The sequence below is a fragment of the Papaver somniferum genome, unplaced genomic scaffold (genome assembly GCF_003573695.1).
Source record: "Papaver somniferum cultivar HN1 unplaced genomic scaffold, ASM357369v1 unplaced-scaffold_10, whole genome shotgun sequence".
Classification (NCBI taxonomy): Eukaryota; Viridiplantae; Streptophyta; class Magnoliopsida; order Ranunculales; family Papaveraceae; genus Papaver; species Papaver somniferum.
In genome coordinates, this window is record NW_020618825.1 from 14,201,539 (window position 1) to 14,262,486 (window position 60,948).

The following is a 60,948-nucleotide window of genomic DNA, read 5'->3' on the forward strand; positions in this document are numbered from 1 at the left end:
TTTGATTGTGGAGATTTTTGATGTTTGGGGGATAGACTTCATGGGTCCATTTCCCATGTCTGACAGCAAGTTGTACATCCTAGTCGCAGTTGATTACGTTTCTAAGTGGGTAGAAGCCATAGCAACCAGAACAAATGACCACAAGGTGGTACTTTCATTTCTAAAGGAGAACATATTTTCACGTTTTGGTACCCCTAGAGCTATCATCAGTGACGGCGGTTCACATTTTCGTAACAAGTACTTTGAGTCTTTAGTACGCAAGTATGGCATAACTCACAAGGTTGCTACTCCGTACCACCCTCAGACTAGTGGACAAGTGGAAGTGTCTAATAGGGAAATTAAGCACATTCTGGAGAAGACGGTCAACCCGTCCAGGAAAGATTGGTCATTGAGATTGAATGATGCTTTGTGGGCCTATAGAACAGCTTATAAGACACCAATTGGCATGTCCCCCTATCGTCTAGTGTATGGAAAGCCGTGCCATCTACCTGTGGAATTAGAACATCGTGCCTACTGGGCAATCAAAGAGCTGAACTTTCTCTGGACGAAGCTGGAATTCAAAGGAAACTTCAACTCAACGAGTTGGAAGAATTGAGAAATGAGGCTTATGACAGTGCCAAGCTGTACAAGCAGAAGATGAAGATGTTTCATGATAAGCGTATTCTGCGCAAATCCTTCACTCCTGGTCAGAAAGTCTTGCTGTATGACTCCCGATTACATCTTTTTCCAGGAAAACTGCGTTCCAGATGGAAGGGTCCGTACCTAGTACGCACAGTTTTTCCTCATGGAGCTGTAGAGCTGGAGGATGTCTCCAACAAGAACGTTTTCAAAGTCAACGGGCAGAGATTAAAGCCATTCCTTGAGCCATTTCCACCCGACATTGAAACAACCGACCTGGAGGACCCAGTCTATGTGGACTAAACTGGTCCACTCTTTCCCTAAATAACCAAACAGTTTTCCAAATGTTTCCCTAAAAACCAAAATTTTTCGTTTTCCCATCAAAACCAAATGTATCCCAACAAAACCAAATTTTTTCCAAAAAGTCCAATCCCATTAAAAACCAAAATTTTCTTGTAGATAATGTGTTAGTTAAATTTCCTTTTGTATATATTTTGTGCTCATCCATTGTGACTGCTAATATGATGGATTTTTGCCTTGAATAACGGAGTTTTAATCGAGCTGTCGCCGTACAATCGGGTATTCTCTCTCCTTTTACTCTACTCAGCATGTTCCTCTTCATATATTGTTTTATAATTCTTTCCATATTTTGAAACATTGAGGACAATGTTTAGTTTAGGTTTGGGGGTATAGAGTAGATACCATGATAATTTGCCATAATTGAAAACAAAACTCCTTCTTTTTGAAAAAAAATTGAAAAATTCAAAAAAAAATTAAAAAATGAAAAATCATAAAAATGGAGCTCATTTACCTTGAAATGTTGACTCTTGTGCAAATATGTATTATTAGGAGTCTTAGTCTAGATATTTAGGCACCCTGATTCTAGCACAATTCACATAGTGATAAGAAATTTGCACGCGCACGATCTACCAATACATGTATGGCCTCGATCTTCAAGGTGTTTGATAGGAAGTTACGATTGCCAATCACTTTAGAATACTGAACGAAACTTGACTAGCTTGTTCTTTGGTTGGTTGGGATAGAAGGTGGAGGTTACATTAAGAAAGACAACCATCGAATTTAACTGGGTGCATCAAAAAGGGCTACCTCTTGCAAAGTGTCATGTAATCTTTTGTTTCCTTTTGTTATGTATCAAAAGTTTTTCGTCAAAAAAAAAAAAAAAAAAAAAAAAAAAAAAAAAAAAAAAAAAAAAAAACGATGTATATTCAAAAAAAAAAATATCAGAAAAATACAAAAAAAAATCAAGTATTTATCAATTCCATCATCTCTTGTTCCAAAAATAAAAAGAGATTGTCAATGTAAATAAGAGTCATGTAAATAGTCATTTTGTGTTTGTGTTGTAAGCAAGGAGGGTGTATGCCATTGATGTACAACGCGAGTAATTGTGAAATACCTCCAACTCATTCACAATTCTCGTAAAGTCCGGACAGCTAGCTAGATTTCGACCTCAGTTCTTAGCCTGAGAAACTATCTCTTGGTGATTAGTAGTCATGACTTCAGATCTTTCTTTACACATGTGTAGATACACTTTACACTCTTATCACATGTCTTTTTTGTTATCAGTGCTAGGATTGTGCCTTCGATAGCTAGATTGACATCTCCATTTTGCTGTGAGCTTAAACTGTTTTGCACATGTCACATTTGATGGAATATGAGCTTATATTTTGACCTAGAACTTTGTAGGTACGTTCTAAGCAAACCTTCACGAGACTTCAACTCGTCCACTAGGGACACTTAGTGGTTTAAAAGGCTTAGTGCATACGCTATGCATGATTCGAGAGACCAGCGACAGTGGTATAGTTAGGATTTCCTTAGTTTTGTTTTACTTGAGGACAAGTAAAATTCAGGTTTGGGGGTATTTGATGAGTGCCAAATATTGTATATATTTATCCCTTTTTGTTGGCATTTAACTCATCTTTTGTGCATTAATTCTACATTTTATCCCATATTCTGTATTTTCATTGTTTTCAAGAATAAATATTTTTATTAATTAATTTGCATTTTTAGGTAATAAATAAAGTTCGGATGAGTCGCGGAGCGAAAAGAGCAGAAAAGTAGTGAAAAGCCGGGAGAAATTACGCAAGGAAGCCGCGAAGAATGGTGCGCACAACCTCATTTTCTACACACAAAAGCGCCTCCGTTCTCAGCCGTCAGATCAGTTCCAGAAGCATCCGATGGTCGCTCCTTCATAGAGCATCAAAATCTGAAGTCTCTGCCAAGCACCACAGCGCTGAAATTCCAAGCCTTCAGATTAGATGGTTGTTGAATCCAACGGTCGCCCCTTGCTGTTCATCAACGTTTGATATCTCCGCCTTACACTACAACACCTAACTCCATCTGGCGTCGTTGATTTTGTTGTATTATATATCCAGCGGTCGCTACAAGCTTCACTTCATCTCACCGTCCGATTGATCTTTCATCTCCCTATCCCACGGCGCAGCGTCGCAGATCATCACACTCGATACACTCGCCTCACACCCTAGCGACCGAGCACCTACACCTCAAACAAACGCACCCTTCCCTTTCTCCTTCGAACCATCTCCTCCATCACCCCCTCTGCAGAACCGCCATGCCCCGTACCACCACCATGTCCGTCTCCATCACCACCACCTCACCCCAAATCACTCCACTATTTTCTCCCCAAATCACTCTACCTATACCCATCATCACTATCACGTTTTACATCAACTAATCTCCTCAATTTCTCATCTCTGCCGACTGAAACCCTAGGTGAGAAATTGAAGATATAAGTTGATGTTAGAGCAGCAATTGGAGCGGGAGATGACTCAGGAAGAGAAATAGAAGGATGGGTCGACGAGATGGAGCGAGTATCTCACAGTAGGTAAATCAATTTTTACCAAAACCTAATTTTACTGACTTTGGGAAAATTGGGGGAAAACCTAATTATGTGTAATGGGTATAAATTGATGTTTTGAAGTATTAGGAGAGACTATTTACCTCTCTGGACTAGCCAGTAGAGAATTGAACAAAATTTTATGAACTGAAAATTTCAGTGCTTGTATTTGTATGTTTGTATGTTGCAATTTGCTTATGTGTTGTAGTCATTGTTTTGCTGCAATTTATGTTTAAATTATCTATGTGTATGCATGTTGTCACTTCATGGTTAGCATGAGCTAATCATTTTCAGGCCAAGGCTCAGTGAAGCCTTGTGCACTGTCAAGTGTGAATGAACTAGATAGTTGCTTCCTGTTGCTATGTTTTGAATGTGCAAATGAGAGAGGCCAATGCTCATAGAGCCTGTGATTGGCTGTACTGTCAAAAGACAGCCAATGCTAGGGTGGACTAGTGAGCAAGTTGGTGTTCTTCCATTTCTAGTTGTATGCTTAGGATTGAACATAACCTAGACCATGTCACTTGATTAGGACACAAGGTGGATCATATGCTTTGGCTTGCCCACCACTTCTCTTTCAATCAATCTTAATTTCAGTCACTTTTTCAAGTCCTGTGTGTTTGCATTTCAGCTGCATTTTCTTGCTTTTTATTTCCCTGCATCTTGTAGCTACTGTGCACTGAAGTCAGTGCACAATCTTGCCTCTTGCCCTTGTCTGCCAAGCCTTGGTAGTTTGTTGCTTTTTCTTAACTGCTTCTTTATTGTCTTACCCTGCATTTTTGGTTCTTTGCTTATCTTTCCCTGCTGTGGTTCTTAGCCTGTTTCTCTATTGCTTTATATTGTGTTCTTGGTTATATGCCTGAAATTTTGTTTGCCTTTAGCTCACTGCCATAGTGCATTGCTACTCTTTTTAGCCTAGGAAAACTTCTCATATGCTCCTCTCCCTGTGGACAAACCCCTATTCACTCTTTTACTACAAATATTGACCTTGTATACTTGCAAGCATATTGTGTGCATCTTAGAATTCACACCAGTATGCAAACTAGTATCACACGCGAGGTGTGGGGATTAGTTTTGCACAGATACTAGAGTTCCCCTTATATAGTCTTTCAAATCAGGGTTTGCAATTAGGTTACCTTGGTAAAAAAGATAATATTTCTCAACCGTTAGATTGAAAACTTAGCTTGTTACACACACTTGACAATGCACACTTCTAGGTTTGTTAACCGTACCCAAACGTATGCACTTGTTGGTTCAACAATAGTTAACCAAATGGTTAGCCATATGAGCATTTCATATCAACCACGTTCTTCTTCACCACAACTAGTTCAAATGATTTCAAATGAACTAGTTAGAGAGATGTTCAATTGCAAGAAAATCTCATGTACTACACAAGACACAATTGAAGAAAAGATGATTTGATTGACTTGAATCGGTTCATGAACTTTTACAGCCACGGTTTACAAACTGCATTCCTTAGTCTTTTTAAGTTTAAGTTCATAAATCATCTTCAGATATATAACCTTCTCAAGTTCACAGACTAGGTTCGCGGACTTAAGTTACCGGGTCAGAGTTTACAAACTCCAGTAGAAATTCTCGGGTATGAGAACTTCGCCTGTTCGCAGACTGGGTTCGCGGACTTAGTTTCACGCAAATAGTTTTTCAACTCCAGCGGAAATTCTCGGGTTTGAGAACTTCGGCAGTTCGCGGACTTGGCTCACGCCATTCTTCCGGTTCTCTTGATCAACAAAGTTCGCAAACTTTGGTTCAAGGAATAGGACTTATACATAAATGTGTTTCCACAACATTTCTTATGTCCACTATTGGTTATTTAATCTAAATTCTCATTTCAATCATTGAAACATTCTTAGAGGACGTTATACAGTTGTTACACCATTTCTCGTCAAAGCAATTATCAAGATGATTGAAACATATCATGACTTTCGTCACATGGTAAAGATAAACTTGGTTAAAGCGAAAAGCTTACCAACTCATATTTCGAGATATAGATAGGCGAGGTATACTCGGCTCGAAATACCAAATGTGTATAATCAAAGTCTATATATATAGCATACGAATTCTTGTCTCAAAGAGTAGGAGATAGAGTAGATAGACTTTTGAGTGATAGATAAGTTCAAGTCTTCACATTCTTTTTTGTCGAGAAGTTCCACCGGTTCCTTGAGTAGTTCTTCTACTTGTATGATGAATCGCCATGAAGTCCTTGAGCTCAACTACACTTTCTATCCTAGTCCGAGACTTAGCTATAATAGACTAGAAATCAAGACTTATAGTTTTGATCACTAACATTGACAAACATTCTTGAGATAGCAACGCATGCGAGTTCGACCGAGCAATGCTCTAACAAGTTAGCATTAGGGTTTTATCTCCCAATCATTTGAGTATTTAAGTTGTAATGAAATCCTATTTGGGGGCTAAGAATGAATTAATGAAAGTTGACTGTTGCGGCAGAAGTTTCTCTTATCCATCTAATTTCCGTTCGTTTTCCGTCCAAATTCAGTTCAACTCCATTGCTTTCGCTCTCGATTTCACTAATAACAGTACAACTGGCATCAGAGACGTTCCGTCCTAGCATCATGGTGGCTCAATCTTGCAAGGAGCTCCAAGAAAGGAACAACAGACAACAACATGAGATTGATACCTTACATTCTAAGGTAAATAATATAGATCTGCAACTCAGTACGATGTCAACCAAAGAGGACCTACAGTCGATGGAGACAGAAATTGAAAACAGTTTTCAATCTCAGCTGGAATTTTTTTTTCTAATCGAGATCTCAACAAACATCAGAACGATGCTTCAGGTTCAAATACTGGTGGATTTCACACTGGGGGTCCAGATTCTAACCAATTTAATCGAATGCCTAGTCTCGATTTTCCGAGATTTGATGGTGATAATCCAAAAAGATGGGTCCAAAAATATGAGTACTACTTCCAAATGCACACCACCCATGAGCTCCACAAAACCAGAATGGCAGCTATACATCTAGACGGAAAAGCATCTAAATGGTGTGATAACTTTTGTCTTCACAAGGATGATATTCCTTGGCAATATTTCCGTGATAATGTGTGCGCCAGATTTGAGAATCCTGCACAGGATAACATTGTTGGCTTATTCAATAAATTGTCACAACTTACTACTGTTGATGCTTATTTTGATGAATTTTAATATTACAAGGCCTTATTACTGGGTGTTCACCATAACTTTCCTGAGTTTTATTTCATTGCTAGTTTTATTGGAGGTTTAAAGGAAGAGTTCAGAAGCTCAGTTCTTATGTTTGATCCAAAAACCCTACTCCATGCCTTTTCACTTGCAAGAATGCAAGAAAAAAACCTTTATCATGCAACATAAAGCCCATAAACCTGCACCCAAATTTTTCTCTCCTTCAAATTCTTCATTCAAATCACATTCTCCTGCCACTACTTCACAGAAATCTAATTTTATTCCACCCACTGGTCCCACTTCCAAACCCCCACCTAAAACCATCCCAACTTTACCTTTCAAGAAACTTACTCCAGAACAGGTACAATCTAGGAAAGCTCAAGGGTTATGCTTCAACTGTTATGAAGCCTACAAGAGGGGCCATGTTTGTAAACAACAGTATTTATGTGTACTTATAGGGGAGGAGGCTGAAGAAATTTCTGATACTGGAGGAGAAACTACAAATGACACTGATGAGGAACCTCCACTGGAGAGTGATATAGAAATCTCCTTACATGCTTTAACTGGTAATCTCTCAGGGGACACCATCAGAATTGCTAGCTTTATTAAGAAAAATCCATCTCCATTTTGATTGATACTGGTAGCACACACAGTTTTATAGATTCTTCTTTAGCTGCAACTTTACAGTGTTCTATTGCTCAAACTGGTAATTTATTAGTCACAGTAGCAAATGGTGATAAAACTGTGAGTTCGGGTGTTTGCTCTCAGTTGGAATGCACTATGCAGGGCCACAAGTTTTGTGGTGATTTGAGACTCCTTCCTCTAGGTGGGTGTGACATTTTTCTGGGTGCAGATTGGTTAAGGAATTTGGGAGATGTTCTATTCAACTTATCAAAACTCTGCATTTATTTCAAACATAAGGGTAAGAAAATCACATTAACTGGTATTCAGCAGAAGCCTTCACTGAGATGAGTGGTTTTGCACTCAAGAATTTTTTTTCCAAAACATAGCCATGGTATTGTGGGTTAATTATTCTCCATTACTGGCTCCACCACTTCCCTCACCATCCCACCACCAATTACCACCTTACTTAATAAGTTTTCTGATGTTTTCACTGACTAAACAAACCTTCCACCACAGAGGAATTTGTATCACCAAATACCTCTCAAGCCTAATTATGAACCAGTGAATATCATACCTTATAGATGCCCTTATATCCAAAAGTCCATTGTTGAAAATTTGGTGACTGAAATGCTCCATTCTGGCATCATACAACCAAGTCACAGTCCATTTGCTTCTCCCATTTTACTTGTCAAGAAAAATGACAACACTTGGAGATTTTGTGTTGATTACAGGAAGTTGAATAACATCACTATTAAGGATAAATTTCCAATACCAGTTATTGATGAGTTGTTGGATGAATTGCATGGATCTAAGTTCTTCACTAAGATTGACTTAAAGTCTGGTTACCACCAAATCAGGGTCTCTCCTTCTGACATCCACAAAACAGCCTTCAGGACACATCATGGGAATTTTGAATTCAAGGTAATGCCATTTGGTCTTACTAATGCACCGTCTACTTTTCAAGCTGTAATGGATAGCATCTTTCAAGAACATCTTAGGAAGTTCATTCTTGTCTTTTTTGATGACATTTTGGTTTATAGTCCTTCATTGGAAGATCATTTGTTACACTTACAAACAACATTGGAGCTTCTAAGATTACATCAGTTGACAACTAGCTTCTCAAAATTCTCCTTTGGCCAATCTAGTATTGAGTATTTGGGACACATTATTACATACAATGGGGTTATGGCTGATCCTGAGAAGATTTCTGCCATGGTGGATTGTCCCATTCCTATTAACTTGAAATCCTTTAGAGGATTTTTGTGCCTTACAAGGTACTATAGGAAATTTGTGCAGAATTATGGCCTTATTAGCAGACCACTTACAGATCTCTTGAAAAATGATGCTTTCAGTTGGTCTCCTGCAGTAACCACAGCTTTTCTTCAACTCAAGAAGGTAATGAAAACTACTCTTGTTTTAGCTCTGCCTGATTTTACTAAGCAATTCATCCTTGAAACTGATGCTTGTGACTTAGGCATTGGTGTTGTACTTATGCAAGAAGGTAGAGCTATAGCTTTTTACAGCAAGCCACTTGGTCCCAGAGCTGCTGCCCTATCCACTTATGAGAAGGATCTTTTAGAAATTGTTCAAGCAGTAACTAAATGGAAGCAATTCTTACAAGTTTAACATTTCATTATTAATACTGATCATCAAAGAATACATTACTTCCTGGAGCAAAATATTTCTACAACCTTGCAGCAGAAATGGCTTTTGAAACTTTTGGGTTTTGATTATGAAGTAAAGTATAAAAAGGGTTCAGAGAACAAAGTAGCTGATACCCTTTCTAGAAGACCTCACTTGGCTGGTTCCTGCAATTTATTATCCCTATCACAACCTGCTTGGGAACAAGAACTAATTGCTAGTTGTACTGATGATCCTCAGGCCCAAAAGCTTATAACTCAGCTCACAATTACTCCCCACTCTACCACTTGCTATTCATATAAAAATGGAGTATTGAGGTACAAAAACAGGTTGTATGTGGGAAGTTCTTCTACAACAAAATCCAACATTCTTCACTCTCTCCGCTGTTCAGTTGTTGGTGGCCATTCTAGTATGAAGGAAACTTATATGAGAGTTAAATCTTACTTTTTTTGGACTGAAATGAAGAAAGATATCCTATTATATGTCTCTTCTTATGATGTGTGTCAAATAAATAAAGGGGAAAATACTTTTCCAGCTGGCTTACTGCAGCCACTTCTTATGCCAGATCATGCTTGGCAACACATCTCAATAGATTTCATAGAGGTCTTACCAATGAGTGACAGGAAATCAGTTATTCTAGTGGTTGTTGACAGATTAACAAAGTATAGCCACTTCATTGGACTCCACCACCCATACACTGCTTCTTCTGTTGCAAGAGAATTCATTTCACAGATTTTCAAGATGCATGGTCTACCATCTTCTATTGTTTCCGACAGAGACAAAATCTTCACAAGCAACTTTTGGCAAGACCTTTTTCAATCCCTTGGCTCAACTGCATCTCAGTACAGCCTACCATCCACAGACTGATGGTCAAACTGAGTGAGTAAACTCTTGTATTGAGAGTTACTTGAGATGCATGCTTGGTTACCAACCCAAAAAATGGCACTCTTGGTTTCCACTTGCAGAATGGTGGTATAACACCAATTACCACACCAGCTTGAAAATGTCTCCATTTCAAGCATTATATGGGTATCTTCCACCACATTTGGCTTTTCCTTCCACTGCTACCACTTTTGTTGCTGAGGTTGAATCTTATTTGAAGCAAAGAGATGCAGTGCTAGACTTACTCAAGGATGCCTTACATAAATCTCAAGAGAGAATGAAGTTTTATGCTGACCAGAAAAGGACTGATAGGGTATTCTCTGTGAGGGACAAGGTTTATCTGAAACTACAACCATATAGACAGACATTTGTGGCTCTCAGAAGAAACTTAAAGATGGCTGCAAAATACTATGGGCCATTTGAGATCATTCAGAAAGGAGAGGTGTTATCCCTTGAAGAAATGAAGATCTTTGGCAAGTTGAAGAAGATATTTGGTTCCAAGTACGAGAAAGGAGAGGTGTTATCCCTTGAAGAAATGAAGGAAGTCGAGGAAAAGTTTGATAAAGTGGAAGACCTAAATGAAAAAGCTTTGTTCGGGGAAACAAGGAAGGTGGCCGTGGCCAAGAAGAAAAAGACAAGCGATGAACTCTTTAGTTATGTTTCTTCATTTGGATGGTGGTGTCACGTTTTGAACAATTTCGAACTTGTTATTGGATGAACTCTTTAGTTGTTTGGTTTACTTTTGGTTTATGATACCTGGATAAAGAACATTTAAGCACAATTTAGTTGTTTGGTTTATGTTGAACATGTTTACATTTCTAGTAAAATGTTTTCTTTCTAAGTTTTCTTTACACAATGCCGACGTAGATACGTAATCATAAATCCATGCTGGAAAATGCGGATGAAAGGGACCAAGTTCCTGTATAGAATTTGAACAGTGCCGGCACAGACATATTTATACATTTCCATGCCAGAAATCTGTTTTTTTTAAACTTGGATAGTTTTACAGGAAACCGGCATGGTAAATAAGATATATTTCCATGCTGGCACTATGTAAACCCTTCAGAAATTAAGATAACAATGTTGCATTGATTGTAGATTTGTTACGAATGTTCTTTGTATTTCGTTCCTAGATAATCTATTACATTATATTTATAATTTTAAATTAAAACATACTAAAAATTAAATACGAAACTTTAAATCAAAACATACTTAAAAACATGAAAATGGAGTACATTTGGTTTAAGATGATCTCCTATTTAGTAACCCATCCCTTTTCAATAATTTCAGAACCTTTGAGCCTTTCGCAAATATCATCGAAGACATCGTCTGGAATCTCGGTGTCAAGGACTATCTTCATTGGTTCATCTTCTCTTTCAACATATTCCTTTCCCTTCATATAACACCCATCACACCCATCAATAGGCTTGCATTGGCCTTTGTGTTTTTCTCTTGATTATGATAGTTCAACAGCTTTGTCTAGCCATCGAAACTCTTCGCATTTTGGATGATCACCTTAGAAAGATTCTTCCATTTTCAGCATCATCAGTTTGTGCAATCCAAAATCGGCGTGTCCCATCACAATTTCCACACTTAGAATAAATAAAAGGATAGCCCATGGCTAGATGATAAGGTGACTTGCAAATTTGACAGGTGCAATGATGACTCTGTAAGAGAAGATTATATTAGTGATATGTCCTAGTAGAGAAAATTTTAACTGTCCATATATTGTTAGTAATGTTGAATATACTTACTTTGCAGGTAGAGCTTGATGGTGGTTTGAAAATAGAGCTTGTTTATGAATCTCTCATCGCTTGTGAATCTTGAACCGTGCTTGCTTGATCTATTTTTTGAGGCTTGCTTTCTTGAGAGAAGGATTTTTGTTATTTGGTGGGTGCTTTGTGTAAATTTTTCCAAAGGAATGGGGTGGTATTATATAGAATGAAGCTCCAACAGTCTTATTTTTCAAAAAACTAGCCGTTTTTTTTAATTCACAAGTACCGGCGTGATCGCAGAAATAAAATCTATGTCGGTGGGTTGTTCCGACGTTGTATGTTTCTGTATGCTCTGCAGATTTGGCCCAACCTCTGTAAAAAAATAATCAAGTACCGGCATGGATATTTAACAGTAATAAATACCGGAACTTTCTTCCGGCGTCTCTCAGTTCATATTAACGTCAATGCCGCCACATTTGATTTTAAAAAAACTAGTCGTTGGGGTTTTTCTCTATATAAAGAGATCTAATACTTGGACCCAATTGCCCAAAACTCGTGTGTTTTTATATATATCCTTGAGACTCTTAATTTATGAAACTCTAAACCCTAAAAGAGTCATCTATAAATACCATAGTATAGAACCTACTCCCACATATAACAAATGGCATCCTTTGACTCCGAGGAAGATTTAGCAATCACCCAAGCATGGTACGCCTCAACTCGTCCTTCAACTATAGATAACAGTTCGCGGGATTCCATGTGGTTGAATATTTTTAACAAATTTACTCACGACTATGGGAACCCGAAAGAAAGAACCGCTCAACAAATCGAGCAATGACACGACATCATCCTAGATGCGGTGGTCGAGTATTTAAAAATCAAACATCGGATCGCGCACGCTACCCACAATAGATTGTCCCCTCAACAAATCGTAAGTATATTTATGATTGATTCGACACAATCAACTCTTTTCAATTTTTATGTAACAAGCTAAGTTTGTGTGTTGTTTTGTAGCATAAAGCCGTGAAAGCGCGTTACTTACAGGAAAAAGGGGAAGCATTCATGTTTGATGAAAACGTGAACCACATGGTAACCAAAGTCACGGAGTACCACCAGCTGGGTGAATCAGAGACGGATTCTTCTTAAGAAGATTGATAGGTTTAGTGGTTTTTGGTTAGGTTTTAGGGTATTTTTTGGTAATGTTTTGTGGGTAGATCTCTATGTGGTTTAAAGGCTTGATGCACGTGCTAAGTGCATCTGTGCTTTCTGCGACAAGGATTACCTTTGAAATAAATTATGGTTCCGGCATACTATATTAACATAATTCAATGTCGTTACTTTTCCGGCGTAAATATTATATATAATTTTATTCCGGAATAGAGTGTCAAAATGTTATGGTTTCTGTGTATAATAAACCTTATTCCGGCATTGGTTTTATATACGTTTGCATGCCGGCACCAACTACCGGCATTCCATTTGTCCTACGTTCAATGTCGGCATTAAACATTCAACGTGTAACGACTATTTTTTAAAAATCAAAAACCAGAGAAGGGAAATGCCGGTGCGGATGTTAGGTTTCTGACAAAGTAGGCTCAATAAAGTAGAAAAGAGCCGTTAGCACATCTTCTATTTAAAGAAATGGAGTTACCATTGCACTTGTTATATAAAAAAAAAATCGTAAGCTCCACCACATATCTCCAATGGCAAATCCATCACCAACTACCGAGTTCTTCGTATCCATGGAAAAAGAAAAACTTAAAAGGAACAAATTATCCAATCCAATAAGAAATCAATCATCATCCACCACCAACACAATTTTCGTTATACACGAAAGACTTAGAAGGAAGGAAGAAACCACCACGTCAATTGCCGCAATGGAAGAAGAGATGCCTAAAAGGAAAAGAGAAGAAGAAGAGGCAGCAATAGAAGCAAAATATCGTAAAGAAACTAAAGAGATATACGAACGTGTAAAACAAGCGAAGATAGGGATGTTGAGGAAGAAACCGAATGAATTAAAAATTTCTACATAGTATCGGATCTCCCGGAAGATCACCGCCTTTTAAACCTTTTTTGGGGTCTTGTTAGTTGTGGTCCTTAATTATATGCCGAAGTTTGAGGACGGTAAGTGCAAGAAACGCAAAATGGATTACGGGATGAGTTTGTATCGAATCGAACAATTGCGCTTATAAAATTATGTAGCAAATACAACGAGTTTCTCGCAAGATACAGAAAGAATAGGTTTCAAGCTCAGGACACATATACCAAGTGGAGAAAAGAGCCTTTTAGACATTTTGAAGCTTCTTTGTTTATTGAATCTCGTTCCAAGAAATGATGTTAGTTGCAATTAGTTTAAGATATTTCATTTTATGTGTTTAAAGTTTTAAAGTTTATTTTTCATATGCGATTAATATGAAGGTCAGTTTGGGTCGGTTTGCTTTAACCCTTCCGGCTAATTCTTTTGGTGGTGTGTATACCGGCATAGAATGTTTACAAAAGGAAAAACCGGCACATATACCGGCATGGTAGTTTGATCTAAATACAAAGCCGGCATTCTGGACTCAAATTAAACTGATCGTCAGAGTTCCAGCATTTAATTGTACCAACCATCCATGCCGGTATTCTGGCGATTACAAACCCCTAGCGACGACGGTTACAAACTCCTTTATTCTATTTTAGCAACCGTTACAAACTCATTTATTATATTTAAGGGACGGTTACCGATGGTTTTATCTTCCCATCTCTCTTTGGTTTTGCTTCTCGCCTCCTTCAAAAGACTTTCCAAAACAACTCAACTCCCTTATTTTGTTTCATCTTCTATACAAATTTCATTCAATTCTTCAAAACCCAAAGAAGAATCGGTCGTCGCAAGCCTCCAGAAAAACCTAATCCTGAAGGGCCTGTTGATAATGGTGGTAAATCGAAATCAAAAATGCAACAAGTGCACGAAGCAAGGATAAATGAAGCAGCTTTTGAACAAGATGATGAGGAAGAAATAACAGATTTGATGCGGTAAGTGATGTCTACGTTGAATTGAAGCATTTTTAGGGTTTATCCATTGAAAACACAAACGAAAAAAGAAAGTTTTTCTCAAACTCCACCATCTTGAGAAACGGGACTAAGTTTGGAATAGTTGAACTTGTAACAAGGTGTATTCAAACCTTCCCACACCAGATTTGGTTAGTAAACACCGCGGCAAGCATATTACACACAACAATTAAGTATCGCAAGGAAAGATCTTTAGTATCATGTACGGGACAAGCCCAAAAAAGAAGCTCATGGCTTGTTGGAGAGTCGAATCAGGAAACAACATTTTACATTTGGCTGCAATGTTACCTCCTCCAGATGTACTAAGGGTCCGTTTGGCACGTTTGGATTTGCAATGCAAGACATTGCCAACTACATGTAGTTCAAGTTTAGGTGTTTGGCATAATTTTAAAAAGGATGTAATAGGAAGATGAAACTCAATTTTAGGTGTTTGACATGCAATGTAATGGGATGTAACTACTTCAAAAATGGAAACAAAAACAAGAAAAAAGACGACAAAAATACCAGATTTCGTGACTTGTTTTTTAATCCAAATATATTAACTTAAAGATCGAATAGATACATAAAGTTTGGTAGTGCCAATTCCTTTACGAAAGTGAAGGGGAAAACTATCATCCCTGTTCAAAGATTTCACCTTCGCGCACCACTATATTAATCCACCGACATGACAACGGCTCCCAAATATAGAAAAAAACTAACATTTATGATCATTAAGCGAAAAATTGAAGGGTTATTTTGTTTTTGGTACTCAGGTTTTATCCAATTTTTGAGTTTGGTCTAATATTTGTCCAGCTTGGTGTTTGGTACTTGGAAAAGACGTTGACCCTGGTTGACTTCATTAAATATTGATTTCAGTTTAGTAATTATAAAAAACATTGAATAGAATTTAATAATGAAATAGATTTACCATTGTACCCTTAACTTTACTAATATTTACATAATAATAATTTCACTTCACCGTCTTCTTCTTTATATCCACCGATTAGAGAACCTGACTTCCCTTCACTATCTTATCAAGCGTCCAAGTTCCCTCCCTCTGTTCATCTTTTATAAAACGAAATCCCCATAATCTGTTCAGCTAATATTTTACGAAACAAAATCTCCATAATTGAAATACCACACATGAACTCTTCAATTGTAACGATCAGACCACCATTAACATACATCAAATCTTTCTTTCGAAAACTCATTCTACATGTTCCTTGTTCTTTTTGATCCAAAACTTGCTAAAACCGACACAAACTCAACCCACGTTACCTGATCAACCAGCGGTAAACTCATTGGACCAATGGATAATAATTTGATGCAGCGGTAAAGTAATTTGGGGAAGAAATGGTCGTTCGGGCCCTTTATCAAACACTGTGTGTGCATGAAACTGATATAACAGAGAGTTACCCATTCTGTTTGTATGATCTTTCCAATCTCTGCTATTTCAAATTAGAGACAAACCCATTGTCCAAAGCTTTCACAAAAACTCAAAATACATTCTCAATCATGCATCATTCGTTGTCAATCATATGGCAACAAACTGTTTCTTTCCTCACTGGTACTGCACCCAAAACTGTATACAGCTCAAACCAATAATTTTGTGTCCATCTCAGCTTCAATTTCATGACAACAAGGCTGGACTGGCAACAACAATATTACTTCTCAATTGATTTCTCATTCAATTCTTTAACCCAAACTTCTTCACCGTCATTCAATTTTTCGATCATTCACACATCCAAAACCCTAAAACCATAAGAGCATCTCCACTTCGTTGTTGTAAAATCAGAATCAATTGACAAAAACACCAAATGTAAACCCTAATTTTAATCCACTGCTAGAAAGCCCCAAAATCCAGACCATATCAACAAATTAATTCCAATTACATCTCGATGAAGACAACTCACAGTAAGCACAACCATTAACCATCCATTCACTATCTCACGAACTGTTAATCAAACCTAATATGAACTTCATACAAAAACCAATTTCATACAGACCCAATTAAATTCAAACTTAAATTCGGAAAAAAAATCTTTTGATTTTATAGGATAGGTTGATAAAATTTAAAGTTTATAGACCATGATCGAGAGATTTTATAGGATGGGTGGCTGTTTAAAGCTTATAGAGGGACATGAAAAGTGATGGTGTTGGTTCGGTGTTAAGGACGACGTGAGGCGGAGATGATGAATCATGGAAGAGATATCAAAAGTTTTTCCCAATATTAATATAAGTAAGGATACAATAGTAAATTCAGTTAATAATTAATTTGTATTTTAATTTATTAATAATTATGTTAGAATAAAAGAGTGCAGTCGAATGTTGCCCAAAGGAGGTAGTTGAAAACCGAGGGTCTGAGGTCTGCATTCCTAATACACCTTTGGGCTACTTTGAATGCACGAGGTAGTTCCTATGCAGCCCAATAATAACGTGCCAAACACCTAAACCTAACTGCACTACATCCTCCTACTACCTCCATTTTAGACGTGCCAAACGGACCCTAAATGTCGTAGCTGGTGCTGCTCTACAAATGCAACGGGAGTTGCAATGGTTTAAGGTACGTACGTACTTGCATTCTTTCGCTGATAATTAACTTCCTTCCTTTGTAGAATGTTTACTCTGTCGTACGTACTGTGGTCTAAGCTAGGGCTGCACAAACCCGACTCAACCCACCGACCCAATCCACACCTGCCTGAAATTATCCACACCCGACCCAACCCATCTAGGAGCGGGTCGATTATGGGTCACAACATCAAAACTCATAGTATTGTGGGTTGACTATGGGTCAAAGCTTCCCTCACCCGACCCAACCCACCCACCCACCTAAATATTTCTTAGTTAATATTAACCCTTAGATTACCTATCCTAGATGAATCACAACCGTTGAAGTAGTGATATATAATGCCTAAACCTAAATCGCTAACTTCACTTCAGTCTTCACTTCTTCAATCACTTCCTTTAATAGTCTTTTATCTTTTGAGCTTCGAACAATTGAACTCATTTCTTGTAATTTGTATGCACTTTGCAACTTTGCACCAACTTCTTACTTCTCTGGATTATAATTATCATTTGTTTACACTTGACTTGGGGTCAGTTCTTTAATTGTCATCTGTAAGAGTCTTAGGTAAGTCTGTAACTTTTTTTTTTGATGCAATGTAACTGTAATGTGTATTTTATGGTGGGTAACCCACCACCCACCCGACCCGACCCATTGTAATGTGGGTCAGGTGAAAACGACCCATTGTTATGTTGGGTTGGTTGTGGGTGATAACTTCTGCTACCCACCATCAGTGGGTTGGGTGGTGGGTGAGGCCCAACCCGACCCAAACCGACCCATGTGCAGCCCTAGTCTAAGCTAATTTTTCGGGTCAACTCATCTTTTGGACAGGAAGTGGAGAAGGTAGTACAACCTACATACATGGAGCTCGAAAACAAAAAGAAACAAACACCAACAGATGTCTTTGTTAGAGAGCACAAAGACTTAATGGACAAAGGGGAGCAGTGGATGAAAGGTACTGCTTCATCATGCATGGTTGTAGCAACCCTTATCACAACAGTAGTATTCGCTGCAGCTTTTACCAAGACAAAGATAAAAAAAGGTGTCCCAATTTTATTACATAGTAAACCATGTCATATCAGATGTTATGGCATTTTTCTCATCCGTCACTTCAGTACTAATGTTCTTATCTATTCCGACATCGCGATATGCCATGGAAGATTTCCTCGAGTTATTGCTGAAAAGGTTGATACTAGGGCTTGCGAGTCTCTTCTTCTCTATAGCGGCCATGATGGTAGCATTTAGTGCCACACTTTGCCTTGTACTTAACCAGAAGTTAGCATGGGCTTTTCTTCCAATTGGTCTGGTGGCTTCTTTCCCTGTATCACTATACGTATTGCTCCAGTTCCCTTTGCTTGTTGAGATGATACATTCTACGTATTGGCCTGATCTCTTCCATGGAGACACAGAGATCCAACCCGGAACTCATTATTGAGGGTGCATCCGTGCATGGGAACCCGGAACCTAAATCAAAATATCGGATTGTGCTGTTCATTATTATTTTCACAATTGTCTTGTTGATTCACTTTTGCTGATTTTAAATTGTAAGTTTTCTACTGAGTTTATGGGTTGTACATTGTACTAGCTCATTCATTTAAGATAAGGGTGCACAGGAACCGACCGGAACCGGCCGGTCCAGAATGGAACCGGAACCGAGGTACTCGGTACCGGGACCGGTCTATTTTTTTGGTACCGAAGGGTGTAAGGTACAGGTACTCGGTCTCGGCAAGAACCGAGCCGAACCGTACCGTGTGCACCCTTATTTAAGACATGTCCATCATGATTTAGTTCTTGGCCTCGTAGTGATTCCGGTGGGTTGGTGCGGTTTTGGTAGGCGCTCCACGTCCCGTGCTATTTTTGTATATCTAATTCAATCTGACCCATAAAAGGCCTTAGGTTGAATGAATGGCGAATAAGAATGAAACTAAACGGGAAAGCAAAGAAATCTTATCTTATAAAATACGTGTTTTTCAACGGTTCACAATTAAATGACCCGGAATGTTAGGCGCATCGTGCATGCGTGTTATACTAGTATACATCAATATCGTGCGCGCGTGTTATACTAGTATACATCAATGAGACATTGAATTTTCTTTTTGAAATGGCACAACATAAAAAAATCACGTCTAAGATGAAGTAGGCTAAAAAACTTAATAGTGCTAATAAGTTGATCTACCTGCAATTCTTTACTTTCACAAACACACAAAATCTAAACGTTAACTCATCACCTAATGATCTTATACCTAAAGATCTATTTCTTTTTCTCTTTTGATAGGTAGATAGAAGTATCTTTCAAGACTAAATTTAAGTGCATACAAGATTAGATCAAAAAAAAAAATTAAGTGCTTCCTAGACACACTCTTAAAGCAAAACAAGAAAGTAAAAGAATACGAAAAATAGGTCATTTGTTCAAAATTTTTTAAAACATGATTAAAATAGACGAGTAAAAATTAGTATGGGTGAAATGGACAAAAAAAATAATAAGGATAAAATTGGATTCATCGCGGCTTAAATTTAAAAAATAGCAAGGATGAAACTGGATGCATTCTGATATAAATTAAAAATAAGAAAAAATATTTGAAAATGAGTAACATGAAACTGGTTACATCCTGGCTATTTTTATATTTTTGTCCATTTGAACAGTATCTTCTTAATTTTTGTCCATTTAAACATTATCAAAATGTACAAGTCTTTTTCACCCAAAAATTATTGATTTTGGTCTTTTTAAACAATTTTGTGAAAAAATACCACTGTCACTGATTTGCCGTATATATGGATCAATAACATATGGGCGGACACGAATTTGAATTGGAAAATGACACTTCCTTCAGAAATTATCAATCTTTCACAAATTTACTCTGAAATCTCTATCTTTTATATGACTACTGAAATGGAGTACTAATCACCTTCCTAAATACCTCCATATATTGTCCCAGGAGTCCGATTTTATGCACACTCTTGGAAAATTCTAGAAGTTTGATTACGTGGGCACCTGACATTTCAATCTGTAACCAATCAAATGAACGTATCAAATCGGAATCCTGTTGTAACAAGCTTGAGTTAATTATCATCCACTAATACCTCGACAAGTGGAAACTCATTAAAAACATACAGATAAGACGCTCTTCATTACCGGAAATGCTATTCACAGCTCCACTTGGAGCTCTATTCACAGCTCAAATGCTAGGTGTCGTAAGAGTATTGGTTCATGGTTTTTAGCCAGGACCCACTGCTAGATAAAAGGGTTCACCATTTTAGAGATATAGAGTTTAGATGTCCGGAACTGTGCCGTGAATAGCACCACCGCTTCATTACATTACATGTTATTAAACGTGCGTTTCTCCATGAAACCTGTAAGAATCCCACGTGGACTAAAAGTCAATGCCCATCATCTCCTTGGCAGCCAGTCCCAACTAAAAATAGAGAAATAGAAAATCCAACAACTACCACTAGTCTTCAATGGTTGTCTAAACCACTCTCCTCCGCCCCTGGTTTCTACAACCAACCTCCATTTCCTCCTCTTCTTCTTCTTCTTGTTCTTCTCTGTCTAGAATCACAAAGAAATATCTCAGCTCCATTTCAATCTCTAGCTTCATCAATCAATGGCTACAGATCTTCTACTAAGACTCTCTCTCACACCAACACCAGTATCAAGACTAAATCACTCCAGAACTCCAGTTTTCTTGAGAAATGCACAGATTTCCAGACAAATCTCATCAACCAGAAGAAGAAACAGCACAAATTTCTTCACTATCAGATCAAAAGCAGTAGAAATTGGTTCTTCTTCAACTTCAGATGTAAATTTACTGAAATACCCTTCAGGAGAGGAGGAGGAGCTGAAGAGAGGAGGTGAAACTACAGTACTACTTGATGTATCAGGAATGATGTGTGGAGGATGTGTATCAAGAGTGAAATCAATATTATCAGCAGATAAAAGAGTTGAATCAGCTGCTGTGAACATCTTGACTGAAACAGCTGCTGTCAAATTAGTCATGAATAATACAGAAGGAAATGATGGGGGTGTGAGTATTGGGGAGGAATTGGGGAAGAGATTGACTGAATGCGGGTTTCCTTCGAAGACGAGGAATTCGGGGATGGGAATTGATGAGAATTTGAAGAAATGGAAGGAAATGAATGAGAAGAAAGAAATGATGTTGAAGAAGAGTCAGAGTAGGGTGTTGATTGCTTGGGCACTCGTGGCTTTGTGTTGTGGATCTCATACTTCTCATATACTGCATTCTCTTGGGATTCATGTTGCTCATGGTAATATTTAGAAACACCCTTATTTCATTTTTTGACTTGGTAGTATTTTGATTGAACTGAAATTTGATCAGTGGATGATTAGATGTTAAATTAGTTGGATTAACCATAGATTGTTTAATTGAAAACATGTAAGTGTCAGTTGTTATATTGTGTAGAGTAGGTGCAAGTGCCACTCATGCCCTGCGTCTCAGGTTCATGCACAATGTTGCTTTTTGATACATATGACAGTATTGAGTTGTATATATGTGGGCGTATGTCATTTTAGCAAGAGAAGTTGTTGTATGTTGATATTTACGATTTGAGTTCGAAATTTGTCAGCATTCTTAATTTTCAAGGCCTAAAAAACAATCAGTCGTTTTGAAAGCAGTCGATTTGGCCTTGGAATTAGAATGTGGATAAATTTTGAATTCAAATCGTGGGGATCAACACCTAATGACTTTGCCATCTGCTTGAGGGGTCATTTGCATTTTCCATTTTGCTTAAACTGGTTTGTTTTGTTTTTAAAATATTGCTACAAAAATGACAGTAATGAGTCATTTTTGGTAGATACCTCTATAGTAAAGTTATAAAGTCGTTGGGTTTTGATATCTATGATTTGAATTCGAAATTCGTCAGCATTTTAATTCTTGCGGACGAAACAAAAAACAGGGTCATTTTGGGTTTTGTTGCGAAACCATGTTACCAAGGATTGGGGATATTTTACTAGTCACAAACAGGTGCATTTTATTTATATTGACTCTGGATTTACCAAAATTTAGTTTTTATGTGGGAAATTCGTAAAAATTAAGGTGCTGACGAGTTTCGAATTCAGATCATGGATATCAACACTTAACAACTTTATCATTCTACTAGAGGGTTCACTGCATTTTCCCTTTTGCTGTTAGATTTCTTGTCGTATCTTTTGAGTGTTATTACATAGCAGTGACAATAATGAGGCATTTTTGGCGGATGTCTCCCTAATACAATGGTAAAGTCGTTGGGTATTGATTTTTAGTGTTTGACCAAGTTATCCTTCCTGTTTTTGTGTCTATGGAAAAAGTTTATCAGATAGCCTTTATGATTTTTTGTCGGTCAGTAGAAGTTATGCTGACGGGTTTTGAATTTAGGTTGTCGGTATCAATACTCCATGATTTTACATTCTATTAGAAATAGTTGCAGTTCTGATGGTTCAACTGTTGTATTTCATCTTTTGAAGATTATTAGCATATAGGCTGTCTTTGTAGTGTAGTTAATGGTATCAAAAAAGAGAAAGGTTACAAGGATTTATCTCAGCAGTCACAGGAAAATGTGTAAAATGCCTTGTATAGAATAGTTGTAACTTGTGCTACGTTGCTGAAGTACATGCATAACATGACTTTTTATTGTATAAGATTATTAGTTGACTAAGTGTGAAATTAGAAAAGAAGTGGCAATCTGGTAGGCATGACATGTGTATAGAGAGCCATTTCCGGGTGGATATCTTTAATACAGTGCTAAAGTCGTTGGGTGTTGATATCCATTATCTGAGTGCTAAAGTCAGTATTCTTAGTTTCTATAGACCAGCAGCAAAAATGAAGAATGTGCCATTTTGGATCTTTCATAATTGAGCACGAACAAATACTAGAAGTCACGGTATGCTTTTGTGTTTTATATCGGTCTGTAGAAATTAAGATGCTGACGAGTTTCAAGTTTGGATCATGGATATTAATATCCTAAAACATTACCATCTTACTAGTGGGTCATCTACATTTTCAATTATGTGCCCTGGAGAAGAGTATTTAGAATTTTAGATTGATTTTTCTTGTAAAGCGAATGCTATAGTTTGCAGCTCAAGGAACTGCAGGATTGGTGTCTTTTGTCTATGCTGAGCTGTTTTGACTGTGAGTTGATGTTGCAGGGTCTTTTCTGGATATACTGCACAATTCGTATGTGAAAGCTGGTTTGGCGGTGGTGGCTCTGTTGGGACCAGGGAGAGGTTTGTGATAGCTATTAAATTCGTTATCATTGTTGTAATTTTGGCTTGTCACGCTGAATGTTCTATAAATTATAAATTTACCTCTCAATTAGTTGCCCGCTCCCTTAAGCTCGCAAAAATTTAATGAATATTACTTACCCTCATGTGAGATGTAAATTAAAATTTTAAAGCAAGTCTCAGTAGAGAGTGCTAATACGTGTTTGATTTTAATTATTTTAAGTGGAGTATGTTCATGAGCTTCATAACTTTTTTAACTGGAGTACGTTCATGAGCTTCGTAACTTTGTGCGTTGTTGCAGACTTGCTATTTGATGGAGTGGGAGCATTTGCGAGGGGTTCACCAAATATGAAAATATGAATTCTCTAGTTGGTTTTGGATCTGTTGCTGCATTTATTATAAGCGCAGTGAGATCCGTTTTGAAATTATAGATACCGTCTCATAGTTCCCTGCCGCATATATCGTTGGCACTCCTGTAGGATATTGTTTGACTGGTTTTTCATTCTCGCTAGGTGTCATTGCTGAACCCTGAGCTTGAATGGGATGCATCGTTCTTCGATGAACCGGTGACTTGTTTAACCTCAATCCTAGATTGTCTTTTATGTAGCTATGTCTTCTATATTCTCTTTTTTCCGCCCCTGTATGTTGATGTTCCATGCATCAAACCGTTGTGACTTTTCATGGAAGGATGTTATTGTTTAGTATGCAGGTCATGCTTCTGGGTTTTGTACTTCTTGGACGATCTTTAGAAGAGAAGGCAAGATTGAAAGCTTCAAGTGACATGAATGAGCTATTAGTAAGTTCTATTGTTGTTCACATGTGGTAACTAGAGAGTTTATAATATGGCTGAATAATATGTCTTTCTTTGAAATTCTGAATCATGTGATTTTTTGTAGACGCATTATTGAAGTTACTGCTTGGTACAGTCTTTGATATTCATTTGTCCTCGATTGTATGATAAGTTGTGGCAACGAGGCTTCATCAAAAAAAAGAAAAAAGAAAAAAAAAGTTCCGATAGAATACATAAAGTCTTCAAAACGCAGTAGTGATTGTATCCTCATTTATTTGTTGATTAACATGGTTATTTTTTGGTATTTCGTCTTACAGTCCCTAGTGTCATCTCAATCTCAATTAGTGGTTACTTCCTCGGAAGCTGACCCCTCTATAGAGGATGTACTTAGTTCTGATGCTGTCTGCGTTGAAGTCCCTACTGATAATGTTCGAGTTGGAGACACAGTGTTGGTTTTGCCTGGAGAGACGATTCCAGTTGATGTATGTAGTTTAAACAAACTAATGTATATTGTGTTCCCAGTAGTTCAAAGTTCAGTAATAGTGGGTATATTATATATTATTTAATTAACATCAACTACCTATCCAGGGGAGGGTTTTAGCAGGGAGAAGTGCTGTGGATGAATCCATGCTCACTGGAGAATCTCTTCCTGTTTATAAGGAAAGAGGACTTACAGTTTCAGCCGGGACTGTGAATTGGGTACGTTCATTGAATTTTTATTTGAGTGGTAGAAAGAAAGAAATCACATGTTGTGTCTACTGTAAAATTGAAAGTTCAATATAAGGATAAATTCCTCTCAATCTTGTATTTGAAAAAATATTTGTGGACATTTACCATTTTCTTGCAGGAGGGTCCGTTAAGGATTGAAACCACGACAACTGGCTCTATGTCAACGATTTCCAAGATTGTTCGCATGGTCAGCTTCTGTTTCCTTCAGTTAGTGCTAACATTTTCTGTCAATTTAACTATGGTTGTGGACTGAACTGAAGAACATTGAATCTCAGTTGATACTCAAATGGTATAGCTCAGAAGTATAGAGAATGAGCAAAAACATATTACAGAGGAGAAGAATTCTACAATAAAGTTGTTCAATCGTTCTATCTAAAACTATACCAAAAGATTCATCTGTTTGCTTTCAGGTTGAGGAGGCTCAAGGAAGTGCAGCACCTATCCAAAGAATTGCAGATTCAATAGCAGGGCCTTTTGTATACAGTATAATGACATTATCTGCGGCAACGTTTGCTTTCTGGTGTGTATTGCTTCATATTTTGGTGGTTGTTTGGCATGCATCATTTCTCTCCTTAAACTTATTGCCCACCTATTGGGACTTGTGGTTAGGTATTCCATTGGGACAGACATCTTTCCTGACGTGTTGCTGAATGACATTGCTGGACCAGAGGGAAATCCATTGCTCTTGAGCTTGAAGCTTGTGGTTGATGTCCTGGTATATTAATATTAAGTTAGAAGGTTTTCCAAATGCATAATGATTTTGCTTCAGGGAAATTCTAAAAAGTACAAGATACATACAGCCGAAACGTGAGAGTTTCTGCATATCATTTCGTTCATTGTTTGAATGAAATTTATCTTTTTCCCTTGCAGGTAGTTTCTTGCCCTTGTGCATTGGGCCTTGCTACACCCACAGCTATCCTAGTAGGTACTGTTGCGTCTGAAACAATAAAACACTCAAGAAAGATGCTAGAAAGATGTAAGAATAAAAAGATTAATTTCTGGAAAGTAAATAGACACTCAATTAGACTGCAAACAGAGGACAGAGTCACGTGTTCAACACGCTGTCCTTAACACGATATTTGACCGGTACGCCTCAAGAATGAGTGATACCTATACCCTGTGGTCAAGTTCGTATCCAGGATAAAACTGCCCGTTGCAAGCACTGTTAGCACTACAGTACTTTCCCACTCTTACGACCTCAACAACAATTGCGCACGGAATGAAAAATAAAGGACCACACAGGGGGAGAAGACGAAAAGAAGAGGATAGTAGCTCTTCTGGACACAAAAATGAAATGAGAGAGTGATCGCTTTATATAGGGGAGAATAGAGAGAGGTCTCATAAACGCGCATTAAAACAATTTCAATTAATTCAGATTTTTTCTAACGGTTTGAAACGTTCATGCGTCATTATGTTTGATATAAAACGTTCATGCAAATTTAAATTTGAAATAAAAACGTTCATGCAAATTTAAGTTTGATATAAAACCTTCATGCAAATTAATGTTGATATAACGTTCATCCACAGACATATTGCCAAAAAAGTTGAGTCTTGACCCACACCCAAACCCGAGCCCGGCCCGCGTGCTTTGGTCCGAAGCACCGCGCGTGTGTGAAAATGTGTGATTGCAACAACTAGCCCATTGCCCAAGTACTCTCCCTTACACAAAAGTGCTAATGACCCAATGGCCACTCTAATATCAAAATTTTCAATATTTATGGAGAGTTATCATCTTTAGTTTTCCCTATGTGGGACTAAAGGTTCATTCACAAATAGTGAAAATGAGCTAGTGTCCTTAGTGACCAGTAGATCCTAAGTTCCAATCCCACCAAGACCAAATATCAAACTATTTTATAAACTCATTTTCTCTGACAGGTACCTCACTGGGTAAGTCTTCTAAGCTGATCCTCTTTCTCTTGCTTACTTGAACTCAATAATGTTCTTGGTGAGTCCCGTTTTATTTTATTTTCCACACGGAACAGTTTTATGCTTGTTTCCCTCAGATTCTTATGTTACTTTTGTAGGACGTTCTTAGTGTTTCGCCTACCATTTTTTTCTTCTCTTTTGAAGTATTTAGAGAATCACAGTACAATTCCTAGTTACTGTGTTTAATTTGATAGGTTAAGCCATAGTCGTACACTCATAATCTTAGCCAATGCTAATCTTTTGATGTTCTCTTCTCTTACGGTTCTCAACAGGAGCGAAACAGGGACTTATTATAAGAGGTGGAGATGTATTTTAGCTGGGATAGACTATGTTGCTTTGGACAATGTACTTGTTCTAATGCTGCTTGAGTTACTATTGTGTCTCTCATTCATACCAATTTAGAAAGGAAATTGTTGTGGCTTTCGTTGAAACTTTATTAACTGCCAATTTATTTTCCTTCTATATCCAGACTGGAACTTTAACAGAAGGAAAACCTGCAGTCTCAGCTGTCGCTTCTTTGGCATATGAGGAATCAGAAATTCTGCGTCTCGCAGCTGCAGTTGAAAAAACGGCATCACATCCCATTGCTAAAGCTATCATAGATAAAGCAGAGTCTATGAATTTGAGTTTACCTAGCACGAAAGGACAACTAACAGAGCCAGGTTTTGGATGCTTAGCAGAAATTGATGGTTCATTAGTTGCAGTTGGTGCAATTGATTGGGTTCACAAACGCTTTGAGAATAGGTCGGGACCATCCAACTTAATGGAGTTGGAAGATATTGTGAAACATCTCTCATCTAAAGGGATAACATCTTCAAACCATTCACAGACAATTGTTTATGTTGGCCGGGAAGGAGAAGGTGTCATTGGTGCCATCGCAATATCTGACAGTTTACGCCATGATGCGGAATCTACTGTAGATAGGTATAATCATTTCATTTAGGTTCATTTCCACATTGGTACTGAAATCTAGTATAATTTTACACTATTTCATGCATACTTTTCCTGACCGTGTCATCATTTGTCTCGAATCTTTCTGACAGCTGAATTTTCCACTAGCAAGTTACTGTCACCCTCATATTATGTTCTTACTTAGTTATTTTATTACTATAGGTTACAGAAACGGGGGATCCAAACGGTCCTACTATCAGGTGACAGGGAAGAGGCGGTTGCAACCATAGCCCAGACAGTTGGAATAGGAAGTGAAAATGTGAATGCATCTCTCACTCCGCAGCAGAAATCTGGTTTTATATCATCTCTTCAATCCCAGGGTCATCGGATTGCAATGGTAACCTTTCTATGATTATCCTTTTGTAGCACAAAACATACTTTCAGCGTACAAACAAATTTTATTTTCTTGACCAATGGAAATAGAAAAAGATTCTTACGAACGTATATCTAAATCAATTTGAAGGTAGGAGATGGAATAAATGATGCACCATCTCTTGCTCTTGCTGATGTTGGGATTGCTTTACAAATTGAGTCGAAAGAAAATGCAGCATCAGATGCAGCGTCTGTCATTCTTCTTGGTAACAGACTTTCACAGGTATATTGACATTCTTCTAGCAACCAAGAAATGCAACTTCTTATAAAGAGAAAACACAATTACTTGATAGTAGATGGTGTTTAATGTCAACCGTGTTGTTTTACTTTCCTTTCCTTCCATTTTTCCTAAGACATCGTTTGATATTTGGCAGGTGGTAGATGCTCTGGACCTTGCGAAGGCAACCATGGCAAAAGTCCATCAGAATCTGTTATGGGCAGTTGCATATAATGTTGTTACAGTCCCAATTGCTGCTGGGGTACTACTTCCTGGTTTCGACTTTGCCATGACACCTTCAATATCTGGTAAGTTTGGGTTAAAACATTTTTGTCTCAACTGCTCTTGGGTGAAACATCTAAAGCTTACAAATTCATTTCTGGACAGGTGGTTTAATGGCTTTGAGTTCTATATTTGTTGTCACAAACTCACTACTTCTACAACTCCATGGACCATCAAAAACGAACCACGTCAAAGATCAGGTTTCGCCAACAATCAGATAATTCTCACTGCACTATTTTTGTAAAAAGAAAAATACCAAGAAAGAAATTTAGTTCCAGACTGGTATGTGTATCTATTCATTATGTTTATACATATGATACGAGTTCTAATATGCATTACGGTTTAGTAGGAAAGTTATATGTAAGGATAACAAGTAAAATAACATTGTAGAATATGAAAATTCATCGCAATTGTGTTCATAATTACGTGTGTATCGCCATTGATTAGACGATCTCAACAATTTGAAATTAGTGGCAATGGTTCGATTTTGATCAGGTCCATAAACAATTTCTTCCTGGTTATGAGTTGAAGACCTGACAATTGATGAAACTCGCCAGATATTATATTATAGATTTCAGATTGGTTTAGAAATACAAAATTCAAACTTCACGCATAATAATAACACTACTGAACTGTAATCTCTCGAGAGCATGCAGGCACAAACACTTAAAAACCCTGTAAACTATCATGTTTAACTCCGGGAAAATTCACAGTCATCTAGCCTTCAAAATCTGTTTTCACCCACTTGCCATACTTGTTCTTCATCTTCTCATCAAATTCTGTCTCTTTAATCTCTCCAAGTTTAGTTGCATTAGCCAGTGATTCCTCCTGAACTCTAGCAATCTTCCATCTCCTCTTCATCTCCACGGCTTCCAACCCTTCATACTCTCTAACCCAACAATTATGAACAGCACAAGTCAGAACCAACACACACAACTGCATCATAAACATACCAATCAAAGTCCCACACTCCAGTCTAATCAAAACCATCTGCTCTTTAGGATCTCTCTGCGAATGCAACATTTTCAGACTCGATTTTTCTCGGGTAAACAAAGCTAAGAATCCGAACACTTGACCGGTAACCGAAGCGAGGATAAGCGTAATATGAGTCACGAAACAACATTGTGTGAGTTGAGAGTAGAAACCCACAAGAGATGAGAGAAGGGAAAGACAAGAAATGGAGAAAATTGCACAACCGAATGTCGTTGGTGGGTTTCTGAGTAGGAAAATTGGGACAATTGAAGATGCAGAGAGCATGAAGAGAATGAAGTTTAGAAATGTGAAGAGAAGGTTTGGGAAAGATGAAGAACTCCTTAGTCTAGAAGAAGATGATGAAGCCATTAGAGAATTCTTGGTAGTGATGAAATGAGAAATGGGTTTGATTTAGTTTTCTTGGAGATTTTGAGTGTGAAATTTGAAATTTTATAGAGGGGTGAAAATTTTGAGTTGGTGTACAAAGAAAAAAAAATGTAACGGTTATCTTTATTAACTTTTGTTTTAAGCAAGAAACACACTGTTTTTAATAAAAGAGTGGGTACTATAATGATGAAATTTATTCTCTTTTTTTGGTTTTCGAAAAATTTGAATGTTTGGTAAAAAAAAATGTTCTACCATGAGTGACACGACACTAATTTTTATCTTTTTAGAGGGACATTTGTACAACAATTGGTAATGAACGTGGCTATGGTAAACAAATCGATCTTTCAAAAATTCTCAACATACCATCTAGATATGTCAGATATTTTCTCGTAAATTTTACAGTTTTCGTATGGGATTCAGTATTTCCATAAACTAAATATACTGTACGTTGTAACTGGAATCTTGCTTGGTGACTTGGAAGTTGCTCCTTGCCCTCAAATTTTTTAACGTTCAAAATCATCTTTTATCACCCAAATTTACCTCATGAGTTGTGATTTTAAATTTATAACCTCTAAATCTTCTGTTTTAACCCAATATTTTTACATTCTACTAGGAGAAATATTTGCCTCTCACCTGTTCTCATATTTGAAAGAGAATATAGGCTTAGAGCAACTGCAGTGGTGCGACCAAAACCAAAGATCAAAGACTAAAAAAAAAGATCAAATTCGGGTTTAGTCCGTCGTGTGGCGTAGAGGGAGAAGAGTAAATTTGGTCGCGCGTTGATATAAAGTTCGCCTGGACATCGAGCGTTGGTAAAGTTTACGCCTGGAATCAGGCGTTGATAAAGATAACGCCTGAAATGGGGCGTTTGTAAAGATTACGCCTGAAATCAGGCGTTAATAAAGATTACGCTCGAGGGAATTCAAACAAAAAAAAATAAAATGGGGCGGAGGTATAAAGCCCGCCCCATGTGATGTATCTCAAATTAAGGTAGTGGATCAAAGTATATCAACGCCCAACTAAGGGACGTTAACTATATGTACGCCCGATGAGGCGTACATATAAAGTTCGTCTGGCACAGGAGAACTCTTTATAAACGCCCTTACATCAGGCGTAAGGTTTATAAACGCTCGTGTCCGTGCGTGGACTATACATACGCCTGTGATGCGGGCGTACATTATATAAACGCCCGACTATATTTGGGTTTGGTCTTGGTCGCCGACCAAATCTGGTCTGGGTTTTAGTTTTTGATCAAATTTTGATCGATGGTCCGCCCCACTACGCCTATCCACTGGACGAAATATTTGGGTTTAGTCGTCCATTGTGGACGCTCTTAGAGAGCAATTACTATTTGTGACAATTTGACACTTCAATAATCATAAATTGTTGGGGACCCTGAATATAATAAAGCAACCATTGATTTACGCCTGTAAAATATAATTTGCCTGCCACCTAAACTAGTCTCATTTGAATTTCCCTCTCTTTTTGTTTAAACTTGATTATTTTGAATAATTGTGTTTAGCCTTTTAGGTGTACTTAGCTGTTAGTGATTAATGTTTACGATGTTAACTTAACGAGGGAGGATCCATGGACACTCTTAGATGGACAAGGTCATACATGATTTGCATCATTTTTTCCGCAAAACCCAAATGACAATAAATTTAAGTGTAATATTTTGATAATATGTTCCTCTTATTATCAAAATAAGAGGAAACCTCACCATCTACCGATCTTAATTTCAACCGATAACTTTGAAAGGCTGATATTCAAAGGGGTAGATGGACGTTTTATACATCTCGAATTGCGTTCATTTTTTTTTGTAAGAATGTAAAGTCTTATAAGAGAAACATATCATCAAAATATTACACTTAAATTCATTGTCATTTGGATTTTGCGGAGAAAATGGTGCAAATCTTATCTGACCTTGTCCATCTAAGAGAGTCCACGGATCCTACCTCTTAAAAATGTAAGAAGTATTTGAATTTGCCTCTTTTTTTGTTTAAACTTGTTTGTTTTGAATTATTGGGTTCAGCCTTTTAGGTGTACTTAGCTAGTGAACAATGTGTAAAATGTGGGTGCATTTAGGAAGGTTGAGAACGGGCATAATAAGCATATAATCCAAAAATCATATTTGGCACAATTATTTACGGAAATGCTATTCACCTCCCTACTCTGCTCCCTCCGATCTGCACCCCACATTTAGGATTTGAATAACATTCAGGTACAAATGGGGTTCATCATTTTCTAGATGTGGGGTTTAGATTGGAGGGAATAGAGTAGGGAGGTGAAGAACAGAGAGCTGAATAGCACCACCAAATTATTTATTCAAATTTACAAATGTTTTCAAAAGGTTGAATTATTATATTCCAAATATTTGAATTTTTATTACATTATTGGAGTTCTCAAAAAAAAAAAAAAAGTACAACGTTAAGTGATAAACACTATGTTAAGGTTGTTATAGGAATTACCGGATATATATAAAACAAAACAATTTTCAGCGTTGGATCTGCTTAATCAGTATTTTTCGTGGAATTTGATGACCTTGAATAGCTGCCTCACACATAATTTGACAAAATTCCAATAGACAGATGAGCAGTTAAGCACCGGTTGCCATCCTCACCGGTGGGCGGTCGAGAGGTAGGACTTAAGTGGTGAAGAGGTCCAAGGAAGGACAAAACAATCACGTGACCGGGCCAGATAGTATTATGGATGAACGACTGAGATTGAAACTTGAATTGTCCTGAGTGCATGTAGGAATAATAATGTCCTTTAGCTAGAAACCACTAACCCTACAAGATTCATAAAATCAAAAGTTAAGGTCAGTATCAATAGGGTCCTTCATTTTGTACACCACTTCCTGAGCCTTAAGTTAATGGTAGGACGACCCCATTATCTTTATAGCAGAGAGATCTTAATAGCATTGGCCAGTGTTGCGTATTGCTGTTTGGATCCATCCCCTGGTGTAGTGTGTTGTGTCCCCCCTCTTTTGGATTGGTAAGGCCTTTATTATCCCTTTTAAAATATTATCCAAAAAATAACCAATTTAAGTAAGCGATGTTTGCAGGTGATTATACATCCGTCGAGAATATTTTTTAGTTTTTTTGAGTGAAAATTTTAAAAATGTAGTGTTAAGTTGTTAAAAAAATAATGTGCTAACAGAGTCTGTTTTAATAGACAATTGTAGGTCGAAATTGAACCATGAAAAGTATCCGGAGATTTTTTCTGGTAAGCCGATTGTTTTTGGATAATAACGTGTATATGGATATTCTTTGTAGTTTGATTTACATGCATTTTGGAATTTAGAATTGAATATCTCTACAATGAGCCTGTCAAATATTTCATATTTTTGGATTTATAGAAGTTTATAGAAACACAAAAACAATACAACAAATTTTTTGTTAGAAGAAATGTAGCCATCAAATGAAATGGCATAGGAACATAGTTGATAATATCGATCATAGAAAGGGAACAATGCCACAATAAAGGCACGTGATTTGAAAGGCAAGAATATAAAACCCTACTTGTATTGTTTTTTTTTTTTGCAAGGTTGGTATATTGATATCCACATAACTCCCACAATTGTTCCAACCTATTAAATTACAGGGAATTACCCAAATACATATAAAACAAAACAATCATCTTCACTAGATTCAGAGATAAATATTTTTATATGGAATCTAGTACATGTAGAGCCACAGTAAAATCCTATTTATTTCACTTTCAAAAAAAAGAAAAAGAAAATCCTATTCATTTTTTTCTAAAAGAAGTGTTGTTACTTGGCTTCCTGGAACAGATAATGAGTCGGCGGATTCCTCAACAGTAGTAAGTGATCTTGAAATAGCAGGTTATACCGGAGATACTAGAGAAGTTTTAAAATGATTTTCAATCTTTAGTTGGGATCCCTATTGTACTTAATTTTCTGGTTGTATTTTACGTCTTGGTGGCATGTTAATCATGTGCATATTTTCTTAAATTTTTTGCACAAAATTGGTCAATTAATCCAATAACGACAATTTTTGGATGAAAAAGACATGTAAAATTTGATACTGTTTTAATTTACATCAGGATGCATCCAGTTTCATCCCTGCTATTTTTTTACTTGTCCATTAGAACCATATTTTAAAAACATTTGAACAAATGACCCATTTTCCGAATTTTTTGCTCTTAACATAATCTCTTGTCTGATCTAAAAAAGATGATACTATCTTAATATACTTACATTTTGGAACTTAGAATTGATTAACTTTTAAATGATCCATCCAATTTCTGTGGTAATTTGGATTCCTGGAAACACAAAAAGAGTACAACAAAGTCTTTGTTAGAAGAAATGTAGTTGTCAAATAAAATGGTAATGGTACCGGTGATCATGAAGGGAGTATAATGCCATAATAAGCCACGTGATATGGAAGACAAGAATGTGAAACTCTAATGATAACTGAGAGTATAGAAGAGAACGATGTTTTTTTTTTTCATTTCTTCTTCTTCTTTGTGTATGAATGCTTGCATGTGAATGGCATTAGTACTAGTATAAGTGGTCGACTTCTCATTCTCACCCTACTCATTCTTGATCATCTCATTATTATCGTCTGTACATGACAAATAATTAAGGCCATTGTGAAAGATGCCAATAACTAAGCTGTGCTGTAACAAGGCCATTGTGTTGCATTCTAATTCTTGCAAGATCTTAAGTACTAGGGCTTGTGAAGCAATGAACTTCATTTTCGCCACTAGTGTATTGATCGGTCTAGTATTGCATTATAGCTACTAGACAAGTCTCCACTAATGCGCTCACCAAAACAAAAAATCTTCCCCTCAGGTTTTCCTACCAGTGGAACAGCTGAGAAAAAACCTACAACACCAAAAAAAAAAGGCTGTCATTTGCTTATCAACAACACAAACATCTAGATATCTATCTAGTATATTAATATTCACAAAGACTGTTAGGCGTTAACCACAACAAAAAAAGTTGGTGTGTAGTTCTAATAATCTAAGTGATGGTTGATGGTTCCATGGTGGATATAGTATGCATGGGCATGGCCTTGGTAAAGTAGGCAGGCAGTTGACGAATTCCATGTCTATAAAAGGTGGTGAATTCCCTTAGCAAGGGAGGACCTATCTGTCTATATAAAGAACAAGGTCAAGAGTACTGCCCACCTACAAAATAAACATGGATGGTCCAATATATTCGTATACACTCACATCATCACGTACTACTAAGTGCAGAAGGAAACAGTAGTATTAAACCACCAACAATTACCAAACTCGATCCATTATGAGTATTCAACTACTATTGTTGTTGCTTAACAGTCAGTAATAACTAGAACTAAAACAGTATATAATGAACTGTTCTAGTTATGTTAGGCAGTTAAGTCAGTTTCTCATTATAGAAAAAGAATTATGCACCAAGCCAGTGGTGCCAGTAAATAAATAAACGAAGAAGAAGAAGAAGAGCAACTATGTGGTAGTAAAGACAATGAAAACTGAAGCTAGATGGAGATCTTACACTGACATTTTCACGCCGTAAAGATAATGCCAGTAAACCCACTATCAATATGTCCAAGCCGAACAGAAGTTTGATAATCGGAAGAGAGAAATTAAAAGAGAAGTCTTATATTTTGGATTTATGGCGGGAACATAAATAAAAACAAGGGCTTTTTAATAAAGTGGTCACCTTTTTGACATATAATTAAGAAAGTGACCGTTTTTTTGAATTCTTTTATAAAATGGTCGAGTTAGACTTTTCCGCCCCGTTTTATTTAAAAAAACAGTAACGGCAGTTAATTTAACACGACTCAAGGATATTGTAGACCTTTTACAGCTTAGTCAACTCGTGAGTCGGCTCATCTTCTTTTGTTCTTCTCCTGTGATTTTTCATTCCCATGAAATCCTAACAAATTATTGAAATCCAATCAAATTCAACGAATCATTACCAAAATTTATATACATCTCTCGAATTAACCTATCTTAATTAAAGAAAAAAAAACAAGGTTATCAGAGAAACGAACAATTATGAACCCTAACTGATAAAATGCAAACAGGAGAGACAAATTAACAATTAATAAAAACCCAATTGAAAAACTTAATCAAATTAATCAGATTTCAATTATTCATTAATCAATTGTTCAATCACAACATAAACCAGCAAACTTAGAAACCCGGAAAGAATAATCATTGAAATCAATAGAAACAAACCCTAATCAGTTCCTATTTCAAAAAAAAAAAATTGTTCCAACTTCGGTGGTTTTTGTTATCACCATGATCAAATCCTTTAGAGTTTAATTCGATTCCCAGACAAAAGACTTGAGTCGGTAGAAAGAAATACTGGATTGAAAGCTTACCGTTACCTTTTTATCCCAATCGAGAGTATTGTTGGTGGTCGAAGAAAGAGTTGGAGGAACAGAGAATAAGAGATGGTTGATGTTAAATGGTCGGTGAAGAAACGGGAATGGTTTGGGTACGAATCAATCGAGTTATCATGTAAGAACAATCATTGAAGAACACCCATTGCCGCATGAGAAAGAGAATATTAAGGATATGGTAGTAATTTAGGGCACAAAAATTGACTAAGCCCACCTGTTGGACCAATTTGGTGGGACCAAATGCAATAATTAACGAAAGGCCATTTTATGAAAGTTTTAAATTTTTTGGCCGGTTTATTAAACCCGGCTAAATTGGGGCCTATCAAATTTTCTTTCCTACACCACCGAATTACTATAGGCACCCAAACTTTTAAGAAATACTAATTTACCCCATATTAATTCCTAAAACTCTCTCCTATAAATTCTAATCTTTCTATTTTCAGTAAATACAAAAACAAAAAAACCTAAACCTAAAAAAACTTTCTATTTCCATCATAATCTTTACAAATTCTCAAAACCCTAGTTTTCATCTTCTTCTCCAACGAATCTTCGATCCACACATGAAAAAGGTAAATCTCCATTAACCCAATCTATGATTCTTCATATCTTGTTGATTTACATGTTTAAATCTTCGTTTTTGACAAATCAAAATTCTGATTACACCCGAAATGGGTTTTTTATTGACCTATCGAACAAACCGATTCTGGGTTTTCGTCCATGAAGAGCATGCACAGTAATCGGTTTACATGATGATTAACATAACCCGATTCTGGGGTAGAAATGAAATATAAAAATACATCACTAGAATCGGTTTATATATGTAATATGTATAATCCGGTTACTATAGTCTCTTCATCTTCCTTCACAATCGGGTTTTATACATGTACCACATAACCCGATTCTTTTAGTCTCTTCAGAATCGGATTACTTATGTTTCTATATGTACCAATTTCTTACTTGTTTTTTTTTTTTTTTTTTTTTTTTTTTTGTGTTAAATGGACTTCACACACCTAGCATTTTACAGTCGAGAGGTAACCTTGGAGGATGTTCTGAGGAAACCACAAAGAGTGCCAGAGAGAATCCTATATAAGTTTTCTTTCGGAGCTGAGACCCGTCTTGAACAATCCCTCGCATTGATTGATATGCTTGCACTGGAAGAGCTTGTTGAGGTCATGAGGTTCGCTAGGATGAGGAGAAATATTATTTCAGCTGAGAGGGATCACCACCTTGAGTTGGAAGGTATGTTTGAAGAAATGGCTGAATGTATAGCCATTGGATGATGCAGAAGCTGCTGCTCTTGATGATGCTGCTGCTGCAGCTGCTCCAGATGCTGGTGCTAGTGGTGGTGATGCTGCTTCTGATGTTGTTGCTGCTACAAATGCTCCTGGTGCTCCTTAAGTTTTTAAGTTTAACTTTTAAATACTAAAACTTTAAGTTTACAATACTTGTGGTTGTTTTAAGTCTTTTGGGATGGTTGATGTTTGTATTTTGGATGATATTTGCGTGGTTGGTGTTTTAATTTTGCATGATCTTGTGTTGAACTTAATGCACCTAATGTTTAAATTGATTCTAGACTGACATGCCAACAATCGGTTTACTCGATATGTCAACATAAACCGATTGTGCAAGCGATTCTTCCTGGATGTTGTTAAGCCAAGCTAGAGTCGGTTCACATATGAATATATATAAACCGATTAGTGTCGGTAAATTAAAATGTTTTTAATCGGTTTACGTTGGTCGCAAGAATGTTTGATTCCTTGTTGCATACAAACACAATCGGGGTTTACAGTCCTTTTAAAAGACCGATTATTTCAAATTATTTCACGTTTTTCAAAAAAATAGCCGTTTGGGACTTTCTCTATAAATAGAGACCTCACCCTTGGACCCCATTTGCCCCAAAATTGATCATTTTTTATTCCCCATCACTCTATATACTCTACAACTACTCATATCATACATATACATACAAAAAATGGCATCATTCGACTCCGCGGAAGATTAGGCAATCACGAAAGCATGGTATGCGGAAAATCAACTTAGACGTCAATCCTCCGAAAGGGAGGATTCAACAACCTTTTGGTCTAAAGTACACAAAAAATTTAGCCAAGAATTTGGGAATCCTAATGCAAGAAGTGTTCAACAACTCCATGGTAGGCACCTAGTCATCGAAAATGCGATACTTGCCTTTTTAGCTCTCCAACCTCGGATTTTTAACACTCGCCCCTTCACCTTGTCCATTGCACAATTTGTAAGTAATTTTGTGGCTTTTTTTACGTACCCCATGTTGTGTTATCTTCCAACGAAACACCACTAACAAATGTAAGCTTGTTTTTGTGTTTTTGTAGAACGAAGTCGTGAAAGTGCGCTACTTGGAAGTAAAGGGGGAAGCATTCTCCTTTGATGCAAGCTATCACTTCTTGGCAGATAGAATCCCGGAGGATAACCCGGGCTATTTGGATGTTGTATCGTCTTCATCGGAGGAAGATTGATGGATTTACAAGTTTTTGTACAGTTTTTGTGGGTAGACCTCTATGTAAACCCTCACGAGACTATAACTCGTCCACTAGGGTCGCCTAGGGGTTTAAAGGCTTGATGCATGTGCTAAATGCATCTTACAATAATAATGCAATGAATGAAAATTAGTAATGAAAGGAAACAATCGGTTTATATATGTCATAAGTAAAATCCGATTCTCTAAATCGGGTTATAAAACATGTCAACGTTAACCGATTATGGATGTCCTCTGTTAATTCGTAAACACCAATCCAGAATCGGTTTACAAGTTAATGAACGTAAACCGATTATGGGTACTGTTTATGAAAAAAATAAAAATTTGATGTTTTGATGAACTCTCTAACATTAGTTAATCTCACATCCAAAACAAAATTAACCCCTAATACCGTTAATTAGTGCTAATTAATCAGGGATAAAATAGGTAGTTTGGTAATTATTTTGATAAGGGGAGGTGTAAAGTGATTTCTAGTGACCTTTTTTGTTATCTAGTTATAGACCCCAATTAAGTGGTATAGGCCCCAATTTAGCCAGGTTACTAAATATATGGATGGAAACTGGCTAGTTTATTGATTTGCCCTAAAAAAAAATAATACAACAATATTGTGTTAGAAGAAATGTAGTTATCAAGTGAAATGTCACAGGGACATATATTAATCAAGAAAGGGAACAATGCCGTAGTAAGGCACGTGATTTGGAAGTCAAGGATATGAAATCCCAATGGTATTGTTTTTTCTAAGGTAAAGGACAATTAATGGTGTTGGTGATGATTGAAATCTTATCCGATTCTCTAAACAATAATACCAGATTGACCAAGAAAAATATTGTTAGAAGTCTCGTGTCTAGATGCTTTGGTCGAAAGCTTAAAATTGGGATCACATTGCCATGGATTTCGTTTCTGATTGACACCACTTTCCCGATAAGATGCGAATATATAAAAAAAATCTTAAGAGGTTTTACCTTGTGAATGTAGCAGTACTGCTCTAGTAAAATTGCATTTTGCACAAATATTGGATATTGCTTGTAACATCTACAACGACCCCTTGAAAATTAAGATCAACTGTGAGTCTAACCTAGTTATATGCTCGCTCCAGTTAGTTTTTGAAAAAGTACTTTTTTGTATTTCTTCCTAAAAATATATTAAATTAAAAAGGTCAAAGTATCATTTTTCTTAAAACGGAGGAAGTATATTTTCTTTTTATCATAGAGGTTTCGATTTAAAAATAATTAGTTATACATTCATCTCCAATTACACTTTGTGTTTTATGATGCCTGCTCTCAAAGCATATCCAACGCGAGATTACCAATTTTCTGATGTTTAGACCATATAGGATTGATGCTCTTTTTGTAATAAATTTTTTTTCTACAGAAACATGATGCACAATGTCAGGATGATTCTGGCAAACATACTAGGTACATTTTGAGAAAACAAAGAACAAAAAGAAAAACACTTTATTTAAGAAAAGAGAGGGAAAATACAAACCAATGAACTAAGGCACTGAAGCTCGAGGTTTTGATATAAAGCTCATTATATGCAACAAAAGTCTAGAGAATGTAGGTTAATACAATCCTTTTGTGAATATTTCATCCAATTGGCCTTTACTTAACACATGTTGTAGCTTGAATAACCTTTATCCACCACTTCCCAGACAGCATGATACTGAATCTTTACGTGCTTTGTCATATCATGAAAAATAGGTAAGGATAAAGCACTTGTGTTATCACATAAGAGTAAAAACTGAATTTTAATAGAAATATGTAACTAAGACAATAATGAAGCAAGCCATTGTAACTCTGCAGCAGCAACAAACAAACACTCGTGCTGAACTTCAATTGATGACTTGGATACATATTCTTGCTTTTTAGAAGACCAAAAAACTAAACTTGAACCTAAAATAACTACATATCCTGATGTTGATCTGATCCTTGTACTTGGAAAACCTGCCCAATGTGAGTCTGTAAAGGCTCTCAAACTATGGAAATCATCCTTTTTCAATTTTCAAAGTAATATACCCAGTCCAACAGTTCCCTTCAAATACCTCAGAAATCTCTTAAGTTGCAAATGGATATATGTTGGTGAATTGACGAACTGGAAAATGTGGTTTACCCCAAAACATATATCCGTTCTTGTAATAGTTAATCATTCCAAACCACCTACAATTATTCTGCATGTACTCACTAGGATCAACTAGCATATTCTATTGTGAATTTAGATTCTAGCAGCTTTAGTAACAAGATTATCACAAGGTTGTTGTCTAACATAATCATCTTTAGTTAACAACTCTAACGTACTTCTTTTGTGTCGACACAATAGAAGGAGAGTTCCTACCAGCTTCAATTCCAATAAAATATCCTAAATGTCCTAATTCATTTATAGCAAACTCTTCCTTTAAAGAAGCAATAAAATCATCGATCATAGCAGAAGAGTTACCAGCTAAGAGTGTGTCATCTGCATATAACAATAAGACAAGTACACCATTCTTATAAGTAAATATATATATATATGTGCATACAAAATTATTTGAATTGATTTCTTGAACCCAAAAGTAATAAGAAAAGAGTTGAACCTAAAACAAACCAAGCTCTTAGAGCTTGTTTCAAACCATATAAATTTTTCTCAAAATGATAAACATATTTAGGAGGATAATCAGGATCAACAGAACCCTGTGGTTATAACATACATACATGTTCATCTAATTACCCATGTAAAAAAGCATTATGCGCATTTAATTTTCTTATCTTCCAAATACAAGCAACAACTTTGATTGTTGCAGACTTAACCACTTGGCTAACATTCTTATTAAGATTTATCTATTGTACCATCCGACTTTTGTTTTATCTTATACACCCACTTAAATCTTAATATGTTAATGTGAGATTCATGAGCTACAGTATCCTATATTTCATTTCCTAGTAAAATTGTAGACAATTGCAATTTAGAATTTTTAACTATTATTTTGAATGTCTTAGGCTCAACAACAATAGTCAATAATGATGTATAAGCTTGAGCAATTATATTTTAAACTAACGCATGAGAGATATGATCTGGAAATATTTTCCACTTTGAAATGCCTCTTGATCTCTAGTAACTATAGTACTAGTAGGATCAGACTAAGATGTAAGTGTAATTTTAGTAATAAAGGAAGAATTTGGATTTGAGTCAGACACATAATTTTAAAAATAGAACTGAGACTCATCAAAAACTACATGCCTAAAATATAAGTCTTTTTAGGCTCATGATTGTAATATCTACAACCCTCATGGACTGTAACCAATGATTTCATTAGGAAAAAGTTTATCGGCTCTTGACTGAGCTAAATAAGACAAATGGCAGTACCGATTTTTTTTTTGGTAAGAATAATCTGGAGGTATACCAAACAAGACCTCAAAATAAGATTTATAATTCAATATCGATGTCTTGTTTATGAGATAAATCGCAGTGAGAAAAACATCATACAGTATTTCTTTTCGACAAGAAGTACTAAATAGAAGAGCATTACCCATATCAATAATATTTATACTTTCTTTCGTCTAGGCCATTTTTTTATTGGGTTTGAGAAAAAGATATTCTAATAAGAATACCACTTGATTCAAGTTATACCTTGAGAGGACCTTTTACGAGTTTTGTTGCACCATCAACTTGAAAAGTTAGTTAAAAAACAATTTTTGTCTAATATTTAAAATGTGTAAAATATTGTACAACATCTTCCTATAGCTACGATGGATAAATCCAATGAAATATGATAAACTCGTCCGCAAACACAATATAATACATATCACCATTCAAAGAGGGAATAATAAGACCCTATATATCACCATAAACCAAAGAAAGTGGCTTCTTCTCATGATAATTTAATAACTCAAAGAAAGTGGCTTCTTCTCATGATAATTTAATAATTATAATGACAATTTTGTTTTTAGCAAGTTGACAAAGATGACACAGAGTCGAAGAATGTGTAGAAGTCAAAACAATTTGTTTTGCAAAATGAAGCTTTTTTTTTTGTTTACATGGATGTCCTAATCTATCATGTCATACTCGAGGAGAAGCAGGTAATGTTGTAGATAAATAAATTTGAGTATTAGGTAAGGCAGAACAATATTATATAAAATACAAGTTATTAACTATTATTTCATGAGCAAGCAAAATATCTGAAAATAAATATCTTTTCTTATACCCATATTGAGTATTAGGTAAGGCAGAACAATATTATGTAAAATACAAGTTATTAATTATTATTTCATGAGCAAGCAAGATATCTGAAAATAAATATCTTTTCTCATACCCATATAGATCAAACCTAAAGTAACAAGAATTATACTTAGTAAACTTTGCTACTAAAAATAAAGTAAGCTTTATATCAGGAACTAATACTAGAGACTTTCCTCCACTAACTTGCACCTTCTTTTTGCCTTGAAAGATAAAAGTCATTTCCAGAAGAGCTTCATCTCCAGACATATATGTTGTTGCATCAGAATCAGAAAGCTATTTTTGACGTATAGAAGAATCAGAGACGAAGTATATTCACTCAAAGTAGTAAAGGCATGTTGTTGAACAACATTTTCTACACCACTTGTAGTAGTAAATCTGTTGAATGTAGGGGTGATACCTGAAATAACATTTACTAGCATAATTTTCTCTCTTTCTATGAATATGACATTTTACCAGAGAAAAATCTCTTCTACCATTTCCATTGCCATTACAAGGAGTACCCTCTTGAGAATTACTAAGGTGTTACAAGTGAATCACACTGTTACAAAGTATTTGCAGACTAATCACTGGACACCTAACTGCAGCGTTGTGTCACGCGTCAGAGTTAACTCAGGTGTTGGAATTACTTTCTTATCCCTCAAATTGAAAGAAAAAGCAAAAACCTAATTCGTTCTCTCCTATTTGCTCCTATTTGCGTCGTTGTTCTCTCTGTCTCTCTTTCTCTTGCTCTGCAACTCCATCTACAAAAAAAAAAAAAAGCATTGATAGAAGGAGATGAACACATTAATGGATAGTTTCCATTAACAGTTTGGTGTGTTGTTGATGTGATTGAAATTGTGTGATTAATTCTTTGAAGACAGCAATTGAAGATCGGAGGTGGAAAGAGGTAAGATCTGAGAAACCCTAATTTTATTTTTGTGATTTTGAATCGATAATTAAATGGTGTTGCATCAGTTAAAAAGAGTTAGGGTTCTGTATGAATTTTGATATGTATGGGTTTTTTCAGTAAACTCTAATTTAATTTGATTTTGTAATTTGATTTATCAGTGAAGAAGAATAGGATTATGAACGGATTTTGTGGTAAAGAATGATTTTGATGGAGTTGTTGTTGTGGTTAAGAATGATTTGGTGGTGCTGGTGTTGCTTGCTAGTGGTGTTGGTGTTGCTTTCTGGTGATGTTTGCCGGTGGTGAGGTGGGTATTTAGAATAATAGATGGCTGAAGTAATGGAAAAGATGGTAAGGATTCTATGGGTTGGAAGGAGCTGCTGTGGATTCTTGAACTGATGATGTAGTTGGTTGAAGCACTGGCGCTGATGATGATGCTTTTACTACAGAAATTGCAGGTCATACTGGTAATGAAATTGGTATAACTATTGGTGTTGTATGTGAGATTGCAATGGTTTGCTGAGAGAATGGAATTGAAGACAGTGGTGTTGTGGTAGTTTTTGATTGCAGTGGTGATTTGAAATGATGAAGAACTGGAGGCTTTGGTTGCTTTTGTTATTTATAGATGAATGTTTAGGACAGGATATGAGTTGTTGTAGATGGTTTGAACTGAAATGGTTATGAACCGGTGGTTCAAGAGGGTGCAACAATTCAGATGGAAATGGTTGTTGTGCAGTGGTGTTTGGTGGTCTGGTAACGCAGGAAATTGGTTATGCAATGGTTGTGGTACAGGTGCAATGGCCGCTGATGTTTGAATGGCACCGGAAATTCAGCCCAGTTCAGGATCTGTGACACCACATTCACACAAGGGTTCATGGCTTCTTCTCTTGAGGTATAGCTACCTCCACCACCACCGGTATCACCACTTCATCACCATCACCTCAACAACTGAGGAGGGGTATTTTAGACAAAATTCAGACTGTTTTTTCAAAAACAGTCAAGTCGGATGGAGAAATATCTTTTTGTAATCACTAATTTAAAGTATGATCATTTGTAAAACAAATTAAGAAAGTGTGACGATTCTGTAAAACACCCATATTGAATTTATACGTATTCTTGAAATTGACATAACTTCCTGAACTCTTGGACTTGCCTCAACCGTTTCCAGCAAAATAGTTACCAGAATTCACATTCATACTGTGGAAGGATGAGGGATAGTGTGTGCACTGAAAACCATACTAGACTCTCGTCGTTGATCGATGAGCCATTGCTTATGATTCACTATCCTAGGTTTAATTTTTGTAAATGTAAATGAGACCACTCTATTGTGCGCATAAATCACAAAATTATCGTACTCTCTTGCTGACCCATATAAAACATGCATTATCAAATCATCCCATCCTTACTGACTTTCTCGCATATTGCGCCTAAAGAATCAATAAAAAAAAAGATTATGTAGGTAAATAAGAATTGTCAAATCACCTTTCCTGAAATTATGAAGATGATTTCTCGACATTCTTATCGTTGCCATAAACTGGTTTCAAGAAAAGATTAAATTTTTGTTGCTGTTGAAAGACCTGGTATATATATCACCAGAAACAAAAGTAGTAAAAGTTGTCTTAATACAACTTGTAACCATAATTTCTAACTTTACTAATAAACTCAGTATGAATTAAAGCTTCAAACATCGTTAATCATAATTTCTCTTATTGGTTCTTATTCATCATTTAATCATTATTAATATAACCATACAAATCCGTCGAAACCAAGATCGACCAAAACTGATCACACCATAACAATAATAATAATTATTATTATTTTGAAGAATCTAGCTTTATGGAAATGTATTTATGTTAGAGAATGGTAAGTATAAATTAAGAGAATTACCATCTTGAGCAGTTGGAGAAGAATTAGTGTTCTTATTAGTCGTTCCCCATCTTCTACTATAAACCAATCAGGACATGAACATATATATCTGAGAAAAATTATGATATACACCAAGAAATAGAGATGAACCTTAAATTGAATTTGATCGGAAATCAGTAAAATTATGTTGATAAAGGTCATCGACAATGAAAAAGGGTATGAAAAAAGATATTGATTCCATGATCTACCGAAAGATTGTTTTGAAATTTGTGGGCATCAAATATGATGATATATATATATATATATATAGTAGGATCGAAAACTAATGATACCATGAGAAATGCATAATTGTGCATTAAAATGAACTACACTATTACAAGATATCTATAAGAGAGAGTATGGTAAACGAATAGCTGGATAAAAGTCAATAAAGGTCAAGTTATAATCCAATTATCAAGATTCCGCCTAACACAGTTAAATATATTTTTCAATTCACATTTACCATTTTTACATGTCGTAGTAGAGAAATGTATTCTCCGTGTAACATGACATGGAAAACTAAGTTTTATAGTAGTCCTCATAGGGATCGGCCTTAACCATAACCAAAAAAAAAAAGGTTGTTAGTGTAAATTCTCAGCTAGCTTGCTTATGGAACCATGCGGTGGATGAATGACTAAGATACCTGCCATGATATCTTGGTCAATTTGGTTAGAAAGAAATGTTAGAGTGTTTTCGAAGAAGAAAATGGAGCTTCAAGAGGTTATTTCTAAATCGAAATACTGATTTTTTACATGGTGTTTATGTTTTATTGAGTTTCAACAGGTTTCTTTTAAATTTGTTATTGAGAATCGGAAGCTGTTGTACTTTTAACCTCCCTAGGTGCAGCTGTTTTCGTTTGCATTCCGTGTCTTTCTTGTATCTCTTCTCTTGTCTTGCTCTTTTTTCTTTCTTTTCTTCCTTGTACTCTCTTTGGGGGTTGCAACCTTTTTTTTGATCAATGAAATTTTTTGCTTTGCTGATCAAAAAAAACAAGCCGAACAAAAGTCAACAAATGTCAATTCAACACTTGACTATATATATATGGCGTGTGTACTTATGGTTCACCAATGCAGAGCTCCAGAGCCTAGTTAGTAAGTTCGCGAATGATTCGCGAATCATTCGCGAATTTTTCCGTATCACGAATTTTACCGTCTTATTCACGTACGTTTGCAACTCCGAATCCAAGTCGCGTATTATGTGGCATTCCCGGATTATTCGCGAATCGTTCACGAATTTTACGTATCCCGAATGATACGTCCGCTTAATTCGCCATAAATTCTTTAGCTTTTACTTTTCAAAGACTCCACTTTTTGGGCTTTACTGCCTCCCGAACATACACGACCGAATATTAGACGTGTTGTAATTTTTATGAAACAAAAACGACTGAAGAGATTTGAAGGTGAAGGTGAGAGAGATCTCAAACTCACTAACCAAGCATCTAAACCACCATACGACGTCCTTTTGGATAACTAATGTTGTATATATTATTAATATCATCATATTGAGTTTATTTTTCCTTAAATAACTCACACATATGCATAAAAATTGGTCTATGACCTTATAAATACAAATTATTTGTTATATATAGATACCGAATTTTCAGAGCCGAACTCACATTTATAAATCGAATTATACACGTACGTATGCCGTTCCGAATTAATGACGAATCACGTCCCGTTGACCGAATTTTGGACCGAATCTGAATTTTACAAAACCGTATAATACTCGTACGTTTGCCGTTCCGTACGTTTGCCGAATCCCGAATTGCTAACTAGGCTCCAGAGTATGTTACCATAGCTTGGAAGGTTGCTGGTGTGAATTCTCAGCTAGCTAGCTAGCTGATGGAACCATATTGTGGATGGATGGGCTTATCAAACTGGGCTGGCAGGCAGTTGACAATCTCCATGTTCTATAAAAGGTGGTGAACAGTATTAACTAGGTAAAACAGTAATGAATTTAGGCAGTTAATTCAGTTTCTAAAAATAGTATTATGTCCCCAGTAGTACCAGTAAATAAACACAGGAATAAGAAAGAACAATTATGTGGTAGTAATGACAAACGTAAAAAGGAGATGGATAGGGATGCATCACTGACATTTCTCACTCCGTTTAACTACTTTGAATGTAGTAGTAAAAAAGAAAAGAGATAGTGGGTCCCGCAGTGAAAAAGACAATGAGTGGCTGGGTCCCACGAGGGTGATGTTTTGATGATCATCAGAAGAAGAGAAATGAAAAGTAGATAAAGAAGAAAAGAGAGACAGGCAGCAGATTACCTTCCCGAGGGACGAAAGGAAAGGAAAGGAAAGGAAAAGGAAAGGAAAGAGAGTGGAGTAACTTTCTCTGGTTTGCTTTTTTGGCAGTGTATCAGGTACGATATGTATGGGTCATGGGGACCATGGCTATTTAACGTTTATTTAGGTTTAAACGGGAAATGCCGTTAGTGTGATCCTAGTTATTTTGTTTCAGAAAAAATGATATTTTTCCTAGTCGTCCGTTTGGACTATCCCAAAAACCTGAAAGGACACTTCTAAATTAGGATAAACGTGGTTTTTCGGGATAATTTGTTGGTATGTATCGGTGCGTTTAAATACCAGAAGCAAGAGTATTTCTATTTCTCTAGAAGCAGAAATTAGAATGAATTTTTTTTTTTCTGATTCTTGAGGATGCCTGAGCCAGGAGATTGAGGTGTTAAATAAGCTGCATGTTGTTGTGGGTTTTGTTCCTTCGAAAATAACTGCGAAGATTAAGTAATGTGCTTGATAGAAAATTGAGGCGTGATGCTTGTGCGTAGCCGACCTACATATTTCGTGTCCTTTTTTCTGAATTAGATAGATATCCTATTTTTCTTAGGAAAAATATGAACTCTTCCGATAAAATTCTTTTTCGTTAATGTTGGCTAAATCTTTTACTCAAGAACAAGCTTTGGATACTAGAAGAAGTTGAAATTAATCATGCAAGTCGTCGATTTTTGTTAATGTTGCCTATCTTTCTTTTTGTTTCTAAAAGTTATTCTAAAATTGGCATCAAATTAGTTTCTGCTTTTTCAACTTTTTTCATTATAAAAAATGTAGAAGCATACAGGAACCCTATCGTAGCACTGGAATAGGTAGCGGGCTTGGTTGGGGGAGCCGATCAATGAATTTTTCAAGTGTACGTTTTTAGATTTAGAGTATGGATTAATTGTCTTGTCCCACTATTATAGCCTGTTTGGACACACTTCCAATTTTCTTTTTAGATTTCTAGAAACAACAAGCAAAAACAATTCAGTTTGTGTATAAAAATTCAGAACGACTTTTAAATCAAAAAATCAGAGAAAAATAATTTTATTTATGACTTCTACTACTAATTTCCGATTTCTTATAACCTGTATGAATAGTACACCAAAAGTAGTTTTTTAACTTCAAGAAATCGAAAAGTCAGAAGTCAATTCTGGTGTCAAATATCAAGCACAAGGAAGACAGGATTTTGCTCCGCTATGAGGTTTTGGGACATTCCTTCGACTGATTGATCAGGAAGAAGGTGATGGTGAGAAGACACTATGTGATTCTTTTCGGATGGAAAATTTTCTATCATAGAACTTTCAGGATGAGTTATAGAACATTCAGGCTAAGTTATGTTCGGAGAAAAAAATTCCTAGGGTTAGTTGTGGGGACCGAATAGACACCGAGTGTACCCCGGGCATAATCAACGGTGAAGCAAAATAGTTTTGCTTCTGATTTTCGCTTCTCGAAAAACAGAAATTAGGAGCAAATTTGTATCCAAACGCACTATTAGCTCCCGGTATCCAAAAGTGGAAGTCAAGAAAAGATTTGTATCCAAACGTTTGTAGCACCCTGTGAGCAACCAGGAGTTTGGATAGTGTGTTACTAAATTAAACCCCGAATCCACATCCATGGCAGTAACACCGTTAGAAGGGCAGAGAATGCAGAGATATTAATAGTGAGAGAGAAAGAGACACAGAGCTGTGGGGTTCTCCAAAAATTTATCAGATGACCAGGTAGTCATTGTCAACCACCGTCATCCAAGATTACTGTTAACTCACAAACACAGACTAGTAGTAGTAGAGAGATAGAAAAGAGAGAGAGAGAGAGAGGGTTGTCCTCCTGCTGTCCTGTTTAGTGTGTTGCAGGTCTCTCTTTGCTTTGTACAGCCCAGCCAGCCAGAAAATTGCAGTTCTTGTTCTTGTTTTTTTTAACACCTACCTCCTTCATTCCTCTCTCAAATAATTCTTCTCTTCTCAAAAACAAAACCCATTCACTCATCAAACACTGCCACAGAAGAGATGTGATTGAACAAGCCAGTAACAACAATTCATTACTCATTCATCCTTATTTCGTGATAACCTTGAAAATTGATTGAGAACCCATTTTCTCTATAATCATCCCACTCTGCTTCACTGCTAGTAGTACTACTACCACTCACTTGATTCTGCAGATTCTGAAATCATACAACCAGAAAAGGGTCCTTTCAATGTTTGTTAATAATAATAATACTTCAAGAACTAGAGAAGAAGGATAAGGAGGAGAAGACCTTCATTATCTCTTCAAAATGAGTACTATTGTGCAATGAAAGCAACCAAGGTGTTTGATTGAAGACCCATTTTGTGCATTTTGAGATAGATAGATAATACTAGTACAAGAACTAGAGAGGAACTTGAGTAAGAACAAGCAAAGTCGTGGTGGGTGATAAAACAAGAAAAAAGGGTTTGCAGTTATGGGATTCTTCAAGATGGGTTTAGTCACAATGGAGAAGTGAATGTTCTTGAGATCATCCAGAGACTAACTACAATGGGTAGTGTGATTCCAACAACAATTTTGGTTCTGCTTCTGTTTTGTTGTTGCTTCAGTACTAGTTTTGGCTCCCCTGCTTCAGACAATGGTGAGCTCCTCCTCCCCCATCTAACTTTCTTATACTCTTTTGTGCTGACATGATTTAGCTTTCCTTGGTGAATCTAATCTAATTTGATTTTTTTTTTTGGGTGTATTCTATACAAATCAAATCTTTTAGAAGTAGTACATTACATTATTATTAAACTATTGATTTTATCTTTAGTTGTTTAAATAATTGGGAGCATTAGTGTTTGTTGTTAGACAAGATTGAGACATTCTTAGACTAATACTTTTTTTTCTTCTTTTTAATTATTATTTCTTTGTTTTGTTTGTTGTTGAAAAGGAGGGACATTGTTGGATATCAAGAAATCTTTTAGAGATGTGGATAATGTGTTATATGACTGGACTGATTCCTCATCTGATAATTACTGTTCTTGGAGAGGAATCATTTGTGATAATGTCACATTTGATATCATGGCACTGTAATGTTTTATCCCTACTCTGTTCATTTCAATTTTAGCTTCATTACCACCACTTATAATCTTGGTTTTTAATGAATTGTTTGTTTGTTTGTTTGCTTGTAATGCAGTAATCTCTCGGGTTTGAATCTAGGTGGGGAGATATCGCCATCTATTGGTAATCTGAAAGGACTGGTTTCCATGTATGTACTGTCCAACCTATTCTTTCTTTGTTTTGATTCTTCATACTGGTACTAGAGAATAGTTTCTTTGAGTTGGAGCTCTTTCGATTGTCATGCTTATGGATTCTTGTTGTATGTACAGTGACTTGAGAGGGAACCATCTGTCAGGACAAATTCCGGATGAGATTGGTGAATGTTCATCTCTTCAAACCCTGTAAGTAAACATTGGTTGTGGAGATGGCTTGGTATTTTACTGCTCGATCTCGCATTTTCTTCCTTGTATTGATTAACTGGGTATCAATTTGTGATGCCAGGGATTTGTCTTTCAATGAGATTTATGGGGACATACCATTTTCAGTATCAAAGTTGAAAGAATTAGAAACATTGTAAGCTTCTTTTTCCATTGAGTGGTTCAAATCAATGATCTGTGTTCTGCAATTTTATCTAACTTTGAATTTCTTGGCAGGATTTTGAAAAGCAATCAGTTAATTGGACCCATTCCCTCAACTTTGTCACAGATTCCAAACTTGAAAATCTTGTAAGTTTCACTCAGTTATTTATTTTTCCCAACCTTATCTTCTCGATTTGTAAAGTACTATAAAGTTTCTTTGTTCCTAGGGACCTGGCTCAAAATAAACTTAGTGGTGAGATACCTAGACTTATCTACTGGAATGAAGTTCTACAATACCTGTAAGTTTATGAATCCGCGTTACTCTTGCTGCAATTAGTTCTGGGCAATTATTTGTAGGCCAGGGTATAACTGTTTCTGGTTTGTCTTGTAATACAGGGGATTGCGAGAGAACAATTTGGTAGGGAGTCTCTCTTCCGATATCTGCCAATTAACAGGCTTGTGGTTTTTGTAAGTTTGTATGCTTAGTCAAATGCTCAATATGTGTTTCTCGACACCTTCTTCAGAAGAGCTATGTTCATTAATTTCGTTGTTTTTTAACTTTTGCAGTGATGTAAGAAATAACAGTCTTACTGGTAGCATACCTATGAATATTGGAAACTGTACAGGCTTCCAGGTCTTGTACGTATCAAGAAGCTAAATCACAGATTTCTCTTAAACGTAACTTCTGTATTTCTAACTAGTCCCTGACTTCCTCCTTGCTTGATTGACAGGGATTTATCCTACAACCAGCTTACTGGGGAGATTCCATTTAACATTGGTTTTCTACAAGTGGCCACTCTGTACGTAGTCCTTAGTTTACTTTTGATTCTTCACATCAAGATACTCAAGGGCCCGTCTTATTTATGATTTTGTTTTTTTGAATGGAAGATCTTTACAAGGAAATAAACTCACCGGGAAAATTCCATCTGTGGTTGGTCTGATGCAGGCACTTGCTGTTTTGTAAGCATTTTTCACTTGGCCATCGTTGAGCTATATCTCAAAATTCTGTTATTACCTCCTGTTAATCATTATTGACGTGTTCAGTACTTTATATTTACTGCAGAGATCTTAGCTGCAACTTGTTAAGTGGACCGATTCCTCCAATCTTGGGAAATTTGACTTATACGGAGAAACTGTAAGTTTCGTATTCCTAGTTTACCTTATTAAAAAATATTGCTAATATTCATCTATCCCTACGTCTAGTAATGTCAGTACCTTGTGCAAGGTGCGTATTATTTAATCGGTATGGTTTTTTCTTGCAGGTACTTGCACAGTAACATACTTACTGGAAGCATTCCACCCGAGTTGGGAAACATGACTAGGCTCCATTACTTGTGAGTACAATTTTTTGTTGCAAGTGAATCCGAGATCTGATAACTGCAACATGGATTAATTGTTTCCCCGAATTAACACTTTGATTTTGCAAATTAAGGGAGTTGAATGATAATCAGCTAAGTGGACATATTCCCCCTGAACTTGGGCAGCTCACCGACTTGTATGATTTGTAAGTTTTGCTGAAACTCTTTATGTTTTTCAAATTTCTCTTGATTTAAGCAGACCTTCTTTTGTTTTGGGAGGATTAATAATGCAACCGATTGTGCAGGAATATTGCTAACAACAATCTTGAAGGTCCACTCCCTGCTAATCTTAGCTCTTGCACTAATCTCAATAGCCTGTAAGCATATAACTTCAGGCTGGTTGCATAACTGTTTTATTTTGGTCAAGTGGATGTTATCGACTCATTGAGCTTTTTCTTTGCAGCAATGTTTACAATAACAAACTGAATGGAACAATTCCACCTTCCTTTGAAAGGCTCGAGAGTATGACATACTTGTGAGTACCATTTTCTTTCATCAGTTATATAACCACGTGATTGGGGTTCCGGCCCTCTATGTTGACTCCCGAGCTTCTATCTTGTTGATGACAGTTGAAATAAGTGATGCATTCTGTTTTTAGTTTGAGCATCATTTCAAATTTGAGTCGTACTCTCTTGGAGTCATAGGCATCTTGAACTGATCACAGTTTTATCAACCTGTTCAGGAATCTTTCATCAAACAGTTTTAAAGGTCCAATACCTATCGAGCTATCTCGAATCGGTAATTTGGATACCCTGTAAGTGCAGACCTTTTTCAACAATTACGTTGTGCCATAATGCTGCTTCTAATCTCATCTCCGGGTTTATGGCATGTGTTTCTCCAGGGACCTTTCGAACAACAAGATATCTGGTCCTATACCTTCTTCGATTGGTGACTTGGAGCATCTCCTTACACTGTTAGTTTTCATACTCAGAGCTTAGGTTTCTTCAAGTTACATCCGTGTTGCTCCATTTTTTCTTCCTCTTGACACTTCGGTATTTTGTGATAGAAATTTAAGCAAGAACCGTTTAGCTGAAGGGATTCCGTCGGAGTTTGGCAATCTTAGGAGTGTCCTGGAGATGTAAGATAGCTTTCCACTTTTGCATTTTGATTTCATTATCCTTTATTTGTTATTTACTAGATTATAAACTTATGATTCTACTCCTATTCTAGAGACCTTTCACATAATCGTCTCACTGGTCTAATCCCTCAAGAACTTGGTCAGCTTCAGAATTTGTATTCATTGTGAGTTCTCCCTTCTCTGTTTTCCGGACATGATGCTTATTTTTTAATGGGTAAGAAGTTCATTGGGTGATGTGACTCAACTTTTTGGGTGTAAAAAATTTTCAGGAAAGTAGAATACAACAATTTGACAGGGGATGTAGTGCCATTAATATCTTGTCTGAGTCTTAGTGTGCTGTAAGTTTTCTCTCCGTACCGATTTAATGTTGTTTACACAATATAGGACGACTAAGCCCTTTGGAGATACTAATAGAAACTTCAATCTTTTCTCTTTAATGCAGCAATGTGTCTTACAATAATCTCTTCGGTGATATTCCCACTGGCAATAACTTCTCAAGGTTTCGTTTTGATAGGTATGTGAAAATTCATTTCGTGTAGTCATGACCAGAAATAGGATTTTCATCTTTGTTAAATTGACCACAATTTTATCCTTTTTCCAGCTTTACTGGAAACCCCAATCTTTGTGGTTATTGGCTTGGTTCTCCATGCCAGACATCTCATCCACCAGAGCGACGTAAGTTTCAGCTAGAAAGCTAAAGATCTGTATCATATTTCATTTCCTTCGCCCTGTACCTCATCACATTTGTTTTTTGCAGCTCCAATCTCCAAAGCCGCCATCTTAGGTATCGCATTGGGTGCTCTTGTTCTACTTCTCCTTATCTTGTTAGCAGCATTTCGACCACACCATCCAAAACCTTTTGTAGAAGGATCGCCAGAAAAACCAGGTACTTATTCATCATATAAACAACATCAACCCCAGGTCAAGTATTCAAGGGGTTAATAAAGAGTACTCCTTTCTAATGCAGTTACGTTTACCTCACCAAAGCTCGTGATCCTTCACATGAACATGGCCCTTCATGTGTACGAAGACATCATGAGGATGACTGAGAATTTAAGTGAGAAGTATATAATTGGATGCGGAGCATCAAGTACTGTGTACAAATGTGTGCTGAAGAATTGCAGGCCAGTGGCTATCAAGAGGCTATACTCTCACTACCCCCAGTGCCTGAAGGAATTCCAGACAGAGCTTGAAACTGTTGGAAGCATCAAGCACCGAAACCTTGTTAGTCTCCAAGGATATTCTTTGTCTTCCTCAGGCAATCTTCTGTTCTACGAGTACATGGAGAATGGTAGCCTATGGGATATCCTACACGGTAAGTGTTTCTAAATAGTAGTCTTCCCAAATCACTTTTAGGTTTTTAGCTTTTGATCGTGGTTGGTAATATTTTTATTACAGGGCCTTCCAAGAAAAAGAAGCTTGACTGGGACACACGACTTAGAATAGCGCTTGGCTCAGCTCAAGGATTAGCATATCTCCACCATGACTGCAGCCCTCGAATCATCCATCGGGATGTCAAATCTTCAAACATACTTTTGGACAGGGATTTGGAAGCCCATCTCACTGACTTTGGAATTGCGAAGAGCTTGTGTGTGTCCAAAACACATACTTCAACTTACATTATGGGCACTATTGGCTACATAGATCCTGAGTATGCTAGAACCTCTCGGCTCACTGAGAAGTCGGATATCTACAGCTTTGGCATTGTTCTGCTTGAGCTTCTTACTGGGAGGAAAGCAGTGGATAATGACTCCAACCTCCACCAGCTGGTAAAATTTCATTTTAAACCCTTTCTTAGCTCTTTAGCAAATATCACTTTCTGTTTTAACGTTCACTTACAAATTCGTTTACTCGCAGATTATGTCCAAGACTGCGAACAATGCAGTAATGGAAACAGTCGATCCAGAAATCTCCTCTACATGTAAAGATCTTGCAGCAGTGAAAAAGCTATTTCAACTAGCCCTGTTATGCACTAAAAAACAGCCCTTTGATCGGCCAACAATGCACGAAGTTGCTCGTGTTTTAGAATCCTTAGTTCCCATTCCTGATGTTAAACAATCTCCTCCACCAGGCTCAGGACCTCCACCACCACCATCGAACGTGCCCAGTTACATGGAAGAGTATGCAAATCTTAAGAACCCTGGAATGTTATACTGCGCATCTGTTAGTACTTCAGATGCTCAACTCTTTCTGAAATTTGGAGAGGTTATATCTCAAAACACCCAGTGAACGTCTAATCCGAGCTCTGAAAATCCATAAATCTTCTGAATATGTTGTATAAAGAGATCTATTTAGATAGCTAGCCATTCACAGTAAGATATGTATTTAAGATATCTAGTGAAAATGATGCTTTTCCCTTGGGAAATTTTTACAATTTGCACTTAAAAGTCTTTGTTGGACCAAAAACGTTTTTCTCCAGCAGGGCCGCCAAAATATTATTGCCGTATATTTTTGTTGCTTAATTTATAATATGTTTCTTGTGGCATAAAAAAATAAAATAAAATCTAAAATTATAATGCCGTTTATATGGGTTGAAACTTGAAATTGTCTCACTATAGAAAATAAGAATCCCAAAAAAATCTCAACCATAATTGGAAACATTGGGCCAAACCACGACGCCCACAATGTTGATGGAGCCAAATTTCATTTTTGGAAGAAACAGAAAAAAAAAAAAAAACGTTAGGGTATTCTCTCTAAACCACTCTAATCTCATTTGGTGTAGACCTATTGTTACCAGAGAAGCAAATGGAGTTCAGAACAGTGGCAAAGAAAGGTCAGTTGATTCTCTCCTTTCTCTTCATTTTCCCTTTTAATTCAGTATATTTCATCTATCTCCTAAGTTTATTTTTTGTTTCTAGTATTCATTGTTACTGTCAAAATGATTAATTTTCAGTGATGGTTGTTGACGAATTTCCGGAGGAAATCGTAGAAAACATCGTTGTTAGGTTACCTGTGAAATCAATTTGGAGGTTCAGGTGCGTATGCAAGGATTGGTATAAGTTATTGAAAGGAAACTCTAGGTTTGTTAGATTGCATTTGAAGCATGCTGTAGAATTGAACAGGTTTAAATTCATGCTTTATTCCTTGCATCCATCTAAGAAGAACATTTACACCATAACTTACGATCCATCGACATTTAGTGTGTCTAGCAGAAAAAGAGTAATCACAAGTAGAAAGAATCTCATTGATGTAAAATACCCTTTTAAATCCGAGAACACTACTGGAGTTGGATTTTGGGGGTCTTGCGATGGTTTAGTTTGTCTTAGTCCAGGGTATTTGGCACGCATGAAACAAAGCCTACTAGACGTTGTAATGATATGGAATCCATCAACAGGAGAGTATAGGAAATTGCCACCTGCTCCGATTGTTGGTAAACCAGATTATCTTGAATATGGATTTGGTTATGACCAAAAGATTGATGACTTTAAAGTAGTGTGTCTGGCGGGTAATGACGATAAGTTTTGGTGTCGCACTTGTGTATATACATTGGGAGGGTCGAACTCATGGGGACCAATGAAGAAGATTCCTTATAATCTGGCGTGCCAAGAACTTGCAGGGCGGCTACAAGAAGTACCCGATATGGGACGGCTTCCGGTTAATGGAGTTATTCATTGGATTGCATTTCGTAAGTCAGGGCAAGTGGTCTCTAAAGTCATTTTGTCTTCTAATTTTGAGAAACAAGAATTCGCAGAGATTCAACTTCCTAACCCTTTGGATGAAAGATTTCATACAAATTTGTGCGTCTTGGAAGGGTCTCTCTGCTTACTTCATATGTCTAAGCTCAGAGTCGATTTATGGGAGTTGTCCAACTATGAAGAGGAAAACTCTTGGACTATGCTTTTTACCATTGATGCCGAGAAGGTTTTTGGGTACGTTGGATATCTGATACCCTTGCGGTGTTTTAAGAACGGTAAGTCTCTTTTAGCATTTGATAGAGATGGTGCATTCAATATAGGTTTGTATGATTCAGAGCGTCAAACATTTAAGCCATTCATGGTCTTTGGTGGTATGATCTCATACTCAGTTTGCACTATATCTATGTTGAAAGCTTACATTCGCCTTGCAAAGATACTACATACCAATTGAGGTCAGCAGAAGCAAAAGAAGCAGATTATGATCACAAGTACGCTGGGACGAATGCGACGGTGCGGTCTGCCACAAAAGAAAACAAACCAAAATGTTGCCAATAGATTTCTTTCTTGATGTTTCAATTGTTTGGGAATGTTCTTGTTTATTTTATTGCACCTGAAAAACCAGAATAATGCTATGTTTTGAAAGACAATTCTTCAAATTGTTGTGCAGTTTTCTGACATTGTTTTCTTACTTAGTATCATGAACTTGGTTATTTGTTTTAGATCCTGCAGCATTTTTCTTTTGTGAAGCTACCCAAAATGGCAATTTGGCCTGAATTATGAATGTTCCCCTACATAGATTAAATAGATGTCTATGGTTAGCCTCTTAACATTTGACTTAGCTATAATATGTTTTTGTAATCTCTTTTCAGTTCCATTTTTTTTTTTTTTGTATTCGTGTCTGGTTTAAGAATTATACTTCAAAAAACAAGATTGATTGCTCTTGGAGAAATCTCTGAACTAAACGAATGGACAATGGCACTGGGTTCAACAGACAAATTAAATACCTTTCATTTATTTGGGAGTGCCTTTTGGTGCTAGTGCAAATCTCGCTTCCTAAAGGAGGTAAGCTGGCTTTACTTAACTTAACTATGTCGCCTCCTCCTTGCCATTGTATTAATTGTTTCTCTATATTTGAAGCACCCGTTTCTGTTATCAAAATCTTGGAGAAGAACATGAGACAAACATTCGAGCCTCAATATCCTCTAAGGTCTAAACCAATCGAGAAATAAAAATCCCTAGAATATCTCAACCGTTATTTTGGAAATGATGAGCCAAAGATACACATTCACGACGGAACATTTCATTTCTTGGAAAAAAGAAAAGAAAAAAAAAACTCTAGGGTTTCCGCCACGGTAGATTGAAAACCACTATCACAGATTCTCGGTTGGTTTGGAACTATTTGTTGCCGGAGAAGCAAATGGGATTCAGAAAGTCAAGAAAAGGTCAGTTCACTCTCTTTTTTGTTCTTCATTTTTCTTAAATTCATTGACATCCAGATTTTTTTTTTCATGCTCACTAGTATAGCTGAGGATTATTTTCTTTACTTGGTCAATATTAAGTGTTTGATCTTCAAATATCATTTTGTTTCTAATGAACCAATAATGTTTCATAATCACAAAAGCTGAGATTAACCAGATTTCTTCCAAGCCAGCTCCAAATCCTTGCACTGAAGGTACAAGTCCAAAGGATATGCTCCAAAGTCTATTCTGATTGTTTACAAAAACAAAATCATGAAAAAATCTTGAAACCGTTTTTCTTCAATTTGCCGTCAGTAGTACATATTCCTCTAGCTAACTTCCATATGTTGTTTGAGACTGATAGATGAATACAATATGTCCAGATTTGATATGCCCAGACAACAGTAGGAATTTTTTTTTTCGAATACTCTAACTGCAGATGAAACTGAGAATTCTGCTGAATTAGAACCACTCCAAATGATGTTATATTCCTCTCCGCTAACTGACGGAAGCTCATTTATGTTAAACATTTTTAACATCTATTCCATTCTCTATTAACATGTAAATCAGAAACTTTCATGTTAGGATTCTGAAAAATGAATATATTCTCAGGATATAAACTTCGCAAAGAAACTTTTTTATAATATTGTATCCATTCTCCAGATCTTGTCTTGAATTTTGCCTGGAAAAATTGAGACCGCTCATCAGTACCAGTTTGCACTTTCCATAACATCTTCATGAGCAGAGAGGCTTCTTAAAATGTGAGACGTGATGTGGAGGGAAATATTGTTAAAATGTGAGACGTGATATCTTATCCGAAAGCTTATTTCTTGCCTGCTAGTTTTGATGAGTCAGTCGAAAAATTGATTTGCAGAGATGATAGTGGACTTTCCGGAAGAAATCATAGAAAACATCGTTGTTAGGTTGCCAATGAAGTCGATTGGACGTTGCAGGTGTGTATGCAAAATATGGTATAGATTATTGAAAGGAGACCCCAGATTTATTAGAATGCATCTCAAATATGCTACAAGAATGAACAAGTTTAGTATCATGCTTTATTCCTTGACTAAGGAGAGCAATAAGGACATCTACACCATAAGTTATGACTCGTTATTATCAACCAAATATACTGATCTTGTCCACATTGATTACCCATTTAAATTGAAAAACACAACCGGGGTTTTGGGGTTCTTCCAACGGTTTGGTTTGTTTAGTCTTGGCTCGATGGTTTGTGTGCGGCGGAAGATTCGTGGGAGGCGATGTCTAGTTGATGTTGTTGTCATTTGGAATCCGTCGACCGGAGAATATCAGAAATTACCACCTTCGCCCATTGTTGGTAAGTCGAGTAATATAGACTATGTGTTGAAGAATAAACCAAGATACTATGAAGAAGACAGAAAGGATCAACAAGGGTTGTTGATCCAGTAGTGTGGATCAACTATGAGAGTTGACAGAATGTGGTTGGATCAACTGGTATAGTTGACACGATGTGAATGGATCAACAAGTATTGTTGATACAGTGGTGCGGTATTTAGAACTTTACTTGGGTTATAAGTATTACAAGTTTTAAGAGTTTGTTTACGTGAGAATTGTCTAGAAGTTTCTTTGTTAGACTTTGATTATGTTAGGAAAGTGTTTTTACTTGAGAGTCAAGTTTGTTAATCATATAAATAGGCTGTTGAGCCATGAGTCGAATTACATCAGTTAAGATAAGTATTTGTTTGAGTTTAGTT

General features: G+C 36.5%; 4 protein-coding genes, 1 long non-coding RNA gene and 1 pseudogene across 5 annotated transcripts; 5 read left to right on the top strand and 1 right to left on the bottom strand.

Moving 5' to 3' along the window:
* The first annotated feature begins 14,459 nt into the window (after positions 1-14,459).
* LOC113326396 lies at positions 14,460-18,552 on the top strand. The gene is made up of 4 exons (XM_026574136.1): positions 14,460-14,539; positions 17,045-17,117; positions 17,949-18,072; positions 18,200-18,552. The coding sequence occupies exons 1-4, from the start codon at positions 14,460-14,462 to the stop codon at positions 18,550-18,552; spliced, it is 630 nt and encodes a 209-aa protein (XP_026429921.1).
* A 2,000-nt stretch (positions 18,553-20,552) lies between these two features.
* On the top strand, positions 20,553-28,924 carry LOC113326738 (annotated as a pseudogene).
* Positions 28,925-29,315: 391 nt separating this feature from the next.
* On the bottom strand, positions 29,316-29,621 carry LOC113326397. Its single transcript, XM_026574137.1, has one exon. It carries the CDS (start codon positions 29,619-29,621, stop codon positions 29,316-29,318), a length of 306 nt encoding a protein of 101 aa, XP_026429922.1.
* A 14,095-nt stretch (positions 29,622-43,716) lies between these two features.
* Positions 43,717-45,054, top strand: LOC113326570. The gene is made up of 2 exons (XR_003348399.1): positions 43,717-43,923; positions 44,085-45,054. It is a non-coding gene; the product is annotated as an uncharacterized LOC113326570 (long non-coding RNA).
* Positions 45,055-49,845: 4,791 nt separating this feature from the next.
* Positions 49,846-56,571, top strand: LOC113326756 (LRR receptor-like serine/threonine-protein kinase ERECTA). The gene is made up of 27 exons (XM_026574411.1): positions 49,846-50,705; positions 51,000-51,138; positions 51,246-51,317; positions 51,439-51,510; positions 51,611-51,682; positions 51,763-51,834; positions 51,915-51,986; positions 52,084-52,155; positions 52,255-52,326; positions 52,419-52,487; positions 52,576-52,647; positions 52,751-52,822; positions 52,950-53,021; positions 53,120-53,191; positions 53,291-53,362; positions 53,449-53,520; positions 53,728-53,799; positions 53,887-53,958; positions 54,052-54,123; positions 54,216-54,287; positions 54,393-54,461; positions 54,566-54,637; positions 54,725-54,798; positions 54,881-55,009; positions 55,091-55,438; positions 55,522-55,892; positions 55,981-56,571. Exons 1-27 carry the CDS (start codon positions 50,615-50,617, stop codon positions 56,350-56,352), a joined length of 2,958 nt encoding a protein of 985 aa, XP_026430196.1. The 5' UTR covers positions 49,846-50,614; the 3' UTR covers positions 56,353-56,571.
* A 249-nt stretch (positions 56,572-56,820) lies between these two features.
* LOC113326062 (F-box/kelch-repeat protein At3g06240-like) lies at positions 56,821-58,374 on the top strand. Its single transcript, XM_026573870.1, has 2 exons — positions 56,821-56,896; positions 57,017-58,374. Exons 1-2 carry the CDS (start codon positions 56,869-56,871, stop codon positions 58,207-58,209), a joined length of 1,221 nt encoding a protein of 406 aa, XP_026429655.1. The 5' UTR covers positions 56,821-56,868; the 3' UTR covers positions 58,210-58,374.
* Positions 58,375-60,948: the final 2,574 nt, after the last annotated feature.

Coding starts and splice junctions, on each gene's coding strand:
- LOC113326062 (XM_026573870.1), top strand. CDS start 56,869: ATGGAGTTCAGAACAGTGGCAAAGAAAG. Junction 56,897..57,016: donor CAGAACAGTGGCAAAGAAAG/GTCAGTTGATTC, acceptor ATTAATTTTCAG/TGATGGTTGTTGACGAATTT.
- LOC113326756 (XM_026574411.1), top strand. CDS start 50,615: ATGGGTAGTGTGATTCCAACAACAATTTTGGTTCTGCTTCTGTTTTGT. Junction 51,139..51,245: donor ACATTTGATATCATGGCACT/GTAATGTTTTAT, acceptor CTTGTAATGCAG/TAATCTCTCGGGTTTGAATC. Junction 51,987..52,083: donor AATGAAGTTCTACAATACCT/GTAAGTTTATGA, acceptor CTTGTAATACAG/GGGATTGCGAGAGAACAATT.
- LOC113326396 (XM_026574136.1), top strand. CDS start 14,460: ATGCAACAAGTGCACGAAGCAAGGATAAATGAAGCAGCTTTTGAACAA. Junction 14,540..17,044: donor GAAATAACAGATTTGATGCG/GTAAGTGATGTC, acceptor CCTCCATTTTAG/ACGTGCCAAACGGACCCTAA. Junction 17,118..17,948: donor GGGAGTTGCAATGGTTTAAG/GTACGTACGTAC, acceptor TCTTTTGGACAG/GAAGTGGAGAAGGTAGTACA.
- LOC113326397 (XM_026574137.1), bottom strand. CDS start 29,621: ATGTTGCATTCGCAGAGAGATCCTAAAGAGCAGATGGTTTTGATTAGA.